We start from the raw sequence: 71,871 nt of genomic DNA, 5'->3' as shown, positions 1-71,871 counted from the left end.
CTTACCTTTCTCACATAATTTTGAACATCTCGGCCTTAGTTTAATTTCTCCCTTGCCTTCCTTAATAAGGGATTTATATTATAAGGCTGTTTATATTATAGATCTTTTACAATTAACCCATTACTTCCCCTCTTCCAAAGACACCAGAAAGCACTTCTCAGCAAGGAACCCATTTTGGAGCTATGATGGGCAAAAAATAAAAATAAAAGCTAGGAAATGCTTCTGAAAGTCAACAACAGGGCAATGTTTAAACACCCTAACTTTCCAACTCCTTTTTTCATTTTTCCAAACTTCCCAGACAATTCTACTCTGGGATGAGGTATCCACATGAGATTTCAGGGGGAGTTGGGTTCTTTGGGAGGAAATTATCAGGGAGCGTATCGGGGGGAAAAAACAGGCTTATAATGGAAAGCTTGTTTTCTCCTTGACTGCTGAATGGCTACCCACACTTCATAATAGATGTAAAGTCACAAGTACTGAAACTGGCCCATGGTTCTCTTGGTCTGTGTCTGGTAATGATAACCGTATGTCAGTCACAGCTTTGGTACTTGTAAAAACAGCATACATTCTTTGATTCACAGCCAAACAATTAGCAATGTGTCAAGTCACCATTCTGCCCAGACTAAGTACTAGAACTTTCATCTCTTCTGCTACAGACTTAAATAAAATAAAATTAATAATAATGGTTTGCATTACTGTAGTGCGTAGGAGCCTTAGTCATGGATCAAGGTCCCATTGTGCTAGGCACTGTACAACAGAAGAAAAAGACAGTCTCTGACCCGGGGACCTTACAATCTAAGTATAAGATAAAAGACAACAGATGGATATAGAGGGGGAGTACAGTAGACAATGAGACAATAAGGTACTGAGTAAGGCATTATCTTGGGGTTGGAAAAAATAGACATAAGACGTGTGTCATCCACATAGAGAACACCAGGCTTCCTCACTAACCCTGCTAACCGGCCTGTATATCTCTTAAATAAGAGAGATGAGAAGGTGGTGCTTTGTGACATCCCACACGTGAAAGCATTTGGGGAAGTGGTGCAATTGCCCAAAGTCATCCACTGTAATCTTTGAGAGAGAGAGGAATGAATGACAGAAGGGCGAACCCCATTTACTCCTGCTCAGTTTCACAAGTGAGTCCACACCTCACAGTCAATGGTATCAAAAGTAGCTAATGGATCTAATATTCTAATAGTAGCAGCATGGACACCCAATGTTCATTCATTGCCTGGAGGAGATCCCATCCAAAACCTCCAGAGTCCTTAAAGCACATCCCCTAGGACTTTGTGCTTTCAAAGGTCATACAGTTGTTTACCAGCAGCCTGGCTGCTATCTAGTAAGCACAGCAACTCCAGTATCCGCCAAATAGCAAAAGAGCTGACTTACCCACACAGCAGTGGGAAACATGCTGTTAATTTGCTCTGCCATGTACTGGAAAACTCCTTTCGCTCTAAGACAGCCCCAACTCACTTCCCATCTTGAGCAGCACCATTTTGGGCAACGACCTCAAGCCACACACAAGTAACATTCCATTTCTGTGCTGAGTTTATAGAGAACTCTCTCCATTTTCCTTCTTTCCCCTCTTCTTTCTCTTTGACCTAAAGCTTGTCCCCAGCACATTTGTTCGCCATTTCCGGTATCTGAGTTCCCATACAGTTCTTGACCCTTGCAATTTCAAGCTGTTGCAGCCCATGCTTCTATTCCTGTGGTTGTGGTGGGTGCCATTTGTGCAATCATTCCTAGTAGCAGTTGGGCCTCAAAGTCCCCTAAATTTGCATGAAAATTGCCACTTTCTCCTGCTGGCTCCATCTGGTAGCCACCACATCAGTTGCTAATGAACAACTGAGGGCCAGCTTGCTGTCTGTGCAGTGGTCTGTGGACATGACTCTAATAGCTGCTCATTACATCTTACCTTTGGGGAAGAAAAAAGCATAACCCTCCCCCACCATAATACAAACTAAAAATAACAACTGGTTCATGAAATACACAAAAAGAAATGTCTAGGATGGAGATCAGAGTAGGCGGCCTGAGCCTTCCCTTTACCAGTGACTGGATTATTCTGCCACTCCTCTATCATTCTCAGAACAGTTTCTTCATCAGGGACCTGCTTGGCTGCTCAGGTGGATCCACCAGCTGGAGCTTTTTCTGCTGCTCCAGGGTGGTATTTGTCTTTATACAGCCCCGTCAGTGCAGCTTTGTCACATGGGCTCATTTTGTGCCCGGTGTATGAAATGAGGTCCGTTTTTTATCACGCCGAACCTTTTGTGTGTACTGGCTGTGATAACATTGCACTCAGTTCCAGTATCGGTTTTGTTCATTTATTGCTAATATCACCAAACAATCTGTTTGTACTGTATTTTGGATCAGCTAGTGAAAAAACTGTTGCAAACACTTCATACAACTGCAGTTCTCCCCAAAGACAGTAACCTTATATGGTTTCTCTGATTATGATGTTGTATTATTAATATTGTGGTACCACCCAAGAGCCACCTGCCCGATGTCCCATCCAGACCAGTTAATACTGAGCTGGTTGTGATCTGGAGCTAGAGCCTGCTTTAAAGGTAATGGTCAGGGACTTAGTTTTATTTGAATTAATAACCAGACCAACACATGCTGCTTCTTGCCTGAACTGACTGGCCAACAGCTGCAACAAAATAGTGCTGGAGGATGCTCAAAAGATGTGGCCACTTGTATAGTAGCAGCCCTGGCATGTTGCAGGCCTTTCCGTGGCCTCTATGGGGATGTTATGACATCTGTTTCAGTCACAGGGTGAAGTGAAATGCATTTAAAGTTGAACAAGTGAAACTTTATTAACCCCTGTGGACTGTTCTGTCCACATGGCTGACAATCAAGAACAGTTCCTTCAGGGAACCTGGGCCCTCTGACTTCAGTTCCACTGACCATGACACATCTTCCCTATTTTACAAACATTTTCATACAAACATTAACAACAAATAATGGATGCCCAGACCCTCATCCCATGTTTCTGTGACCAGAGGTTGGAGTCTGTCTACACAGTCTCTGAGACAGTTTGGTCTTCTCAACAGGTGACCACACCATGACTGAACTATTTCTGTCTCCCTTGTCTCTGAGTCTAGCAAATTCTCTCTCTCTGGAGTCTCCTCTTTCCCTCTGTGGTTGGGCTCCCGATGGATCTCTGTGTCTCCGTTTTGTGATGGTCTCTGTACCTCTGCAGGCACCCTCTGGGTGTTATGCCTGCTGGCTCATAAGTATCCCCTGTTCCTTTGGATCACTTGTTCCCCTTGCATAGTCAGCTTGTATTACCTGGGTGCCACTGCGCCCCTCACAACTCCTTTGTCCACTCCTTCCAGTGTCTCCATAATGGTTGGATCCTCACAGGAGTGCCTGGCTCCAGGGCCAGCAGGTCCTTGGCTGACCTGTCATACTCTAGTGCCTGCTTTCTCTGATTGCTGGCCATCTCCTCTTAGCGGTATCACCATCCTTCTGGCTGCAATAGGTCTCCCCTCATTGGTAGCAGGGTTTTGGTCCTTTGTCCCCTCAGTACTTGCACTAGACTGGTTTGGCACTGCTGGATGGGGTATTCCTGTGTGCCAAAAATGCTAACAAGGGGTCAGAACCAGAAGAAACAGCCTTTTGCAACAGTCTCTTAGCTGTTTTCACAGCTGATTCCACCTTGCCATTACTCTGTTGGTATGTTGGGGAGAAGATGTGTTGGTCAAACTCCCATTTGCATGCAAAATCCTTGAACATTTCTGAGGCAAACTGGGGTCCATTGTCGGTGAATGGTGTCTGGAATGCTATATCTCACAAAGTGGGCCTTCAATTTGTCAATCACTGACTTGCTGCTCGTTTCAGGCAAGGACTCAACCTCCCCAAAATATGAATAGTAGTTCACTGTAATCAAATACTGCCATTCTCTGAAGGTAAATAAGGCCACTCCCACCTTTCCCATGGTAGACTGGGGCAGCTCATGTGGTAACAGAGTCTCCTTCGGTTGGCAGTTATCATATATGCCATACCCCTCTTGTACAAGTCTGCCTGAATCTTTCTGGGACCTTCCTCTGCTCTTGGACACACTGCTGAAGTAGTTCAATTTGCCACATTCCTTGTAATGCTGTCCTAGTGTGCAGAACTTCTCCTTTACTGGCTCATTCTGTTTCCCTCAGTAATGGTGTTGAATGCTGGCCACCTGCTCTCCCTTGCTGTTGTCTCACTGCTTGTACTTCTTGGGGTGTTGTGCCTCCTCGGGCTTTCATCCTTTGTCTCAAGGCCTCCACTGCATGTCCCGTGGCTAAGCACCTGTCTAAGATGACAATGCCTTCCCAGAGCACCTGCTCCTGCAGGTGGCGATCCCAAGTGCTGCAGACTGTCCTGTTCCAAGTTAGGGGATCTGTCAAATCCGCAGAATTGCAACCAGTGTGTATAAAGCAGCTGCAGAACGGGGGGGTGTATCCCCTCCCCTTTGCACTGGTCTCTAGTGTAATACCTGTGTTGCTCCACAGTTTCATTCTGCTTTGGGGAGCACTCATTCCCCAAGGCTCCGAGGAGTGCTGTGAGGCTTGAGGCAGTGGTGAGCTGCAAAGTGTGGCAGATCTCTTTGCCTTGCCTCCCACTAAGGCACAGTCACTGTTTTACTCTCCTGCTGCTGTTCTCCTGTATGACCAGGTCAGTGTCCTGCTCAAACTCTTCCTTCCACCAGGTCCATCACTGCAAAATCCAGGGCTCTAGGGACCTTCCATGGCTCACACTGCCAGCTGCTGCACTGCAGAGAACTCACAGCTCAGACACTGCCGCCATGTTTCACTCACAAAGCGTGACGCTGAATGCAGTTTAAGTTGAACGAGTGAAACTTTATTAAACCCTGCAGACTCCGTGTACCTGTGGCTGAGTTGCTTCCAGCCTAACTCCCCTGTTCCACTGGTGTTCTGTCAGTAACAGTCCCTCTAGGGAACATGGGCCTTGTGACTCTGGTTCCACTGATCATGATGCAACATCAAGCTTGCCACAAAGCCATGGATCTGTAGAACTAGGGTTATACCAACTGTCACCTTCATCTGTTGCTCTGTGTTAAATGTCAGGATGAGATCAGAAATGAGGACATTCAAAGTCAAACCCAGCACCTCTACCCACATTGGTTCAGTTTTGGTGGCTTTCTCGATATGGGCATGTCAAGGTTCCTTCCCCACTCTGAACTCTAGGGTACAGATGTGGGGATCTGCATGAAAAAAACCCTAAGCTTATGTTTACCAGCTTAGGTTAAAACTTCCCCAAGGTACAAACTATTTTACCTTTTGTCCCTGGACTTTATTGCTGCCACCACCAAGCATCTAACAAAATATAAGCGGGAAAGAGCCCGCTTGGAAACGTCTTTCCTCCCAAAATCCCCTCAATCCCTACACCCCCTTTCCTGGGAAAGGCTTGATAAAAATCCTCACCAATTTGCATAGGTGAACACAGACCCAAGCCCTTGAAACTTAAGAACAAGGAAAAAGCAATCAGGTTCTTAAAAGAAGAATTTTAATTAAAGAAAAAGTAAAACAATCACCTCTGTAAAATCAGGATGGTAAATACCTTACAGGGTAACCAGATTCAAAACATCGAGAATCCCTCTAGGCAAAACCTTAAGTTACAAAAAGACACAAAAACCAGAATATACATTCCATTCAGCACAACTTATTTTATCAGCCATTTAAACAAAACAGAATCTACGCATATCTAACTAGATTGCTTATTAACCCTTTACAGGAGTTCTGACCTGCATTCCTGCTCTGATCCTGGCAAAAGCAACACACAGACAGAAAAAACCCTTTGTTTTTCCCCCCACTCCAGCTTTGAAAGTATCTTGTCTCCTCATTGGTCACTTTGGTCAGGTGCCAGCGAGGTTATCTTTAGCTTCTTAACCCTTTACAGGTGAAAGGGTTTTTTCCTCTGGCCAGGAGGGATTTAAAGGTGGTTGGCCTTCCCTTTATATTTATGACACGTCTTAAAACCCATTTAATCAAATTGATGCAACTTTGTGTGTGGACACTCATAAACTGATTTAAGTCTGGCTTAGATCAATTTACCTTGCAAATGTATAGGTGCAAGCTAACCTGATATAGGTCGGGCTTAATCCTGGTGTTTGTAGACAATCCCTGTATTTCTCTCTGGCAACTTAACTAATGGCTACTTATTTGAGACATCTTCTTAAAGTTGTTGTTATTATTATTATTATTATTTTATTTTAAGATGGATATGATTAAATTGTACATTTTCCCTGTATTTAACTGTCTGGGTCTCCTTTTTGATATAGGACTACAGAGCTTAATTTATTTAATATGAAAATGTTTTGATATTATTTATATGGTCCATGATCTTTAGCTGCAAATATGTTAATTAAACTCAATAAATATGTGGTATTTTTTTTTAAATCAACAAAACCCTAACCACGACCATTCTAGTTATCTGAAAACTGAAAAGACAATATTAGGGTTATAGTTTTCACTCCTCTGAGACTCAAGTGTGTAATATGGGTCTTTAAAGTCTGTGGCAAAGGATCCATGCTAAAGGGTGAAGTTGTGACTAGCACTAATGCACTCAACAGGGGAATTGGGTTGGAGTAAGGAGATGTTAGGGTTACCAGGATATTGGTTCAGCATGGGGATCCTGCTGACCCCAGTGGACAAGTAGAGGGTGGGAAGGGACCGGAAGTATGTGAGGCCATGTCCCTGCTCCCCACCTTCAGTGGAGCTTTCTGACCATGTTGAGGGAAGCATGCTGCCCCCTTTTCTGAGCAGCAGTAAATTACTTCCTCCATTACAAGATGGGTGCCCTGGGAGGAACTCTCTCTCTCAGTCACTGTTCCTCCCAGGCTCCTTCTTGGGCAGTGCAGCTTCCCTTACTCCAGGCTGGGCCAAGGGACTCAAACTAGCCCTGAATAAGTCACAAAAAAAGCAGAAAGGGAAGCTTGAATCGAAGTGAAGTTCATTTCTTTAATATGCATACATTTTCTGTCACCTGTTCATGATACACCATCTACAACAACAATAATTTGTGATAACAGACCAATAATACCACGTTAGTGTGGGACAGAGATACTGTGGTATCTAGAATGAGTGACATTCAAGAACTTTGTAATCAGGTACAGTTGAGCGAGATGGTTTTGGTAGCATGAGTAACAAAACAAAGGGTGCTACAACATTTCCCGTGACAAGGACAGCTATAGGAGAACTTGACAGATACAGCATCTGGAGCTACAGTGGCTTTGAATGGAAGGACTGGGGGTCCTAAGTGGAGTTTAAATCATCTGCTGGGGATCCTGATCTGTTGTTTTTTTTTTGTTTTGTTTTTTTTTTTGCTATTTTCATTGAGACTGAAAGGACAATAGCTAGAATGCCCACGCAAATCTTATTGCAAACAAAAGTTGCAGCAGAATTACATTGGAGTGGTTCTTCATGTCAGCAGATTTCACTGATTAAAGTCCTAGTTATAGCTTCCAATACAGACATAACCTGGGGCTGCTGAACAACATTCAGAAGTTAAATGCCACTTTTATAAACATAGAACTTCTTCTTCAGTGAAATCCTGGCCTATCGGAGTCAATGGGAGTTTGTCATTGACTTCAGTAGGAACAGAATTTCACCTCTGAAATGTATACAGCCCTCATAGAGCCAAGAAGCACACGTACTGTACCTGTGAAGCGATCCTTAATCCAGAAGGTTGCCTGATTTTAGATCCAAATTTGCCTCTGTTTTATATTGAATTTATGGTATTATTATTGTGAGCGTCACCAGATGGCACATTTACATATCTTACAAGTAATTTTTCTCAGCATGTAAGCAATGCCATCTTTGAAGAAATGCTGTATTGTTGTTAGTTTTGTGATGTTCCTTCTTTTTGGGAAAGCTGTTGCAAACAGCAAGAGAGTTGTCTCTGCCTTAATCTCTCTCTAACTAGAGCCCATTCTTGGTACAGAGTTGCTTCCTGGGAATTGGGCATTGGTGTTTGGGCTGAAGTTTCTGGAAGAGGGTTTTCGTTTGTGACCACCTCTGTTCTAAGACTGCTGTAGGTGTATAAATAAGAATTTGTATAAGTAAACAAAGTTACATTAAGAATACCCAAACTCTGCATCTCCGGTTTCTCTTTCAATGGGAAACTAACCTTTAAGGCCCCCAAATTTTCTACTGTTTGGCAATTGTATTACTTTTGACATTATTATTTTTGTCTGTTTGCATAGCCTTAATTTTGGGTGTTTGCCTTAGATTGTGTCCTATATTTGAGCCTCAACAGGTAGAGAGGTATGGACGTAGATCCTATCCATGGCCCGGATACTCAGCTAGTGTAAAATGAAATCAGAGAAGCTATGTCAATGTACACCAGCTGAGGATAGCGTTAGGGCCTCTCTAGGGTTGGGTTTTTTTTCATTTTGGCAAGTTATTTGCAAATAATTCCTTACCAAGATGCTTAGAATTGTTGTTTTTACCATATGCTGGAGGGCAGGATTGACTGCAACAATGTGTATTAAATTGCTTGTTCTGTAATATAATCAAGGGGTTGATATTGCTGCTCTCCTGCATTTTTATGATACAAAATATTTAAAATGGGGGGGGGGATGTTTCCAAGAAGAATCTACAAGTAGTGTTAACATAAACAGAGGACATGCCACACTCATTCTTTTCCTTTTACAGCAGTTACTTCTTTTAAAGCAATGAGAGTTACTGAAAATATCTGGAAACAGTGGACATCTAGAAGGACATTAAATGTCCAGATAGTTGTGAAATGAATAATGCATTGGGAAGCAAGCATAAGTATTACTTCTCTTCTAATCAGTATCATGAAGCATTTTACAAATTAACCACTTTTCCCAGACACTTTTGTATAAGTGGCTCTAGGCAGAGCTCCCATCAGGGTGGACTGTGCCATCTGCATTTAGAAAATTGCCTGTACATTTATTAAAGTGAAATCCACCCATTAATTAATCCTGTCAGTGTTCTCCCTGGAGATTCTCATTAGCACATTGAGCTTATTACTGCAGCCAGAGGCAGTAGGGGAGGTGGCTGGGTTTTTGTTTTTTTGTTTGTTTGTTTTGTTTTGTTTCAATGTAACCATGAGAAAAACATTTCATTCTTTTCTTTCTTTTACTTTAAGAAGATAAATTGACAAAGTCATAATCACCTTTGGAACTGAACAAACTTTCAGTCCTAACAGTTTGTTTTCTCTACATTCCAGGAATCTGTGATTGGTCCTTGCTGGGTATGCTTGCATTTTTAATTTTTTAAAATTTTGACAGATAATATCCAGGTTTATTTTTAATATCCATTTTTTAATTTTTATCAATTAAATTTTTCACAATTGCACAAAATCCTGGGGGCAGACAATAGGGGATTGGACAATAATTATAGTAGAAGTTGAGATTCAAAAAGTTAAAGCTTTATAACTGTCAACACAAATTGTCAACAGCACATATCAAAATATACAAAGTAAATGCTGCTTGAGAACTTACTAGAGTTTGATTTAGGCAGCATTTTTCTAACTTTGCCTCTCTGTATATTTTGGTTGCTATCGATGGAAATATCTCTTTTGTCAGTTTGTGTGTGGATAGTGAAATTGAATCCTTCCAAGCCTGCTTATGGGGAAAATATTTAAGATACGATACAAATTATTTTAAAATGGATAAACTGATACTTATGTTCTCTTACTAAGTCCATCAGAGAAGGTGCTAGGCATAAGCAGACTAAGCAATTGCTTAGGGCCCCAAGCAGCTCAAGGGAGCCCCCTGTTCACTTTTTATTATGAGAACTTGCCTGTTTTAGTATGGCGGGTGGGGGGAAGGGGATATTCCTGCTTTCTTCTTCTTCTTCAGGAATGGACCACTCAGTAAATTTCCCTGTTCTGTTCATTCCCTCTGACACCAGCCACTGATAGAAGACAGGATACTGGACTAGATGGACCATTGGTCTGACCAGTTGAGAGAGCTCTACGGGCCTTGAACCCAAGCCTATGTGTCCCCAGGTAGCGCTCAAGCAACAAGTCCCAACCAGCAGCTCACCTGACTAAAGTCCCTGACTGACTGAGAGGCCCTTTGCTCTGGGCACTGTACCGTACACCTAGTGAGAGACAGCCCCGACCCCAAACAGCTTTCCGTCTATGATAAGGCACCTGCCCCACACTGGCCTCTTAGGGGTTAATAGAACCTTAGGGCGGCTGCACGAAAAGCAGCCAATAGGAAAGGGGCTGCAAGGAGCAGCCCATCAGGGCCATATAAGAAGAGTTACAGGGCAGAGCAACTTCAGTAGCTGACTGGAGCTCAATGAGGGAAGGTCAGGCTCTTGGCCAGGCAGCAGGGAACTAGCACCCTGGACAAAGCAGTGCTGCTAGCAGCAACCAGGTGGAGCCAAAGATGGCTCCTGGTTGGCTGCAGGGATTTGCAGGCTTAGGCCCTGAGGCAAGGGCAAAGAGAGTGCTGCGGCCATGGGGAAGTGGCCCAGGGAGATCTACAGAGAAGTCAGAGGGGATGCAGCAAGTGGTGGCCATCTACAGGGTCCCTGGGCTGGGACCCAGAGTAGTGGGTGGGCCTGGTTCCCCACCACCACCACTAAGGAAGTAGCCAGATAATTGGCTGCAGTTGTCACTGAGGGAAGTGGCTGGACAGTGGACTGCAATTCCCCTGGAATCAAGGAGAATAGAGCAAGACATGGCTGGAGAGCTGTGTCAGGAAGAGGACACCATGGTCATGGGAGTGATATGGGTCCTGGAGCAGAAGTGATGGCAGTGAGACACCACCAGAAGAGGGCGCACTGGCTAGCAGAACTAATCCCTGGGACAGCGAGCAGGCGGGGTCACAGTGGTGAGTGAACCCCCTCTCACTGTCTAAACAGACAAGACATAGAGTGGGAGGGAAAACAATCACACAGAGAAGTGAAGTGACTTGCCTAGGGCACCACAACAAGTCAGTGGCAGAGCCAGCAATACACTTCTTGCTTAAGGTTTGCTTAGGTATAAAGAAAAATGTCTTATTTTAATAAGTCTATTTCTTTATCACATTTAGTCATTAAAAATAAAACTCAAGTCTCCTGCTTCCATAGGTACATATCTAATCCATTAGACCACAGGGCCACTCATGCAAGCTGCCACACCTCTCCATACCTCCAGTTCTCCCCCTGTCAAAGGGGGAGAATAAAAAGGAAGATGAATGGGAAAGATGGGTCACTGAACAGACTCAGGGACCAGTTCTCAGACCATTAATACCACAGAATATGCGTGAGCTATCCAGTGGAGTCAGCCATGTGGTGGACATTTGGGTGGGGCAATGAGGAGGAGTCAGTGCTACAGCAGTGGCCATCACATGCATGTGGAGTTGCCAGAATCCCTTACTGTGACCAATCTGTTGCACAAGCTGAAGGAGCTTCTAGATTAGGACCTGACCGTCTCTCTCTGGGTTTGCAGCCTCAGACAATGTGGCTGCAATGTGTGGGCAGCATAGGACTGAAAACTGACATGCAGATTAAATGGGCCAATGTGAGCTTGGCTTGGCAATCTGGAGAGCTGGGTTCTGACATGGCCTTGCTCTATGGCCCTAGACAAGTCACACAGGCTGTTCAGTGGGACTGCTCACATGCAGGCTTTCTACTCAACACAAGTCCAGGCTGCAGAATTGGGCCCTGTTTTTTTTTTTATTTTTTGTTCCTCTGCTTCTCCATCTGTAAGGAAATAAATATTATTTTTCACGTTACTTTAAATACTTTAAATATGTTAAATTAAATGTTATTTTTCACAACAGTGCTGTAAGGCTTAATTGGTTACTGTGTGCACAGTGCTTTGAACTGTACAGTGCTACTGGTATAGCAGTATAATTAATATTAGGTGCTTCTGGTTGTTTGAAGGAGCAGAGAGCAGCTCTGCATCCTCCTTTTTACCCTAATTCTGCGCTAGTCCACGGTGCCCAGTTGGAGAGTCTTGGAGTATGTAAGAGTGGAGAAATGGAATGGATTGGGGGAGATTTGGCAAAAGTATTTTGTACAAAGAAGATTTACAAAGAAAAGGAGAGCAGGCTCACAGCGAAGTACTGCAGTGATAGGCTCAGCTGGATGGAATGGCTGGTAGTTCAACTAGTAGGTTTGACATATTTTAGTCTTCTTGGAGCCACTGGTTCAAAACCAGGCAGGGTTACTCAGCCCTTCATCCTCAAAGCAGAGAAACTGATTTCTGTGTACTTTACTATACGGATCTTTCAGACAAGACTTAAAAACTGAAGCCCTCTCTTCTCTGGATAGTAATGAGCCCATGATGCATTTTGTAAGTGAAATTGTAGTTGGTGGTCATTGTAAAAAGTTTCCCCTCCCCAGGATTAAACTTGATTTGTTCTTATTAATTTTTGCACAGCATGTCTCATGTAACCAGAAAATAAATAACTAATGCCCTGATCCTGTGAAATTTTAGGGTTTGTCTAGGTAGCGAATTGCAATGTAGATTCACACCCCAGCTTCCCATGCACTAACTCACCATCTCAACAAGCCCTAACAGAGATCATTAACGTTAAGCACATGGGAGAAGTGCCACTGATTTAAGATCATGAAATTAAGTACATTCGTAAGTTCTTTGCTGAATAGGAACCCAAATGAGTAACTTACTCAGGTTTTTAGTGACTCTGAAATCAGTTGGACTACTCTCATGAGTAAAGTTACTCTTATAGGTATGTGTTTGCAGGACACGGCCTAAATGATTCTTTGTAAACCAAAAATATTCTGCGTTTAATAAAAATATTACAACATTGCTTCCTCTTGAAGCAAAAGAGCATGAAATATGATTGTCATGGACATTTTGTTTCTAGGTAGATTTTTGACATGAACTAGGGAACAGGCTTGTTTGAACTTTATGGCCTTCTTATTCAATTTTTATCATTTAAAAAAATTTCAGAAGGGTTCAGTTGCATTAATCTAACAATGAGGGAACTTTCCTGTGGCCAAAATAATTCCACAAATGCAGATGCTAATATAAAACTGTGTAACATATTGATCTAAAATATCTGTTTATATTACAGCTGGTACTTTTATTAAAATTTCTATTAACTTCCCATCTATGCACATGTCGGTCAATTCTTGCCTTTTTATAAATCACAGTGGGGGAAAAACCAATGAAATAAATACTATCGGAGCCAAAACATTTCTCATGTAGGGAAAACAAACAAACAAATCTGAAAGCTAGAAAAGAAAAACTTCAGACACATCAGTCAAGCCAGAAGAAGGTTGTTTATTTAAATAATCAAGTCAAACAAGATGAATTTAGGACTAACTTGTTTAATGTGACTATTTAAGTGAATAGATCACTGGTACAGTGGTTGTTTTTGCAGATATTCATATTTATCCCTGGTGCAGATTTGATGTTTCTGATACAGTTACACCAGGGAAGATTATGACTCGTCCTTTCTTTACATGGCCAAACTGCTTTTTCCAGCATAGTTTTTTTACATGAGAAACATGTTGGATCTGATGAGAGCTATGCTGATGTACCAATTGATATTATGTTAATGAATAGTTGGATAAATGCTCTAGCAAATTTGCATATAATGAACATGACCATAACCCTTCGTTGAAGTGCCCATCCCTGTGTGGCTGCCCCAGCTAATAGACCCTTTCCATATGAACCGTGCAACGAAGCAGAGAGGAAAAGCAGGCTCTGTAAGTTCTCTTTCACCCAGTCAACAAAACTACCATTGTGACTGCAGAGGTATCAAGTAGTTATTAGTATGGGAGTGATTATCCAAATGCAGTTATGCAATGTTGGTATGGGAGTGACAACTGTCCTAAGTCTATGTGGGTATGTCTACACTACAACTAGACACCCGCGGCTGGACCGTGCCAGCTGACTCAGGCTAAGGAGCTGTGTAATTGCAGTGTAGACATTCAGTTTCAGGCTGCAGCCTGAGCTCTGGGATCTTCCCCTCTCCGAGGGTCCTAGAACCCGGACTCCAGCCCAAGCACAAACATCTACACCACAATAAAACAGCCCCATAGCCCAAGTCAGCAGGCACAGGCCAGCTGCGGGTGTCTAACTGCAGTATAGACATACCTTGTGTGTGACCAGCGTAAACGAGATGTTTCCAAAAGCCTGAGCAGACTGGCACTGAGTACTCAATTAATAAAAAGTGCTGTGCCTTCACTTCTGGCAAACCTGATTCCTGAATGCTTATTGACTAGGGCTGGTCTAAAATTTTCTGCCCAAACTGGTTTTCTATGGAAAAGTGGGTTTTCAACTAAACAAACATTTTTTGCAAAAGGTGCCTGTTTTCCATGGAAAGTGTTGACTTTTTGTTTATATATTAAAAAAAACACCAAAAACCCAATATATTTTGATTTGGAAACGCCACCAGGATGCCTCCTGGGAGTTGCACTTTGAGTGACTCATGTTCTCATTCTCCTTTATGGGCTGGGCTCAACTCAGATCATGTACTCGGGGTAACTTGCCAAGGTGGGAAGAGTGTGGTGCATCAGGGGAGATGTAGTCCAGCCAGAGATCCAGCCGGTAGAGGCTCACACCCTAAAACCTTCCCAGCAAAAGGAAACCAAAATGGTTCAGCTTTGACAAAACAGCACATTTTGCTGAAATTTCATTTTGGCAAAAATATTCCAACCAGCTCTATTAATGCTTTTAAAAAAGGTAGAATTTGGTGACAATCTACATGTATTTAGCAGATATTTATTACAAAGACGGTACATAACTATCTTTCCCTAGACACCCGCGGCTGGACCGTGCCAGCTGACTCAGGCTAAGGAGCTGTGTAATTGCAGTGTAGACATTCAGTTTCAGGCTGCAGCCTGAGCTCTGGGATCTTCACCACCCTATACCGTAAACCTACTGACCGCTATTCCTACCTGCATGCCTCCAGCTTTCACCCTGACCACACCACACGATCCATCGTCTACAGCCAAGCTCTGCGATACAACCGCATTTGCTCCAACCCCTCAGACAGAGACAAACACCTACAAGATCTCTGTCAAGCTTTCTTACAACTACAATACCCACCTGCAGAAGTAAAGAAACAGATTGATAGAGCCAGAAGAGTTCCCAGAAGTTACCTGCTACAGGACAGGCCTAACAAAGAAAATAACAGAACGCCACTAGCCGTCACCTTCAGCCCCCAACTAAAACCCCTCCAACGCATTATTAAGGATCTACAACCTATCCTAAAGGATGACCCAACACTCTCACAAGTCTTGGGAGACAGGCCAGTCCTTGCCTACAGACAGCCCCGCAACCTGAAGCAAATACTCACCAACAACCACATACCACACAACAGAACCACTAACCCAGGAACTTATCCTTGCAACAAAGCCCGTTGCCAATTGTGCCCACATATCTATTCAGGGGACACCATCACAGGGCCTAATAACATCAGCCACACTATCAGAGGCTCGTTCACCTGCACATCCACCAATGTGATCTATGCCATCATGTGCCAGCAATGCCCCTCTGCCATGTACATTGGTCAAACTGGACAGTCTCTACGTAAAAGAATAAATGGACACAAATCAGATGTCAAGAATTATAACATTCATAAACCAGTCGGAGAACACTTCAATCTCTCTGGTCACGCAATCACAGACATGAAGGTCGCTATCTTAAAACAAAAAAACTTCAAATCCAGACTCCAGCGAGAAACTGCTGAATTGGAATTCATTTGCAAATTGGATACTATTAATTTAGGCTTAAATAGAGACTGGGAGTGGCTAAGTCATTATGCAAGGTAGCCTGTTTCCTCTTGTTTTTTCCTACCCCCCCCCCCCCAGATGTTCTGGTTTAACTTGGATTTAAACCTGGAGAATGGTCAGTTTAGATGAGCTATTACCAGCAGGAGAGTGAGTTTGTGTGTGTATGGGGGTGGGGGGGATGTGAGAAAACCTTGATCTATGCAGGAAATAGCCCGACTTGATTATGTAAAGAGCTGTCACTTTGGATGGGCTAGCACCAGCAGAAGAGTGAATTTGTGTGGGGGGGTGGAGGGTGAGAAAACCTGGATTTGTGCTGGAAATGGCCCACCTGTTGATCACTTTAGATAAGCTATTACCAGCAGGACAGTGGGGTGGGAGGAGGTATTGTTTCATGATTTCTGTGTGTATATAAAGTCTGCTGCAGTTTCCACGGTAAACATCTGATGAAGTGAGCTGTAGCTCACGAAAGCTCATGCTCAAATAAATTGGTTAGTCTCTAAGGTGCCACAAGTACTCCTTTTCTTTTTGCGAATACAGACTAACACGGCTGTTCCTCTGAAACCTATCTTTCCCTTGTTCAAGAACCTTTTCTGTCCTCATCAGACGCAAATCTATATAACCTTGAGAGTGGCAATTAATTATACCACAAGGTAATGGATACAAGATGTTGTGCATTAGCACAATATGCAAGTGTCTAAACAAAAGCAAATGTACAGTGATAACATGTCACTGACCCAGGGCCCTCAAATTCCACAGACGTAGTTGGGTTTAATAGTTAGAATGTGGTACTAGGAGTCAATTGTCCTGGTTTCTAGTCCTAGCTCTGCTTTTTCCTTGCTCAGTGGTTTTAGACAAGACATTGCACCTCTCCATGCCTCATTTTACACATCCATAAAATAGCTATAATGGATATCATCGTTTTCAGTGGCGGAGTGAGGCTAAACTGGGGTGCAGCTTGGTCTGGAGGAATGACTTATGGGTTTGAAAGTTAAAAAGTCCTGATTTCTAATCCCAGCTGTGGCGTTTTCTTCATGTATGGCCCTGGGCAAAGCACTTCACCTCAGTTTCCCCAAATGGAAAACAAGGATAATACTTATTTACCTTACAGAGGTTTGTTGAGGATTATTCAGATAAGTCTGTATGGTCCTTTGACTAGCTAAAAGTGCTATAATGAGTGCTAATTATATTAACGTTTGTAAAGTACTTTGAGCTACTCCTATGATCAGTATTACTCTATATAAGTACTAATAGTACTTAATGAGCACATTTTACAGAAAGGCTCCGTTCTCTTGTGATTCTTCAAACCTTAATAAAATTAATGTAGTAATTTCTATGGTATGACTAGATCCTGCTAAATCTTATTTGCCCCATCTATAGTTGTGATGTATTGGATAAGTTGATGCCAGCTGAAAACGTGAGTTAATTTCTGAGTGCAATTCAAGGGGTTGGTGTTGATCTGGTTTCTGAATCCCTGGTAACTAAGAGGCTACTCCCCTCTATGCTTTACATCAAAACATGAGATCTAACACATTGCTTGTGGTTCCATTACCCAGGTTTACACGGAAGGGGGCTGGTGGCAGGGTATTGACGGTAAGAGATCCTCAACTCTGTCATTTTAATGTTATTGATAAATATGCCTAGATATTGTGCTATGGTTGGTGCTACATAAATCCAAGTAAATAAATAATACTTAGAATTTAAAGAGCGTTATATACTTTTAAAGGGCTTTACAATCATGAACTAATTAACCCTTGAACTTCCTGCTCAGACACAATGCAGAGGAACTGCCCCATTATAGTTCAGATTGGATGATCATGTATGTACTAGCTTTTGAGATGCCTGACATAAGTAATAGTTAATAACAGCTGCAAGAAAAAAGCAATTTAGTAAGGGATAACCAACAGTGAATGCACTAGTGGAAGGCGCTCAGATACTAGGGTGATGAGCACAATACAGAAACCTGTAGAGTAGAACAGAATAATGTTACTTTTGGTTGTCCGTCTAACTCAGGGGTGGGCAAACCTTTTGGCCCAAGGGCCACTTCTGGGTATGGAAATTGTATGGCAGGCCATGAATGCTCATGAAATTGGGGTTGGGGTGCAGGAGGGGATGAGAGCTCTGCTGGGGGGTGTGGGCTCCAGGGTGGGGCCAGAAATGAGGAATTCAGGGTGTGGGAGGGGACTCTGGACTGGGGCTGGGGGTGGGGTGCGGGGGGGGGGTGAGGGCTCCGACTGGTGGTGTAGGCTCTGGGGTGGGGCTGGGGATGAGGTATTTGGGGTGTAGGAGGGTGCTCCAGGCTGGGACCGAGGGGTTCGGAGGGCGGGATGGTGATCAGGGCTGGGGGCTGGGGCACCAGGGGGGGGGGGGCAGGGGTGAGGACTCCAGCTGGGAGTGCAGGCTCTGGGGTGGATCTGGGGATGAGGGTTTTGGGGTTCAGAATGTTCTGGGCTGGGATCGAGGGGTTTGGAGGGTGGAAGGGGAATCAGGGTTAGGGCTGTGGGTTGTGGCACAGGAGGGGCTCAGGGGTGCAGGCTCCAGGTAGCACTTACCTCAAGCAGTTCCTGGAAGCAGTGGCATGTCCAGTCCCTCCCCCCACCCCCTTCCCGGCTCCTATGCAGAAGCTCAGCGGAGCTGCAGTGTGCGTGGAGTGGCCCCCGATCCTGCTCCCCGGCTGGAGTGCAGGAGCAGGGCAAGCCCCAGACCACTCTCCCTAGTGGGAGCTCAAGGGCCGGAATCAGCTGGCAGGCCAGATGTGGCCCGCAGGCCATAGTTTGCCCACCCCTGGTCTAACCCATCTGAAAATGGAAGCAAGTTACACAGTGGGCTGGCTTTTGCCACTAGGCTCTTCTGAGGAGCTCTCCTTTTAAGACCCTCATCCTGCAACAAGATCTACAAGGACAGAACCTTAGGATCACGTGGAGTCCAGCTGATTTTGGTGGGAGCCCCTGGATGCATAAGGATCCTGTTACAGAGCTGAGACCATAGTCCCTAACTCTGGGCATGTTATAAGCCAATGGACTCTGGCAGTCTGTCCTTCCTTCAGGGGATGAAAAGTTTGTTAGGAGGGAAAAGTCAGGGTTATGGGATCTCCTGTGGAGCAGTGAAGATATGCCACCCAGTGACCCTGCAGCAGAGACAGTGGGTGGGGTGGGGATTTAATAGTGGAGCTAAGCAGGGCAAAGGTGGAAGCAAGCTGCTGCTGTGGGAAGCCATATATGAGCAAAATCTTGATGAGAGAGAACTTAAGTGGGGTTCTGGAAGTTGGCCCAGCTGCAGACAGGTTGCCTTAGGGGCTCTCTGAGAGCAAGCCTGGTGTAAAGAGAGAACTCTCTGGAAGCAAAGAGCTGTAGGAATTGACCATGACTGAGGTCTGAAATCTGAATGAAAGCAGACAAAATTCTCCATAGGTACAATTTTGACATACTGGAAGCACTCTGTTTTCATTGTGGATGGAAACACTGGAGCCACAAACAAGAGCAATCGATTGGCATGAACACTTTTGTTCTCAAAACAGATGGTGTTTGAGTGTATAATCATTAATTTTTATTAGTGTAAATATTAGATCTAGTGGAAGAACATCCCCATAGAAGGGAGATCTTAGAGGAGAATCAAAGTGATAAAATTCTGCCAAGATCATAACTCTCTTGCATGTAATATTAACAGTGGGCCAAATCCTCAACTGGTAGAGGTCAGCGTAGCTTTCCATGGAGGTATGGTGATTTACTGCAGCTCAGGATCTGACCAGTATCCCAGTGCACTTGAACTCCATCTGCCATCTGGAGACAGACAGAGGCAGACACACAAAACAATTTTAGGTTTATGATAAATGAAGTTCACAAAAAAATGTAAGCCAATAAAGTTCTGAAGATCCCTACTGAGATTTTGAATAAAACTCCATTAGCATTATTTGAAGTATTTACAGCATTATAAATTGTTTTCTAACTATATAGATATCCTAATTAACACTTACCTAATGCTGTTCCTATTCAAAGGGCTATACAAACATTAACTAATTAATCAGCAGCCAGGAATCCTCAGTCTTCTGAAGGACTTTTATTTTGTTAAGGCTGTCAGTGCAGCTCTCAGCTCAGTGGGGAATCCTGATTGGCTGTTCAGATTTCCTCATAGAGGAGAGGAAACAGAAAGGTGAAGTGTCGAGGTCACACAGCAGGGCAGCAGCAGAGCTGGAAACAGAACCCAGTGTCCTGACCCCCAGCCCAAGGCCCAACCAACTAGAGCATTAGACTACTCTAAAATTAAAGCCATAAACGAAACAGCACTAGTGCCACCATTAAAAATAGATCAATGATCTGGAATAAACAAACACCCTCAACACAGCGTGTTAACAGTAGTATTGCCATTAGCTTTGCTTTGCAATTCTCCTACCCAAGCACCCACTTTGCGTGGGCTGGCTGATGCCTGCTGTCTGCGTGAAGCCTTTGAAATGAACGGACTAAGGCTGCTCAGAAGAAAAATGGGAGCATTAAATATTTTAAAAGACGTTTCTATTCCCCTCACAGCTCAGTTTTGACTAAACTTTGTGAACAGAATAATAAGGGGAGTTTTTTGTGGTTGTTTTTTAAATGGCGTTTTGTCTCTTATGTTCCTTGTTTGTCACAAGGAGATTAGATGTGGGGTGTGTCCACCTGCACAGTGCACTGGCTGCCCTGTCGATGTGCGGCCCACGGTGGGGAGATACAGTGTCCTGAGAACTTGGACCAGCTTGTGCCCCTTTCCCTTAGATCTATTCACAGAGAAGGCCCTACATGGTTACTACCACTACATCCTCCCATTGTCAGTCTCAGTGCTGCCTTCACATACACCCATCCATCTGGTGGCACAATTCACCCAAACCGGAAATAAAAGAACTGCCTTAAGTGTCTCTCTGGCATTGATTCCTTGGAAACTCCCAGAAGTCCCTTATGTGTGGGCAGAATTTGGCCTTGTAAAATCACGAAAAATAATGGGCATTACCCAACTTTAGGGCCAAATTCTGCTTTCAGTCATGCCAGTACAAATATAAGTAACTCCAGTGATTTTAAATGGAGTTATTCCAGATTTGAGCTAGTGTGACTAAGAGAAGAATTTGGCTCTTAGTGGCCAGAAAATATACACTAACCTATTTCACAGAGAAAAGCTTATCTCAGTGAACAGCACTGTCAAATTGTTATCATACACCACAAAAGCTATAATCTAGCTATACAGGGGCAAAAGTTCTCAATTTAAAGTTCACACCAATGAATTTAATGATGTTCACACCAATAAACAACACAAAGTTTGGGCCTATGTGTTTCTAATGCAAAGATCACAGTGGCATGCATCATAATATCCAAATAAATCTTTTTTTTAAGATAAAGGCTAATAAAACGTATATATTTATACTAAAGATTAATTCTCAGCAGATTTAATTAAATAAAATTTTAGGATTTCAAGTTCAGGGATTCAGAGCAACAATTAAGTGACTTATCCAGCACAATACAAACAGTTCTTATTTTGCACTAGAATATATACTATAAAGAAGAGATTGATTGGCACAAGCCTTATAATTCCAGTATGTACACAGTAATATAAAAGGTCCACCTGAATGTTTGTTATGCATTTTACTTGTATCCTCTGGAAAAAGAGTTTAGAGAGCATTTTTAACCTTTGCATTTTAATAAGCTGAATGAGAACTAGTGACGTGAATATTCATGTAGACCATTCTGTAGTACATAGTCTGTCAGTCAAACACATTTCTTTCTTTACTGAAGGGGGGGGGGGCAGGGGGAAACAAGCTTCATACGTTATAAACCAGTAAATATTAAGGAAAGATGAATCAGGAATTTTGTGAAGAGGATTTCGCTCTGATCATGTTTAGTAGTAGATAGAAAAACCCCCACTAGATTATCTTGGAATAAAACACACACAAATGCTATTCAGTTATAATATTGCTGATAAAACACTCTGCCACTGGCAACTTGCGTGCAAAAAGCTCCTCCATTCCTAATGTGGTTGTTTTTTTTTTCAACATCTACAAATTATTTTTGACTTAGCCAAGCAGGGAGCCTACTTTCAACCCTCAATTGGAAAATCATGGAAGCTTTATCAAGTCTTCCACCTGCATCTCTTTTTAGCATCACAGTTCTTTATTCTCTAAAGGATGAAAAACCCTGGCATATAAAAACTTTGTTAAGCTGTCACTGTCAATAGAGTTAAAAAAAATAATGGTTGACAAAGAAGAAACAAATTGCATCTTCAAATAAGTTTCCTTCAAGCTATTGTTAAAAGCTATAACCTCTGATGTTAACTAAATTTAACCCATACTGACCCACATTGTGGCCCTTAACCTCTTCTTTATTCTGCTTCCTGTGGCTGCTGAAGAAAACTGGCCCAGTCATTGGAAAAGAGTTCTCTGTTGCACACAAAGGCTCAGCCTAGTTGCTAGTCTGTCAGGAGGCACAGAATAGACTGAGAGGTCAGCACCTGTGCTGAGAAGCAGGTGACAGTGAACTGCCTGGATCATTCTAGGGCAAGTTGTAATAGTTTCTACCCTTCAAATATCACACTGTAGTTTAGGGTATTCAAGGCAGTGAAGTTCACGTTTTCTTTGTGAATGCAGACTTTAAACAAATTAATCCATTGCTGTTCAACTGACTGTAAAATTAGTAGATTTACTGTTGCAAAAAAAAAAAGAAAAAAAAAGAGCTTTCACTTCTCCTTTAATAAGGTCACGGATGTGTCCTAGGCTGCCAACAAAGCAGCTTTTAAAATCTTTGCAGCTGAATCCAGCAACTTGCAACCCAGCAACTTGCAGCTGCAGAACAATGTCTTAGATGTACAGTGGAAAGTCCTCTCCATACAGTCAAGATGTAAAACTAGACATTTTAAAAAACCTGCTACACTGGGAAGTTTTAACTTTAATTGTATTTCACCCTGGGGACTCACAGGCTTGTTTTATGGTTAACATTCTAATATATTCAGTCAGCTTTGCTTTTCACTGAGTATAAGCAGTCCTTTGCTGGGATTCAGTAAATCAGTAGAAGCGATGTAATAGCAAGGCATGCATCTTCAAAAGATTTTTTTTTTCTTCATAGAAAAGACAGATTTTCCAAAACAAAACTTTAGCCTGCTTCAACTGGATTCTTGCATTATGTGCGAGGGCTCAGTTAGAAGTTATTGTTTATCACTTGCTAGTTTTTAAAAATGTAACTGCCTTTTCTTGTTAGAAAAAAGAAATGGAAATGTGTGTACGAAGTACCTTTCAAAGCCTAGGGATCGAAAGTTAATGAATTGTAGTCTCTAGGAATCAGTAAATGTATGCACTGAGAATTTTTGCATCATTTGGATGTCTGTGTGTACTAAAACTGTGTGTTCTAAAAGATATGTAAAGTTCTATTCTTTTCTATCCCTTTGGTGCAAGGGAGTTTTTCAAATGAGTTGTATGACAGAGCCATATACAAACACTGAGATGAATGTTGTAAGAGTACTTTATCATTTATTCATAGCTCTCAACAAAGTATAGCATCTTTATCCCCATTCTGCAAATGGGAAGCCTGAGGCACACAGAGCTATTGGGAACTGCAGGTGCTCAGCTCTTCTGAAAATGAGGACACGTCTATTTAGGTAACTAAATATGGATTTAGGAGCATAACGGTAGACACTCAGATGTGAAAATTTTGCCTTATCATTCTTAGAGAACATTGTTTGGAAAACAGAAAAAGTTGCATACACAGATATTTCCAGTACAGTATGGGTTTGAGTTCTACCTATCTCTTGTCCAATTCCAGGTTTAACGGTTGCTTGGAAAAACTTCGGTTATTCCTTAACTAGGTGTTCAAGGTATTACTCCTAGGGGAATTCTGCACCACTGTGCTATGCAGAATTTTGCAGAAATTAATGTTGTGCGTGCAGAATTTCCCTTTTCCCCCCACAGAAATGGGCTGCAGAGATGATGGCCGCCACTAGAGGCTGCTGGACCTGGCAGAGCCCAGCTCGCAAATAGAAGACAAGGCCCCGAGGTGAGGGAGGGAACTGGAGGGTTCCCAGCAGCTGCAGTTCCCAGCATGCCCTGAAGAAAGGAGGCGGCAGCGCACAGGATACTCCATACAAGCCTGGGACTAAGCATCAGGCTGTTTCTCCCTCTGGATCCCTGGGCTCTGAGGGGTAGAGGGTGTGAATGTCTGAGCCAGGGTAGGTTCCGCAGCTGGCCTCTCGGGGGGCAGAAGATGTGAGCGTCTGGACTCGGGGGCCGAGGAGGTGGAGGTGGGGCTGCAGCTGGACTCTGTGGGGGAGGGGGTTTGAGTGTCTGGCCCCTGGCTGGGCTCTGGGAAGGAAGGGGCAGAGAAACAGGAACTGGGTTGTTGTAGGGGTTTCTTTAACTCTACTCCAGTGCATTTCCTATTGTGCTCAACCAGCTGTTTCCTCCCAGCTTTGTTTACTTTATTTGTAAATATACTTTCACTGTCTATGGCTTACAAAGCTTGACCCAGACAGGTAAATCCACATTCCTTTGTCTAAGGCAGGCTTGCCTCAAAAACATATTTTAAGATCATATTTCCTGCCTGCATACATAACTCTTTATACACAACCAGTACATATATCATGCAAAAATATTCATGACCAGCATGTCATCAGTTTTTATATGATACCTTAAAATACACTGTTTGGCTAAATAGTCTGACAACAATGTGTTGAGTGTGCCCTTTGCTAGTTGACATAAAGGGGCTTAGGTTCACAAATACACTATCATCATGACTATTTCATCAAGTGCTAGCAGCATGCATGCTGCTTTGCAACCAAGGAGATGGACAAAATAGGAAAGACACATCTGACCTGAACTCTGACCTGGGGGAAAAGTCCTCCTACGCCTCACATATGGTAACCAGTTAGACCTTCAGCATGTGACCAAGAACCAGCCAGTCAAGCACCTGAGAGAGAGACTGTTCGCTGCCACAATAAAAACAAACAAACAGAATACATCTCTTCCTCATCCTGTAGGTGGTCAGCCGAAACCCTGAAGCATGAACGTTTAGGCATATAAGACGTAAACTGGAAGTGAGCCCCAGGGTTGCTGAGCCCTGCTCCCTGCCATCACAAGAAACCCTGTTATACAACTGCACTTATCAATTTGTCCAGCTTTCTTTTAAAACTCACTAAGTTGTTTGCCCCTACAACTCCTATTGGCAGGCTGTCCCAGACCCTCAGCCCTCTGAGGGTTAGAAACCTTCTTCTAATTTCCAGTCTGAATTTCTTCCTGGTTTACCTCCATTTGTTCCTGTGCCAGCATTGTGCTCTAGCTTCACTCTCCCTGCTATTTAACCCTTTATAGTGACTTTATAGAGAACAATCTTATCACCTCTCAGCGTTCTTTTTGTTCGACTACACAAACCATGCTCTTCCAGCCCCCGCTCATAAGGCAGGCAGGGTCAGAGCTGTGCATAGTTTGAGATATGGAACAAATATGGCAGGTACTGTCCCAAGACCAATCTACAGCACACAGAAGTTCAGGGAAAACCAGTTGCCTGCATTAAGTCACAAGTAGAACTAACCATGAAAAGCTGCAGAGGCACAGTTTCTTCGGCAGTATCTATTGTCAAATGGACACGCTGGGCTTCTGTTGAGTAACGTGTAAGAATGATTATCACTTATTTTACTTATCAGTATTTAATAGTGAGCTAAGCAACTACTACTACAGATAAGAGCCACAGGTGCGCACCTTTCAAAGCACTTGGCTGCTTTGTACCACTTCAGCAGTGTAAAGCAGCCCTAAGGTCAGCAGGCCCAGCCACTTAAGGATCCCTTTAGTCCAGTGATTCTCAAACTTTTGTACTAGTGACCCCTTTTGCATAGCAAGCCTCAGAGTGCAACCCTCCCCCCTCCTTATAAATTTAAAACACTTTTTAATATATTTAACACCATTATAAATGCTGGAGGCACAGCGGGGCTTGGGGTGGAGGCTGACAGCTTACGACCCCCCCATGTAATAAACTCCCGACCCACTGAGGGGTCCCGAACCCCAGTTTGAGAACACCTGCTTCAGTCTAAGGACTTCTCAGGTGGCATACAGTCACCACCACAGCTCCTACCACACACCCCTCGCAGTCACGCAGGGATGGGGCACCCCAGCATCAGAGTGAGCCTCAGCAGCCAGGGGGCTCCAACCTGCTCCAACTTTCACTGGGGTATGTGCTAGAACCAGAGGCCTCGAGATCGGTGGAAAATAAAGGTGGCTAAAAGCCACCTTTGTGTCTGCTCCTGGACCTGCCCCAAAAGCTCCTTACCAAGTCTGGCAAACCTGCCCCATGATTAAGGTTAAGATTTAGTCACGGGTATTTTTAGTAAAAGTCATGGACAGGTCACAGGCAGTGAACAAAAATTCACAACCACTGACCTATCCATGACTTCTACTATAAATACTCCTGACTTAATCTTAGGTGCTCTGGGGGGTTCTGGTGGTACCACTGCTGCTCTGGAGGGGGCGAGGCTCCAGGTCACTGCTGGTGCTTGGGGAGGAGGACGGACTGGGCATCTTTATTGTAGCCTGGGGGGGGAGGCACCGCTACTGCAGCTTGCGGGAGAGAGGCAGCCTGGGACCACCACTACTGCAGCTGTGGGGGGAGGAGCAGCACAGGGTGCCCCAGCAGCAGCAGCCCGTGCGTAGGGTTGCCAGGTGTCCGGTTTTTGACCAGAATGCTTGGTTGAAAAGGGACTCTGGCGGCTCCAGTCAGCACCTCTGCCCGGGCCGTTAAAAGGGGCAATGGGGCTAAGGCAGGCTAGTCCCTACCTGTCCTGGCACCGCGCTGTACCCCAGAAGCGTCCAGCAGGTCTGGCTCCTTGGTGGTGGTGGGGGGCACGGGGCTCTACACTCCCATTGGCTGGGAACCATGACAAATGGGAGCTGGGGGGTGGCGCCTATAGGCGAGAGCAACGTGTGGAGCCTCCTGGCCACCCCCCGCCTAGGAGCCGGACCTGCTGCTGGCCGCTTCCAGGGTGCAGTGCGGAGCCAGAACAGGCAGGGAACCTCCCTTAGCCCCGCTGCACCACTGACAGGGAGCCACCTGAGATAAGCCCGAGCCCCTGCCTCAGTCCTGAGCCCCCTCCTCCACCCCAAACCTCTCATCCCCAGCCCCACCCCAGAGCCTGCACCTCAGCTGGAGCCCTCCCCACTTCCCCTCGCCTCAACCTGCAGCCCTCTCCCACACTCCGAATCCATTGACCCCACCCCCATCCTGGAGCCCCCTCTTGCACCCCAAACTGTTCATCCCTGACTCCACCCCAGAGCTGGTACCGCCTCCTAAACCCCAACCCCGTCTCAACCTGCAGCCCCCTCCCGCGCTCTGAGTCCTTCACTCCCAACCCCCAGCCTGGAGCCCCCCTCCTGCACCGCAACCCCCCTGCCCCAGCCCAGTGAAAGAGAGTGAGGGTGGGGGAATGTAGTGGGTGGGGGCAAGGCCACAGGGAAGGGGCGGGGCTAAGGTGTTTGGTTTTGTGCGATTAGCAAGTTGGCAACCCTACTGATGCGGCTGGCCCCAAGGCCACCCGAGCTACTTGGGCATCTCTGGGGTCAGCCATACCCCCTAGCTGCATAAGTCACAGAGGTCACAGAAAGTCACGGAATCCGAGACTTCCATGACAGACTCACAGCCTTACCCACAATCCCGGCCCCGAGGATAGAAACCTGTCTGAAATTAGACATGATGTGGGGAGTAACAAAACTATACAGAGGGAATGAGGCAGGAAAGCTGGGCCAATAACAATAAGGTAATGTGGTTACTCAGTAACATAATATTTTCAATAAAATTAATAAAATAAATAAGTGATGAACTAGTCAACTTGTTTCTTGAAGGTGTAGCAGGAGTTTTAAAGCGGTATTAGAAGTTCCCATTTCTCCATGTGGCTGGGGGAGAGGTGAGGCTGCATGAGCTGGGGAAGAAAGACCCTCCTGGGAGGAGCCAGCCAGAAATACAAGGTGGCAGGAGCAGACAAGCAGTTGTAGCAGGGACCTTCAAACACTGATTACAGCATGGGAGCTTCACTGTCCTCCTGCCATTCCCCCTCCCCCTTCCCATGTCCCCTCTCCCTTCTTTCAGGTCTCTGTTTAGTTCCCCCCAACAAAAGCCCATCCGTATTTTTTTCCGAAAAAAGAAACAATAAAATCGCGGACCTAACATGACATTTGCAGACCATCATACTGTTAACGCTGCCTGTGGGCTACACCCCCATTCCTCGCCCTTTGTCCATCTTGTCTGCTTAGATTGTAAGCTCTTCCAGGCAGGGACTATCATTCTGTTTGTACAGTGCCTAGGACAATGGGGCCCCGACCTCTGCTGGGGCATCTAGGCACTACTGTGATACAGATAAATTATAACCTTAGAATGAAGTGAGGATAGCAACCTTGTCTACCAGTTTCAGAAGGGAGATCCATGCTAGGGGGGCCACATGGAAAAACGTGGAGATCGTTGTTGGAAGAAGTGGACAAATAGGCTATTGAGGCTGATGTCATTGGTGGACTGGACAGAGAATGATGTGATAAAAGACTGGGAGGGTGGGGCAGTGTTATCATTAATCATGTTATTTACAGTAGTGCCTAGGGACCACCCAAAATCAGGGCCCCATTGTCTTAGGCTCTGTACAAAACATAGACAATCCCTGCCCTGACAAGCTTACTATCTAAATAGATAACACAGACACTGTGGGGGAGGAATATAACACACAAGCAGAGAGATCAATGTGATGGCTGAAAATGTCATGTTAGTTTCATGATTTTGTTTATTTGGTGGAGGGATAGTTTAACTGGAAGTTGAAAAATGATGGAATATAATCAAGTTTAGAATGATGGAATATAACTTCTTGCACATTGAAATGTCTTGCTTTCAAGCATAAAGGTCTGGTCCCAGCTCAGTGAGCTGAGCATTAACTTTATCGCAGAGACAACTTGTAACTGTTGACAGTGTGAGGGGCATAATTTAAAGGTTCTGAAGGGGCATGTGACTGCTCCATGCCTCGCCTCTCCTACCAGCTGCAGTAGATGCCATGCACAGCAAGGTGATCATTAGAGAAATCACGAACAATGTATGTTTGACTCACAAAAAAGCAGCAATCTTCTTCTTGACTCCTATAGTTTCTAAGCAAAGAGGCACTGCCCAGGAGGAGCCAAGCCCTACATGTGCCAAGCCACCTGGAGCCCCATGCAGCACTGGCATGGGGGAGCCTCTCTGCCCCTCAGATAAGTGCTGAAGTGGGGGGAAGTAATTTCCAGCCTGTTCCTGCCCTGAACTCCTAGTCATTGCAGCAGCCCCCCGGACAGGGGCTTAGAGCCCTCTTAAGCACGCTGCTGCCCCACTTGGCCCAGGCCCTGGCCCCAAGGAACACAGGGCTGCTCTGTCCCCTAGGCTTTGTGCCCAAAGCAGCAGCCACGTGCGGCATCATTCCTCCTGCAGAGGGTACCTTCCCCTGCTGAGCCACCTCTGGACGGGCTCCATGGCAGCTGAAGTTGCTGCGGAGCCCAGCACCCACGGCTGGTTCAGGGAAGGTGGGGATGGATATGCTGGTTCCCTCCCAGCCCAGCTCCCTGCTGCCAGGCACCAGCAACAGCCCTGCCCTGCCTGCTCCAACGGCCCTGCCTACCCCCAGTGTGCTGCCCAGCTCCATGGAGAGCCCCAACACTCAGCTGCTCATGCTGAGCCCCCTGGATTACAATGGCTCCACCCTGCAAGCCCCCCAGTGCTGGTAGATGCCTAGTTGGTTCCTCTTTGCTTTGCCCTCATCATACCGATGGGGCTAGTGCCAGATTAACAGAGGTTTTAATGCCAGGGGGGAATGCCTCACAGTTTGAAAATCTCTGATCTAGAAACTGTTGTAAATGCAAGTTAGAAATCTCTGGGGGCACATGACCCTGTATGTCCTCCCCCCTCCCACCCCCCCATGCGTTCCCTCTGCTTTATAGCTCATACTAACATTAAAATTGTACAGGTAGAAGAAGATTTTCAAAGGCACTGTCATTTGGGCCTTTGAAAATCTCCCCCTATTTAACATTGCATAGTCCAAGGTTCAAAAATAAAGTGGTACTTCAATCCTTTTTGCTTCAGCCAAAATTATCCTCCGTAGCTGCTGGCACTTTCGAATTCCACACCTCTGTAGGTTAATCTGAATTCCAAGGGGAAAATATTTTGTCTTCTGCAAATGAAAAAAAACAGTATCAATCACATTCTGTCACTCCTTTCCCTAGGGCAGAGTCTTTTCCTCTCTCAAGGATGCAATTGGGGTCTTCAAAAGGATTATTATTAATAATTTATATTGCAATAGCTTCATACTGAGGGCCCACTGGACTAAGCACTGTCCAAAGATATAGTAAATGAGAATTCCTTCCCTGAAGATCTTACAAGCTAAAAGACAGGTAGATGAAACAGAAAAGCAGGCAGTGATGGAGACTGGGAAGCAAGGTAACAAAAACAATAGGTTGTCTTATCATAGAATAGATGGATGTATGATTTTTAGCTGTAGCAGTTAACACAACTTGCCACCTACCTTGCCATTATCATGAGTGGCAGTTTTCTGTATTCATTACCATACAGGTGAGTTTTAAAAAGGAATCTAAGGTAGTGGCTTTAGAGATGCTCATAGACACCCCAAACATTTGAACATGGGGTTCAGATTTGAAATTGATTTAGAAAAGATTTTTCCTCTTCTACAGAGCTGCACACACTGTATTTTCTCTGAAGAATCACAGACACACAAAAATTACACTGACAAATTTTGCAAAAGCTCCATAAAATGACTTCGAAATTTCCTCAACCCACTGCAAGAACTGAGGCAATGACTGCAAACTTTCAAATATAGATAGAAAAGGAAAACTGTCCCCCAGTCCCATTTCCTTTATCAGTTAAAATCAAAAGGTTGCAATTTTCTGTCAGCGAGGGGTGAAGGCCAGGATCCCCTTCTCTTCCTTTTTTATGTATTTATTTAGTAAAACAGTTGGTCATTTCTAAACACTAAGGCCTGATCTACAGGACCCAGCCAGGTTGCTGTCAGTCGCCTTGCAACAGCCTGCGTCGTGCGTGCGTCTGCCCCAACACGTGCCTGCTTCCCGCCCAGTGCAGTCCCTCTCAGCGCCAGCAGGGGCGCCCACACAGCGGCACAAAGCTACAGCGCAGCGGCGGCCGGAGAGAGGTTCCCAAGATGCATCACGCGCGCGCGAACCCAGTAACCCCGGCGTCACGCCCGGGACCCCCAGACGAAGTAACAGGCTGCAGCGCCCAGTGTCCCCGCAGCAAAGGCCGTTGCCCCCCCGCCCCACCCCCCCTGTTCTCAGCAGACACCCCGGCTCTTCGCACAACCCCGCCGCGCGCCCCCCGCGCGGGCACAGGCCGCCCTCGGCCTCCCGAGCTCGCTCAGCTCCGGCCCGCCCCGCGTCAGCCGCTGCCGGATCCCCCGGCCCCAGCAGGTAAGCGCCGCCGCAGCGCGCCTCTCGGCCCGGCCGCCTGCCCAGCCGCGGGGCCTCGGAGCCCGGCCGGGCGGGGGTGGCGGGGCCGCGGTGTGGGAGGGGCCGAAGGGAGGCGCTGAGGTGCTGGCACCGCGTCCCGGGCCTGCCAGGGGGAGAGGGAGCCCCGGAGAGCGACACTGCCCGCCACCCCGGGAGTGCCCCTCCGGACACTCACCCGGTACCCCTCCCAGTATACGTACCCCCCTCCAGTACCCCCCAATGCCCCTCCCAGTACACCCACTCCTCCAGCCCCCCCCCGGTACCCCTCCCAGGATACGTACCCCCCTCCAGTACCCCCCAATGCCCCTCCCAGTACACCCACTCCTCCAGCCCCCCCCCGGTACCCCTCCCAGTATACGTACCCCCCTCCAGTACCCCCCAATGCCCCTCCCAGTACACCCACTCCTCCAGCCCCCCCCCGGTACCCCTCCCAGGATACGTACCCCCCTCCAGTACCCCCCAATGCCCCTCCCAGTACACCCACTCCTCCAGCCCCCCCCCGGTACCCCTCCCAGTATACGTACCCCCCTCCAGTACCCCCCAATGCCCCTCCCAGTACACCCACTCCTCCAGCCCCCCCCCGGTACCCCTCCCAGGATACGTACCCCCCTCCAGTACCCCCCAATGCCCCTCCCAGTACACCCACTCCTCCAGCCCCCCCCCGGTACCCCTCCCAGGATACGTACCCCCCTCCAGTACCCCCCAATGCCCCTCCCAGTACACCCACTCCTCCAGCCCCCCCCCGGTACCCCTCCCAGGATACGTACCCCCTTCCAGTACCCCCCAATGCCCCTCCCAGTACACCCACTCCTCCAGCCCCCCCCGGTACCCCTCCCAGTATACGTACCCCCCTCCAGTACCCCCCAATGCCCCTCCCAGTACACCCACTCCTCCAGCCCCCCCCCCGGTACCCCTCCCAGGATACGTACCCCCCTCCAGTACCCCCCAATGCCCCTCCCAGTACACCCACTCCTCCAGCCCCCCCCCGGTACCCCTCCCAGGATACGTACCCCCCTCCAGTACCCCCCAATGCCCCTCCCAGTACACCCACTCCTCCAGCCCCCCCCCGGTACCCCTCCCAGGATACGTACCCCCCCTCCAGTACCCCCCAATGCCCCTCCCAGTACACCCACTCCTCCAGCCCCCCCCCGGTACCCCTCCCAGTATACGTACCCCCCTCCAGTACCCCCCAATGCCCCTCCCAGTACACCCACTCCTCCAGCCCCCCCCCCGGTACCCCTCCCAGGATACGTACCCCCCTCCAGTACCCCCCAATGCCCCTCCCAGTACACCCACTCCTCCAGCCCCCCCCCCGGTACCCCTCCCAGGATACGTATCCCCCTCCAGTACCCCCCAATGCCCCTCCCAGTACACCCACTCCTCCAGCCCCCCCCCGGTACCCCTCCCAGGATACGTACCCCCCTCCAGTACCCCCCAATGCCCCTCCCAGTACACCCACTCCTCCAGCCCCCCCCCGGTACCCCTCCCAGGATACGTACCCCCCTCCAGTACCCCCCAATGCCCCTCCAGTACACCCACTCCTCCAGCCCCCCCCCGGTACCCCTCCCAGGATACGTACCCCCCTCCAGTACCCCCCAATGCCCCTCCCAGTACACCCACTCCTCCAGCCCCCCCCCGGTACCCCTCCCAGGATACGTACCCCCCTCCAGTACCCCCCAATGCCCCTCCCAGTACACCCACTCCTCCAGCCCCCCCCCGGTACCCCTCCCAGGATACGTACCCCCCTCCAGTACCCCCCAATGCCCCTCCCAGTACACCCACTCCTCCAGCCCCCCCCCGGTACCCCTCCCAGGATACGTACCCCCCTCCAGTACCCCCCAATGCCCCTCCCAGTACACCCACTCCTCCAGCCCCCCCCCGGTACCCCTCCCAGGATACGTACCCCCCTCCAGTACCCCCCAATGCCCCTCCCAGTACACCCACTCCTCCAGCCCCCCCCCGGTACCCCTCCCAGGATACGTACCCCCCTCCAGTACCCCCCAATGCCCCTCCCAGTACACCCACTCCTCCAGCCCCCCCCCGGTACCCCTCCCAGGATACGTACCCCCCTCCAGTACCCCCCAATGCCCCTCCCAGTACACCCACTCCTCCAGCCCCCCCCCGGTACCCCTCCCAGGATACGTACCCCCCTCCAGTACCCCCCAATGCCCCTCCCAGTACACCCACTCCTCCAGCCCCCCCCGGTACCCCTCCCAGGATACGTACCCCCCTCCAGTACCCCCCAATGCCCCTCCCAGTACACCCACTCCTCCAGCCCCCCCCCGGTACCCCTCCCAGGATACGTACCCCCCTCCAGTACCCCCCAATGCCCCTCCCAGTACACCCACTCCTCCAGCCCCCCCCCCCGGTACCCCTCCCAGGATACGTACCCCCCTCCAGTACCCCCCAATGCCCCTCCCAGTACACCCACTCCTCCAGCCCCCCCCCGGTACCCCTCCCAGGATACGTACCCCCCTCCAGTACCCCCCAATGCCCCTCCCAGTACACCCACTCCTCCAGCCCCCCCCCCCCCGGACACTCACCCGGTACCCCTCCCAGTATACGTACCCCCCTCCAGTACCCCCCAATGCCCCTCCCAGTACACCCACTCCTCCAGCCCCCCCCCCGGACACTCACCCGGTACCCCTCCCAGTATACGTACCCCCCTCCAGTACCCCCCAATGCCCCTCCCAGTACACCCACTCCTCCAGCCCCCCCCCCCGGTACCCCTCCCAGGATACGTACCCCCCTCCAGTACCCCCCAATGCCCCTCCCAGTACACCCACTCCTCCAGCCCCCCCCCCGGTACCCCTCCCAGTATACGTACCCCCCTCCAGTACCCCCCAATGCCCCTCCCAGTACACCCACTCCTCCAGCCCCCCCCCGGACACTCACCCGGTACCCCTCCCAGTATACGTACCCCCCTCCAGTACCCCCCAATGCCCCTCCCAGTACACCCACTCCTCCAGCCCCCCCCCCCGCTACCCCTCCCAGTATACGTACCCCCCTCCAGTACCCCCCAATGCCCCTCCCAGTACACCCACTCCTCCAGCCCCCCCGTACCCCTCCCAGTATATGTACCCCCCTCCAGTACCCCCCAATGCCCCTCCCAGTACACCCACTCCTCCAGCCCCCCCCCGGACACTCACCCGGTACCCCTCCCAGTATACGTACCCCCCTCCAGTATCCCCCAATGCCCCTCCCAGTACACCCACTCCTCCAGCCCCCCCCCGGACACTCACCCGGTACCCCTCCCAGTATACGTACCCCCCTCCAGTACCCCCCAATGCCCCTCCCAGTACACCCACTCCTCCAGCCCCCCCCCCGGACACTCACCCGGTACCCCTCCCAGTATACGTACCCCCCTCCAGTACTCCCCAATGCCCCTCCCAGTACACCCACTCCTCCAGCCCCCCCCCGGACACTCACCCGGTACCCCTCCCAGTATACGTACCCCTCTCCAGTACCCCCCAATGCCCCTCCCAGTACACCCACTCCTCCAGCCCCCCCCCCCGGACACTCACCCGCTACCCCTCCCAGTATACGTACCCCCCTCCAGTACCCCCCAATGCCCCTCCCAGTACACCCACTCCTCCAGCCCCCCCCCCGGTACCCCTCCCAGGATACGTACCCCCCTCCAGTACCCCCCAATGCCCCTCCCAGTACACCCACTCCTCCAGCCCCCCCCCCGGTACCCCTCCCAGGATACGTATCCCCCTCCAGTACCCCCCAATGCCCCTCCCAGTACACCCACTCCTCCAGCCCCCCCCCGGTACCCCTCCCAGGATACGTACCCCCCTCCAGTACCCCCCAATGCCCCTCCCAGTACACCCACTCCTCCAGCCCCCCCCCGGTACCCCTCCCAGGATACGTACCCCCCTCCAGTACCCCCCAATGCCCCTCCCAGTACACCCACTCCTCCAGCCCCCCCCCCGGTACCCCTCCCAGGATACGTACCCCCCTCCAGTACCCCCCAATGCCCCTCCCAGTACACCCACTCCTCCAGCCCCCCCCCGGTACCCCTCCCAGGATACGTACCCCCCTCCAGTACCCCCCAATGCCCCTCCCAGTACACCCACTCCTCCAGCCCCCCCCCGGTACCCCTCCCAGGATACGTACCCCCCTCCAGTACCCCCCAATGCCCCTCCCAGTACACCCACTCCTCCAGCCCCCCCCCGGTACCCCTCCCAGGATACGTACCCCCCTCCAGTACCCCCCAATGCCCCTCCCAGTACACCCACTCCTCCAGCCCCCCCCCGGTACCCCTCCCAGGATACGTACCCCCCTCCAGTACCCCCCAATGCCCCTCCCAGTACACCCACTCCTCCAGCCCCCCCCCGGTACCCCTCCCAGGATACGTACCCCCCTCCAGTACCCCCCAATGCCCCTCCCAGTACACCCACTCCTCCAGCCCCCCCCCCGGTACCCCTCCCAGGATACGTACCCCCCTCCAGTACCCCCCAATGCCCCTCCCAGTACACCCACTCCTCCAGCCCCCCCCCGGTACCCCTCCCAGGATACGTACCCCCCTCCAGTACCCCCCAATGCCCCTCCCAGTACACCCACTCCTCCAGCCCCCCCCCGGTACCCCTCCCAGGATACGTACCCCCCTCCAGTACCCCCCAATGCCCCTCCCAGTACACCCACTCCTCCAGCCCCCCCCGGTACCCCTCCCAGGATACGTACCCCCCTCCAGTACCCCCCAATGCCCCTCCCAGTACACCCACTCCTCCAGCCCCCCCCCGGTACCCCTCCCAGGATACGTACCCCCCTCCAGTAACCCCCCAATGCCCCTCCCAGTACACCCACTCCTCCAGCCCCCCCCCCCGGTACCCCTCCCAGGATACGTACCCCCCTCCAGTACCCCCCAATGCCCCTCCCAGTACACCCACTCCTCCAGCCCCCCCCCGGTACCCCTCCCAGGATACGTACCCCCCTCCAGTACCCCCCAATGCCCCTCCCAGTACACCCACTCCTCCAGCCCCCCCCCCCCCGGACACTCACCCGGTACCCCTCCCAGTATACGTACCCCCCTCCAGTACCCCCCAATGCCCCTCCCAGTACACCCACTCCTCCAGCCCCCCCCCCGGACACTCACCCGGTACCCCTCCCAGTATACGTACCCCCCTCCAGTACCCCCCAATGCCCCTCCCAGTACACCCACTCCTCCAGCCCCCCCCCCCGGTACCCCTCCCAGGATACGTACCCCCCTCCAGTACCCCCCAATGCCCCTCCCAGTACACCCACTCCTCCAGCCCCCCCCCCGGTACCCCTCCCAGTATACGTACCCCCCTCCAGTACCCCCCAATGCCCCTCCCAGTACACCCACTCCTCCAGCCCCCCCCCGGACACTCACCCGGTACCCCTCCCAGTATACGTACCCCCCTCCAGTACCCCCCAATGCCCCTCCCAGTACACCCACTCCTCCAGCCCCCCCCCCGCTACCCCTCCCAGTATACGTACCCCCCTCCAGTACCCCCCAATGCCCCTCCCAGTACACCCACTCCTCCAGCCCCCCCCCCGGACACTCACCCGGTACCCCTCCCAGTATACGTACCCCCCTCCAGTACCCCCCAATGCCCCTCCCAGTACACCCACTCCTCCAGCCCCCCCGTACCCCTCCCAGTATATGTACCCCCCTCCAGTACCCCCCAATGCCCCTCCCAGTACACCCACTCCTCCAGCCCCCCCCCGGACACTCACCCGGTACCCCTCCCAGTATACGTACCCCCCTCCAGTATCCCCCAATGCCCCTCCCAGTACACCCACTCCTCCAGCCCCCCCCCGGACACTCACCCGGTACCCCTCCCAGTATACGTACCCCCCTCCAGTACCCCCCAATGCCCCTCCCAGTACACCCACTCCTCCAGCCCCCCCCCCGGACACTCACCCGGTACCCCTCCCAGTATACGTACCCCCCTCCAGTACTCCCCAATGCCCCTCCCAGTACACCCACTCCTCCAGCCCCCCCCCGGACACTCACCCGGTACCCCTCCCAGTATACGTACCCCTCTCCAGTACCCCCCAATGCCCCTCCCAGTACACCCACTCCTCCAGCCCCCCCCCCCCGGACACTCACCCGCTACCCCTCCCAGTATACGTACCCCCCTCCAGTACCCCCCAATGCCCCTCCCAGTACACCCACTCCTCCAGCCCCCCCCCCGGACACTCACCTGGTACCCCTCCCAGTATACGTACCCCCCTCCAGTACCCCCCAATGCCCCTCCCAGTACACCCACTCCTCCAGCCCCCCCCCCCGGACACTCACCCGGTACCCCTCCCAGTATACGTACCCCCCTCCAGTACCCCCCAATGCCCCTCCCAGTACACCCACTCCTCCAGCCCGCCCCCCGGACACTCACCCGGTACCCCTCCCAGGATACGTACCCCCCTCCAGTACCCCCCAATGCCCCTCCCAGTACACCCACTCCTCCAGCCCCCCCCCCCGGACACTCACCCGGTACCCCTCCCAGGATACGTACCCCCCTATGCCCCTCCCAGTACACCCACTCCTCCAGCCCCCCCCCGGTTCCTTTCCCAGTACATGTACACCCCCAAATGCCCCTCCGAGTACACACAGTCCTCCAGCACCCCTCAGGTACCCTCTCCCAGTACCCCCCAGATACTCCTCCAAGTACACACGCTTCTCCAGCACCTCCTGGTACCCCCTCCTGCACCCCCCAAATACTCCCTCCAGAAAACACACACTCCTCCAGCACCTCCAAATATATCCTCCCAGTATACATCCCCAGCACTTCCCGAAAATACCCGCTCCCAGCACACACACCCATCCCAACACCCCCAAATACCTCTTCCCAGTACACACATCCCTCCCAGCACCATGCCCTATACCCCCAAGATACCCCTTTAAAGTACACACACTCTTCACAGCACCCTTCCTAAATACCCCCTCCCAGCACATGCCCCCAAAATACCCTCTCTTGGGTAGATAAAAATGAATTAAAAACATCAGATTTTTTTATTTAAATTGGATTTATTTTGTTGTTTAAATTATAAGATTTTCTTTAAAAAATGAAACTTAAAAATATCTGAATTTAATACAAATTATGGTAAAGCCTAAACTTATTATAATCTCTTAAAACATTTAAAGAAAAAATAAATATGCTGAACCTATGAGCGTCCATCAAAACTTGGAGTTAAAGTCTGCTTTTCTTGATAAAGAAAGAATTGGGGAAAACCTCTAACTTCTGAGATCAAGCTTTATAAATATGGCAAAATAGTTCAAGTACTATATTAACGGCTTGTTTTGTTTAATAAAAATACATTTTGTGTGCTATTTCCTCTGTTTAATTAAATTTGTTACCATCCTAATGCAGCTTGACAAGTCATGAGCAAAAAGTTAATTATCTAGTAAATAAGCAATATATTATTCACTATTCTCTAACATACTAAAACTGTACAATCAATAAGAATCTGAAAACATTAAATGAAATAATTGCTTAAGTACATGTATATATAGTGTACTCTACTAGATAGCAAAAAAAGTACCAAATCTAATATAAAGGCTCTAATTAGTTGTAAATCAGTATATTTTTATGATTATATCAACCAATGAGACTGTACTTTTCTTTAGAAAAGAACTGAAGTATAAGTGGAAAAGTTGATTAAAATCAATAATTTAAATCAGTGCACCCTGACTCCCTCTCCCACCACCGGCCTGCAGGTACATCCCAAATACTCCCTCCCACACCATCTCTAAAATATTCCTTCCCAGCACACACACACATGCACCCAAAATACCTCTTCCCAGTGCACTTGTGCACAGAAAAAAATAAATCTCCCTGCTCATGTGCATGCACACTCTCACACAGCAAAGTACCTCATCCCAGCACTCAGCAAAACACCTCCCTCTCAGCATGCACTTGTATCCCATCAACATACACACACAGCAACATACCCTCCCCAGACACTGTAAAACTCATAATAAAATACCTTCTCCCTGCTGTGCATGGTCCTTCCCAGAGATTGTAACACACACACAGCAAAATATGCAACCACACCAGAAACATAAGCAGCAAAATCCATTGATGTAAGAGATACTTTTCTCTCCCCCAGCAAATGGGGGCTGTGGGAGGGTTGTGGGCAGATATGGCATTTAAAAAGTTTGAAATGATATGTATGTTTGGGGTAGCAGGAGTTTCATTTTTCTGATCAGTAATTAACAGTGAAGTAATACAAGGTTCTTTGGGATGGAGGATACATTTTGGTTTTGAGCATGTGACATTCTTTATAATCAGGTACACTAGATGAAAGGCAATGTGGTGCAGTGGGTAGGGGACAGGACTGGGGACTCAGGTTCTAATCCTGGTTCTGCCACTGACTTGCTGTGTGACCTTGGGCAAGTCAATGAATCTCTGTTTCCCGTTTGACCCTTCTCTGTTGTCTATTCAGAGTGAAAGCTCTTGAGCATAGGGACTGCCTCTTACTAAGTGCTTAATCAGCTAACACAATAGGCTCCCCATCATAGTAAGAGACACAGTCATCTCAAAACTTGTACCAACCATAGGCCCTGATTCGGCACACACCGTTGGTATGTCTACACTGTAGTGTAAGCCCAGGGTTTAAACTCAGGCTCAAACCTAACCCCCTTCTATCTACACACTGCCACAGGGGCTGCCAACTCCGGCTGGCAGGGCTTGGGCTGTTGCATTGCTGTGTAGACTTATTTCTAGGCCCACCTTCCAGCCCAAACCTGGAAGTCTGTTCTGCAGTGAAACAGCCCTGCAGCCTGAGTCAGCTGGCATAAGCCAGCTGTAGGTTTTTCTTTACTGTATAGACCTACCCTGAGCCTGAGTCAAGACAGGACCCAGGGTTCAACTCTATTGCTTTACTGCAGTGGTTCCCAAACTTGTTCTGCCACTTGTGCAGGGAAAGCCCCTGGTGGGCTGGGCCGGTTTGTTTACCTGCCGCGACCACAGGTTCGGCCAGTTGCGGCTCCCAGTGGCTGTGGTTCATTGCTCCAGGCCAATGGGAACTGCTGGAAGCAGCGCGGGCCAAGGGATGTACTGGCCGCCGCTTCCAGCAGCTCCCATTGGCCTGGAGCAGTGAGCCGTGGCCACTGGGAGCCACGATCAGCTGAACCTATGGATGCGGCAGGTAAACACACCGGCCTGGCCCATCAGGGGTTTTCCCTGCACAAGTGGCGGAACTAGTTTGGGAACCACTGCTTTACTGTGTAGATGTAGCCCCACAGGGCTCATGCTCTGCCAGTCCACCAAATGTATCCCATAAGCTGGTTTTTCTTGTCCTCTGTACAGTCAAGTTTTCCCTCACTGGGCTAGAGGGGCTACTTTTTGGGAGGGTGCTATAGGATATGGGTGGTTGCACTCAGGCCCACATGGTGCACTTTAGATGCTGGAGCCCAGATTTGGACCCAAGCTACAACGCATAACCTGGGGCTACACATGCGTAGGCTCCCTATACAATACATGTGGAGAGAAAGGGGCCTGAGAGTGGGATCCACAAAAGCCAGTATGCTAAGCAGGGAGCAGCCTAAACCAGGCAATAGGAGACATCAAGGACAAGAGTGTGTTGTAAGCCCTGCCCTCTTGCAGACTTCAGCACCTATCTCTGCTTACTATCCACAGCCTGGAACCTCTGTCATGGAGTAATGTGGTTTAGGATATGTTTACACTACAATGTAAGTACAGGATTAGCAGACCATGAGTTTGTTAACCTAGGGCTTGAGCCTCTACATTCATTTGTCACCTCAGGTTAGGAATTGTTGAACCTTAGGTTCCAACCTGGGGTTTCCGGCATCTACACTACATTATGTGGGCCCAACTCCAACCAACCATATCTCAGACTTCCTAGCGCCCTCCCGAAATGTGGCCGCTCTAGCCCTTTGTTCATGGTGCGGTGTGGGAAAACTTGACTGTCCACCAAACTTGACTGTTCAGAGGACAAAGAAAGTTGGCCCATAGGATACTTTTGGCAGACTTCCAGAGCATGCATCTACTAGGACTGTGTCTATACTGCAAAGCAAAAGGGTTTGAATCCAGAGTCCCAGCTTGACTCAGGCTCAGACCCTTCACCCTGGTGGGGTCCTGGGAGCCTGGGTCTGAGCCCTCTGTTAGTGCAATTTGTGTAGACAGAAGGGGGTTAGGCTTGAGCCTGGGCTAACACTGCAGCGTAGACATACTCTATGAAATACTGCTCCATTCCATATGTCTGTAGCAAACTCTTACCTTACCTTCCTCTCCCCAGTCTGCCTGCTTCACAAACATCACCTTGGACAGAAAAAAGCATTTAAACAGCTATGGTTGGATAGCCATTGTAAAATGCACTCTCCCCACACCCCTTGGTTTCTTGGCTGAGTGCATTCTCTATGTAAGCTCTTTAAATGCCTTTGGAGGAGTAGGGAGAAACATCAAGATATTGTCCTAACTCACTACTCTGAAACCAGTAAAGACTGTGGACACTTTTAAACACTATCAATAGCAAATCTTTATTTTCAACTTCTGTCAAAATAATATAGCTTGACAAGTTAAACCACTAATATAGATGCAGCTGTGCTCTAATATTACTGCATATTTGTCTGAACTTAGATGATAGAGCTTTCTAGTTTAGTTACTGAAATGACAATAGGACTTAGCCCATATCACAGCAAAACTGCCAAGTATTCTCCTTTGATTACTTATATGGGATTAAGTTGGGGTAGCTCATATTTTGAGGAAAATAAACTATTATTTTGAGTCAGTGATGTAAGAAATAGGTTGTATTTAGGACAGTTATATATAACTATATTTTATAAAGGACAGTTTCAACCCTGGGATAAATGTGTGCTCCTCTCTATGGGCTGACTACAGGTATGGTAAAGGTCAGGTTTTAACTGCATCTTCAAAGATTCTGCATGGAAGTCTCATTCTTTTAAGTTCCAAGCCTCCTATAAGCCTCAGAGACATGAGCTTCTAAGGACTTTGCAGAGATATGATGCATAAACCTCAGCTTCTCTTGGGTGTCTTGGTGGACCTGAGGCAGTGTAGTATAAGTGAAAGAAAATATTCTCATCAGGCAGGGTGCCAGCAGCACCAGGAGGGAGGTACTGTCTGATTTTCCATCCAACTTTCTTCATTTGTGCATGTAACTTCAAATGCTGAGACTTGTATTTAAAAACCAAACCTCTGGCCTATGGCAAACTATCTGGTCTTACAATGGTAAATCAGCTAGCTCACAGAACTCTTTGGGATTCTTTAAAGTAAGTTTAGACCCTACATTTTAAAATATTGGAAAAAACCTCCATTTAATATGACCCTTCAGAAGCTTGAAATGGTTTCCCTGCCAAACCTTCTTTCTCTATTGCATGAACACTTTTACTGTAGGGTCGCTGATGACTGTGCACCTTGCGTCTTACTAAATCAAAAAATACATGACTTTGCAAACAAATTAAAGGATAGTTTAAAGAATTAGGGCTGCCAACCTTGACTTAGGTCTTTCTAACTAATGACTAGAAGTTTGTTTTTTTTCTTTTTTCCCCCACTTTCTCAGAATGGCTTCCCTTTGTCTAAGGAAATTAATACATCAAGCCACAAGGAATGAAACTAGTTGCATAAATAAATACTTTGACATTCCTTTGATGCAAACTATGCAAAAGACGACATTCTCTCAAGCATTGATGGTGATGGCTGGTGCTAAAAGGAGACTTATGTTTGTACCTACAAAATCATTTTGTACAACTGGAGAAGCTGAAAAGAAATCAGAAGGAAAGAAAAAAACCCCAAATGCCCAAAAAACATTTGGAAGCATTGGGAGGAAAATTCCTCAGCGGATCCTTCATGTAATTAGCGAAAATGGGGACAGCTTAGGAAATATGCACAGAGGAGATGTGATTCGACTCATGAATGATCGTGATCTGAAGCTTGTTCCACTGCGTGAAAATGAAGAGCCTCCAGTGTACAGACTAATGACTGGGAAGCAGATTCATGAAGAGCAGCTCAAACGTAGAGAGAAGCAAAAAGCAAGTTCAAAAGCTGGTAGGTGTCTTGTTAATATTAAACACTTTGAAAACTGCTGTATCAGAAGGAGTGACAGTAGATCAAATCCTGTTTGTTACATCAATGTAAATCAAGAGTACTGTCATCATGGTCAGTGTTATTTTGGATTTGCATGCTGAAAAAGCAAAAATTGGTTTAGTCTTGTTAATGCAGAAAACCATTCTATTATGCTCTCAATTTATATTTTGGCTTCTGGTACTAAGTACTTATATAAATGAATGACCTAGATTCTGGTACCATGGCATTCATATTGAATTTTTGTTTTTAAATAATTAATTTTTATTAATGCAAACTTCATAAATGACATACGGCTTTTGCAACTGAATATGCCATATCTATAAGAAGCATACTTTTGCCACTGACAGTCACAAAACATTGCTCAACATAAAGGAGAGAAAATCTGGAAGCCTTGGCAACAATGTATTTACAGTGTTCCAAATGGACCTTTCCACTTTTTTATATATAAAATAACCAAAATTATTCAATTTCTCCTCATAAATCATTCTGTACCTGTAATTTAAATTATTGGGTTAATAACTTGGCAAGATGGAGCACTTAGAGAAGGTGTTTGTATATAGTGATGTCTGACTGTCTTATGTTATCCTCATGCAAACAAAGAAACTGTTCATACTTCTTGAAGTTTTCTGCTAGTTATTACTGATTTGAGGCAAGTGAGCTACAGCAGTAGCCCCACTGTAAGAGTTTTGGTTAGCTCTTGTTAAAACACCTACAAAAAAGAAGTTTGTAACAATGGATATTTAAGAGCATGCGCAGAGGGTGGGAGGAGAATGAGTTGTGTTTATGCTATTACAAGGACTTCTTATCTGTAACAGAATTCAAGGCTGTGAGATCTTTTGAAACAGAACCGGAGATGGAGTGGAGGGGGATGACTTAATTTTTAAAAGTTTTCCCGCTTAACTATACAATGGGAAAACACTTTGCTTTTTTAAATATAAAAAGGTTAATTAGGAATTCATACATTTCATGGCAGGTACACCTTGGAACAGCCTTATTTAAGTACTTGAGTTGTACTCAGCCTTATCTGAGACAGACCTTGACCAAACCTGGTTAGTCTGAAAAACAGGGACTAAGTGACTAGAAATGGTAACTTTAAGATTGTAATCCTTTCCCCCAAAACCCTCTAATTTAATATTGGTTAATGGTTATGAGCCTTATGGAAAAGAGAGCTCTTTAAGAGGGATGTTGAAGGACGAAAGGCCTGCCATAATGGTAGAGGGAAGATGTTCCAAGCACAAGGAGCAGCATAGGAGGAGACAGCCTGGTAATGAGCAAGATAGGAGGACATAAGGTATTGTGGAGTGGTGCAAAAAGAATGATAAACTGGTAAGACAGGGAACCCTTAATGAAGTAGGCAAGATGGGTTCTTTAGAATGAAGACACTTGTCTGACATCTGATCTGTACTTTTCTCCCCTCTGTCCCTACCCCCACCTCCAAAAAACAAAATAATAAAACTCCCAGTAGCCTCAGTACGTTAGAACACTACAAAAATTAATTTGAAGCCTATATATTATTGGTTATATTTTAACAGGGCCTGTTCAGCTGAAGGAGTTAACTTTTTCTGCAGCTATTGCAAAACATGACTTAGAGACCAAAATTAGACAGATTCAGCAGTGGATTGATAAGAAGCATCATGTCAGAATTTCTGTACAGCAACGAAATGTTGCAGATGGACCAGAAAAGATGGTAAGCTATAGTAAGGTTTTTTTAAAATGTCTGATCAGCCAAGTGTATTAAATAAGGTGACCAGTGCTAAGTATTTCCAGGAATAATACTGCTTTCTTCCTTTGATAGTATACCTCTTATTAGTAAAAAAGTAATGGTTGTGACATTAGTACAGAGGGCAAAACCTGCTTCCTTTTAAGTGAAGCTATTTCCATTTATCAGGCACCACTCTTCAAGACTAATGGTCTCTTCACAGAGATAGTTTGAACAATGCAATTACACAAGTAAATCTCACACTGTTGTCTAGAAATGTTAATGCTGCATTATTCTACTGCATAGTTGGTGTAGAGTAAGACAATCTGGAAGTTGAAGCTAAAGAAATTCAGAGTGTAAATTAAGTTTAGCTGTTTAAGAATGAGAGTAGTTAACTGTTGGAACAATTTAGCAAGGATTATGGTGGATTCTTCCTCACTGGCAGTTTGTTAAAGGAAGAGTGGATTTTTTTAAAGAGATGGTATAGTTCAAAAGGAATTACTATGGGGAAGTTTTATGTCCTTTGTTCTACAGAAGGTTAGGCTAGATGATCAAAATAATCCCTTCTGGCCTTGGAATCTGACTCCCTTCCACAAATATGCATGAAAGCTAGCTTATTGTACTTGACCACCTTGCTGACAAATGCAAAGCATCCAGCTTCTGCCTCCTCACTCCTAGTGGAGTACCTTCTTTATCAATGCCGTTTACCGGAGAGTCAATGGGTGGCTTCTAGGGTATGCTTTTTTTTCAGTACACTTTATTTTGCAGTGACTTACCTCTGATCATGGTGAATCTATTTGCTAATTTAGGAGAACAGTCCTTAATGGCTCCCTGAGATGCAATTCTTGTGTGTAAATATTAATGATTTATTTTAAAAGGGGAACAAAATTTTATTGATACAAATTTAATAAAGGGCTTTTTGCATGTAAGAGTGAGAAGAATAGGGCTCCCCCTACTCATGCAGGTACAAAACAGTATCTTGCATGACAATTCAGTCATTACAAATTAGTTTAAGACTGACTTTCAGACTAAAGAAAGTCACTGTCCCTACCCCTGACGGGTTCTCTACTACTGATATTTTATAACTTATTTTATAAATGTTTCCTTCACTCAGTCACTAGTTGAGTCTACAGCTGCAACTGTATGGCTAACCTTTTCTATTAAAGGAGTTCATGGTCACAGTATGCTTATAATTTCACTTAAGAATCAAGTGGAAAGATAATATGGCTATAAAGGAGAAGGTGCTTACTGGAACTTTACCACTGAAAACAGACAGCTTTCTAAAATGGAGAGATTGGGTAGTGGCTCCAGCACTTTAAAAGCCTCACGTTCTGTGGTAATGAGTAGAGTAAAAGAGAACTAGGACAAGACATAAGTGATTAGCTCTGCTTTGGACCATGAGTGCAGCACAGAGATAATGGGGTATCAGATTAACTGTAAGAAACCTCCACAGAGGTAGAGCAGACTTAACATTTTAATCTCTTCACTTATTCTGAAGAATTACTAGGAGCTGCCTGCTTAAGTCCAATTGTTAATATAATCAAATTTTTATTTTCCTTGTTTTCAGCTGGCTCTCTTTGATCAGATTGTTGCGACTATGCCTGAGAAAGCTACTTACCTATCCCAGCCAAGAGTAGTTAAAGAAGGAAAGAGTACATGTGTCTTGAGACACATGTCAGACAAAGAAGCTAGTGAGTACAGGAAAATGGAAAAAGAAAAACAGACAGACATTCTGAAGGAGGAGCATGGAAATGAAACTAAGTCAAGTGAACTGCAGTGATTTTAACCACCTGGAGTGACTACAAAACAAAATATTCAGTTTTCTACATAAGACATTATGAACTGACCCATGTGATAATAAAGCAAATTGTCAATTCTCACTGAAGTTGTCCCCAGAAGTCTCTAGTGCAGTGTCAGTGTTTCAACAGTTGGTAACTCATTTTCTGCAGGTTTATTCAGAGCCTTATTTTCTGTTGCCGCTTTAACCTTTCGTCGCTGTGCTTCAGGAGGAATATATCCACTCAAACGAGAGGCCAGACTTCGTTTAGGACGAGTTTGTTTTGCCTTATAAGAGATTCACAGTACAGAATTAGCAGCCTTCCTACTTTATAGATTAAAAAATCCTGATAATTGGAACACTCAAAATTAATCTTTGCCCTCCTTTACAGTATTTAAATTCAGAAGTCTTCACAGTGCCTACATAAAATATAGTAGCTAGACTAGATTCCAATTTTAAAGACATTTTACGTAATTGTATGTGTGTAATTTACATTTTGCTCCTTGAAGTGAAAGGAAATGGCTCAGAGGTGTTTCCAGAAGTACTTGACTTACTTTTAAGTTCAGCTTTCCCTTGTCAGGATCATGTACAACAGCATGCCTTGCAAGACTTTGCTGCAATTGAGAAGAAAGTTATATTGACATGACCCAAGAGAGGATATTCTGGATTTTAAGGCAATCTACAATACCTACTTTCATTGCAAACACTTTTCCACAGCCAGCATAATCACAAAAAAATGGTTTTTTCTCCTCATGAAATGAAAGAATATGGCTCTGAAGATTAAACACAGTTGTGTAAGTTCTCCCACAACCTTCTCTTGGGCATCGACATACTTCTCTTTCTTCAGCATGTGTTTTCTGATGTTGTCTGAGGTAATCTTTGCGTTTGAATGTTTTAGAACATAAACCACAGATTACTGGCTCTAGGTGAAAAACAAGAACAGGGCAATTTACTCAAAAAAAATCCAAATGAAGGTTCTGACTTAAATAACTCAAATCCGTCCTTAGAATGAGAGTCTGCAATTCATATTCACTAACTGAAGGATTAAGTTAGTATTTGGGTTTTTATGCAATACCCTAGAGCACTGAACTTAAGTCACTGTAAAGAACTGTAAAAGCAAGTTTTACTGAGCTTACCTGCATGACTGTCCTTCAGATGTTTTAGATGTTCTGTCCATGTTTTCCCAACAAATGAACAGTTGTCTTTTTTGCATGCATATCCTATTAAACACATGGCTTAGGTTTAGAAAATACACTAAAAAGTGTTAATTTGCCAGAGAACAGTCAACTAAATGTTAGATACACATATATACCTGCTCAATACATGTCCAAGATAAGTGAAACAACGTCATTCTTAACTTCCAATGCTTGAATGGTTAAGGAAATGCGTCATCTGAGTGTGAGAGGTTTTTGAGCACTCTCCCCCCCCGCCCCCCATCTTCTTCCAGACTTCCTCTTACATGTCTTTCCCACAAAAAGAAAAGTTTCCACTTAACTGACTTTTTCAAAAAGGAAGAATTTTGAACAATTGGATAGAGTGACACTTTTCAATCTTAAAACTTTAAGTGGATGAATGATTTTTAACTAAGGCTAATGAATCCCTTTCCCACTTGGACATCACTGTAGACTCACACAGCCTAACAGGCAAAGGCAGCTGCTGAGATAGTGTACCAGGAGATTAACATCTCCCCTCCCCACCCCGTCAAAAAAAAGTGCTTTCATCACTGTCAGAGCAGGAAGAGAGCTGGACACAATGCAAGTCTCATGATTTTGGAGATTTTCCCTAACTTACTAAAAAGTCTGCAACTTCTTACTTTCATTTAGAAAAATGAAATTTGCTACCATGATACAGTTAACAGCAAGAGTCTGAAGTTGCCCCTCCTTTACTCAATTCCGTTTTCAAGGCAGGAAAATGGAATGCAACACAGGAGTTGTACACTTACCAGAAGATGTACAATTTAAGTTTCGATAACCATGCTAATGTAGCCACACTGTTTTCATGCTAAGTGCATAAGCTATATAGAGATCTGTTTTGTTAACATATACCTAAAATCCACAGCATGTGCAACATGGCTCAGTGTGTAAGGCTGCTAGAGTATGTTCGTGTTAACCCTTGCAGCCCTCAAATTAAGAGAATTAGCTAGGATACACAGATACAGCATCAATTACCTATATAGCATACTTCCAAGTTCATAGCAGCCAAGAGCCACTGGCTATTTGTCCTATGTGAAATGAGTAGTTCAGTCCAATTCTGAATTAAGATACCTCATTATGAAGTGGTATTGCGATTAGCTCCTTTGTTGGCAGTCAGCAGAGAGTGCAAGACCCAGACTATCCTCAGTTCTTAGATGGCTTCTCACTAAGAACTGAGATGGGGCAGAACAGCACATTTAGGCACTCACACTGTAAATCTGACTGGAACCAAATATTGGGCCTACAATACTTAAGCTATTGGAATTGTACCTAGATTTTGGGATTGTCATCCTCTTTCATTCTAGCAGTGTAAGCCACATACCAACCTTTGATTTGCCAAGACACGAGTTTGCATTAGGCATGATTAAATGAGGTTTAAGTCATTTGACGGAGGAGTTAAAACTGAGCACAACTGTATCTTAAATTAGGTACTTATATGGCCCCCATCACTGTATTATCTGAGTGCCTCAGGAGCAAATATATTCATTCTTAGCCTCCCTGTGAGGTAGGCAGGTACTATTATCACGATTTTACAGATGAGGAATAGAGTCACAGGCTAGGGCCCAGATTTTAAGAGATATTTAGGCACTTCTCTACTCAGCATTGCAAGGCACAAATGCCAGCCAATTAAGTCTCATTTTCAAAAGAGACAAGGCATATCTGCACTGCCCTGCAATTTGGGCTAAGGTGGTGTGAATAGCTGTGTGCACCAAAGCGCTGTAACTCCCCTGTATGGATGATGTGGGCATGAACTTAAAGTTCCTAAATTTGCATATGAGATTAAGTCTTGCTCTGAGTTCCATTAACTTTCAGCATGTACCTAAATCACTTTTGAAAATGAGGCAAACTGTTGTGTCATTTATACCTTGCAATGCTGAGCAGAGCAGAATCTTAGAGGTATGCAGGTGCCTAGTGCAATTTTCAGAAGTTGGGAGTTAGGCACATGGGCACTTTTCAAAAATCCCACATCTGCATTTTTAGGCCCCTTAATAACTGTAAGAATTGAGTCCTATGTGACTTGCCCAGGGTTACACAGGAAGCATGTGGCAGAACAGAGAACAGTATCCAGGTCTCCCAAGTCCTAAAATAGTGCCTTAACCACCAGACCATCACATCAAAATAATCTCAGAAGGAAGGAAAGCGTGCTCTGGGAAGGACCTACCTGAGCAGTATGACTAAAAACACTTGGAGCTATTCTGCCAAGCCTGTGAATGTTCTCACTTACATTAAAGGTGAAGTTACACACGGAATCCTGCAACACCCTATAATTACACCTCAGCCAGCTATCCAATTAGTCTGTGCTGTTTTGTGTCAATTTAGGCTATTTGGTTCATGAAGTGAGGGCCATGTCTAGATCTGGTTGTAGATCTCCAAGGCCCCAGGCTACACTGAAAAACAAGCTATTTTTGTGGTACTTCAGTGTGACTGAAGCAAGAGGGAGAACTAGATTACCTTCATGTATCTTCTCATGCCGTTTTAGTCTACTTGGAGTAGGAAAATGTTTTCCACATCCTTCATGACTACATCTAGGTGTTAAACACATTAAAAACAATCAAACAAGGCAAAACAAAGACACTAATGAGCCAAAAGCAATTAGAAGGGTGCAATCAAATGTATTTTTTCAAAAAAAGATTCTCTATATTTTTATAATAAAATAGAACACTACACAGTGCAGCTCTGATAAGCCTGATCCACTCAACAGCTGCAGCTTTATGTCTTAATTATGAAATATTTTCTACGTATATACAAGTTTCATCCCAGACTTTAAAAGCTTAGTTAAACCTCATGTCATCCCTGTGAGGTAGTTTCTCCTTCTGTAAAATGGGGATAGGTTAAATGATACATCCAAGGCAATGCAACAAGTCAATACCAGAGCTGGGGGTAGAGTGGGGAAAAACCAACAGGAATATGTCTCCTATTCTTATAATCTAGCCAGTGGACTATGCTGCCTCCTTCAGTTATGCTACATATAGTTAGAAGTAACAATGGAACTCATAAGGAAATTCCACCTATAAGAAATAGACCTAATTTTGCTTCCATCAATTAATACGGGTTTTGCTTTGCTAATGGAGACGTACAACTCCACAAAGGTAGTGCTTTTCAGTCGAACCAATTGTGTCCTTACACCTAACTCACTTTTGCTCACCACTCACCTGTGTTAATTAAGCAGCTACTCCCTGCTGGGGAAGCAGGCAGGGGAGCCAACGTGGTAAAGGAAAGTGCTATTCTACCTATGGATTACACTTTATATGTAAAATTTAAAGTATACAATTGGATGATGCTGTAACAAATCCAAAGCATTAAATGTGCAAAATATTTCCAGTTACAGAGCACAGGACTGTTGCTCAGAATAGCCTGACAAAGTGAAGGGATAGTTCAACACATGCGTGTGTATGTATGTCTGTAGAGCAGAAAGAAGTAAGCTGTTAAACCTGAAGTTAACCTAACAGCATCCCTTAAAAATAAAAAGGAAAGCATGTTTACATATAAAAAGTCCATAATCAATGCAGATTATTTGTATCCTGTATCATCCACCCACATTGAAGATCTCTTATCTTATTTCATTTAAATATTGTACATGGGAATATCTACAGTTTATTAAAATTATTCACCTACTTGAAAAAAGGTTCACTGGAGTGTTGACAATGATGAACTTTTAGCTGTTGATGTTTTCTAAAAGACTTGCTACAACCTTCAAAGTCACACTGTTTGGAAAATTAAGTTGGTTATGATTAGAGAGAGGCCAATATGATCCACAGGTTTTTGCTAATATTACAAATTCAGTACCAAATATGCAACTGTTTTATAACAACACTTGAACATGCACTCAGGATTGGAAATATTTGGTTAACTATGTTAAGTGGAGGCTGTTTAATGCTAAGCATATATTAGCAAGAGTTACTTACTACATACTGCTTTTGCTGATTTTTGTGCTTGCGTTCAACATGCTTCTTCAAGTTTGATTTTGTTGTAAATTTTTGATTACAACCATCAGCTGTGCACCTGCAAATAAATTATATTTTCTTAATACTGTATTCAGATAATCAGGAGAGTGAAGGGAAAGAACTAGAGCAACAAGTTTAATTCTTTATATACACGGAGTATTATCCTGCCATTTTATCTTTAAAATATAGATAAGTGACTCATTTAAGGCTACAGTGGAAATCCCAGTCAGAGCACAGAAATTAAAATTTAGCGGTTCCTGGCTCCCAGACCATCACATACCCACACCAATTCTTGGCAGTTTGTACTTAGCGCTAGAAAAGTTGGAGTGTTTAATAGTATTATGGTATTAAAAATTCCTGAAATCTTTTAATAAACGAACAGTCTTATCACTGTACAGTTTCTTTCATCCTGAAAGCTCCAAGAGATTTCAAACCATATAGAAGTCACTTCACCCACTGAAATGGAGCAATATGTGGTAGTTTAAACAGCCAACAGTAACACTACACATTTACACAAGCAACAGTGTTCTCTGTTTTATGTCTCATTTGAAAGAGGGGCCTTTCAGCAGCAGTGCTCCCTAGCTATGTTGGGACATTGGCTCACTTCTTAATTGACAGACAAAATACTAGCGGCTGAATCACCAACATCCTACCGAACCTGTTTCTCTTCGTATTCCAAGTTCTGTCCATGCCCAGTCCTGTTTAGCACAAAAGACCTGGCTGACCAAGTTAATATGGTTTTGCATTTTCAATTTGGTTCATTTGCAAAAAAAGGTAAAAGAATTACTTGATAAGTTTATTTACACAGTTGCTTCAGTGACCTCATTAAGAGTAAGGAATACATAGCTACATCCCCCCGTTCGCATTAGTAATAGAACTAGTTGGGAATTTTTTGACAAAATGATTTTGTTCAGAAAACGTCATTTTCGCTAAACCAAAACTTCCATGGGAATTTACCCGATTTGATTAAAAACTTTCCTTGGGAAGTGGGAGACCAAGGGTCAAGTCCCTGCTCTGAATCAGACAACAGTGTCTCATTCTGTTTTTTTGTGGTGGGGGGAGGGAACCAACTTTAAAACGTCTGTTTCATCTGCTTATGGAACAGGAAAGTTTATGAAAACTCAAAAATTCTCCTGGGACAGGAAAACAATTTTCCACCCAACTCTAGTTAGTCAGGCACATAAAATTTTGTACATGGCAATATGCATTTTTAATATATTACAAAACTAAAGGAGTGATTTCTGAAGATTTTAGTGGTATAGGAAAGTTTAAATGACAGTGTCATTTAAACATTGTTTCAGTTCTGGTCACATCTCATGAAAAGACTTCCACTAGAAGAGTCTGAAAAGGTTAATGCTAGTTATCTGAGAAAGGAGGACAAAAAAAAAAAAAAAGACACCCATAAGACAGTAAATGGAACATCAAAGGTAGTAAATCAGGCAGTCCTATTTACTTTCTCTCAACCTAAAAGCAAGGGGGCATCCAATGAAACAAAGGAAAATTTAAAACTGATCAAAGCAAAGAGAGGCCAAGAGCTTAGTAGGATTCCAGTAAAGGATTTGGTATTTGTCCTGAGAACATGCAAAGCTACCTTAGATTAGATAAACTAGAACCCTCAGGCATCATTGCACAAGCCAATCACTAACAACTTGGTGCTAGAAGGAAAGGGTATTCCATAAACATCTACTATGGATTCCCCCCACCCCACCATCCTCTGAAGCATCTGGTATGGGCCATTGCCAGATACAGGATACTAGGCTACATGGCCCACTAGTCTGAAGCAGCATGCCAGCTTATGTTGGTTTCCATGACACTGAAATCATATTAGTGTTATACTTTGTTTGGCTTTCCTGAATGTAAGTTTTCTATTTAAGTTTGTTTCTATAGGACAGTAGCTAATCATCTTTTCAGTGCCTGAAGGAAATGAGTGCAATACTTACTCAAATGGTTTTTCTCCACTGTGCGTAAGAAAGTGGCGGGTAAGATGGAAGTCTCTGGTGAAACCTTTACCACAACCATTATAATTGCAAACAAATGGTCTCTGACAGAAAGAAAGAGAGACAGACACACGCTGCTTAAAAATCATAAAAGTAAGTTATTTTAGGAGACTGATTTTCAGGAAAAGCTGCCCTTATATTAATGAAGCCAAGTGATTTTTTTTTTTTTTTAATATAAACATCACCGCATTTAAGAACCATGAGGAAAAAAAAAAATCAAAGCATACAGGGCACAGGTATAGTCAGTGTTAAATCATTAACGGTTACAGAAAATGTTTTAAAAAAATTCATTAATGTGCATAAATTTTTTCTTTAGAAAATTAAAGCATTTTATATCCTCAGGTTGCACACACAAACTGTTATGAGAACCCATTTAAAATATTTTCCTAGATAAAAAGAAGAGTCTCAAACTTTAATCTGGATTTTTTTTTTTAATTTAAGAAAATGCCAAAAATCTGTACCCACAAGCCTTTGAGTTTATTTCTAGAGTTCAGACAAGTTTCTTATAAGATGATTAATGTTTCAAAATTAGCACAGGGTGATCTTACAATAGTCTAACTGAAAGACAGAGAAAAATACTAATGCAGTTTTTGTTTACATTGTGTATTTGACAGCATTTTGAGTATAGTCAGTTTTACTAAAGTTAGTTTTCCTCTTTGTGTGTTTTTCCCCCCCACACAGCCACATGGGAAAGCACACACACTTAAAAAATAAATAAGAACAGGGAAGTTTGATGGTTAAGCCACAAAATTTGGTAGAAGGACAGACACCTGAAGGACCTGGATCTACTTTTAACTAGATTTCAAATAGATAGTGTCCTTTTAAATTGTTGGAGGCTATTAACACGGTACAATGCTTTCTATTTCTATAGATTCTTTCACCCAAGGAGCTTGAAGAATTATCAGAGGTTTTTAAAGCGCTGTGGAAATATGTTGCCAATCCTGCAATGGACTATGCAATCCCAGGGAGCCCCAAATGATTTCACTAGGGGAAAGGACAGGGGAGGGAGTCTGTTCAAAGTCAGTTGAAGGATCAGGGTCCAAGTGAAGCATACCACCACCTCACAGATGAGAAGACTAAAGCACAGAGAAGTTAAAGTGCAATGTGAGTGGGGGCTTTTTTAAAATTACAATTTTTTTAAAATCGATTTTCTGAGAGAACATCCTTTGTTATACCTGGATTTTTTTAAAAATCCTTTTAGTTTAAAAGGCAATTTAGTGTTTTGTGTGTTCTTCTGTTATGTTTAGAAAGGCATCACCAAACATGCTCAGTCACCCCCCCCCCCCCAATAATTCACACTCGTCTGTGACTTGGTTACTTCCAGTTTAAGTTCTGCTGCTACTATGAATGATAAACATCCTCTTGCAGAGCCTAGGGAAGGGTGTGCACCCTCAATAAAAGTGAAACCACCTTTGAGGTGTTGCCAAACCTTCAAAATAAAACGATGAGAAAAAACAAGGAATTGTTTTTATTATCTCTTTCAGTCACAGTAATCACAGCAGTTGCTTGTGACAACAGCAGACACCAGATTTTTCACGTGAAAATTGTGATTTCCAAATTGATACTGCCCAACAAAGTTATAAATGGTACCCAGGAGTCCCAGTGCCCATTTACAGAGCTGTGCTCAGTAAGTGCTGCATGCCTTGTGTATCACTTTCTCTGAGCAGTTTCCTGCTGAAATAAGTCACCGCCTTGAAGAGATGGCTCTGCTCCTGGCCCTAAAGTTTCTTGATATCCCCCAACTCTTGCCTTATGCCATTGCAGAATGCCCAGTTAGACCCTGCTGCCCCTCCCCAGGGCTATGTTACAGTGTGAGGCCTCAGGGGCATGGCCCCAGTGGGCAGCAAACCAGAGCTGGTTCATCTGGCAGGTCAGCCTGGATCCTCACCCTGCCCTGGCAGCGCAGCGGCTCCCACAGCTCTGGGATCTTGGAGTGAGAGACACTGAGTAACACAGCCCCCCCCCCCCACCCGAGCAGGGCTCCAGAGGGGGCCAGCTCGCCCCAGCCCCGCCCCCTCCCGCGCCAGCCCTGGCTCCGCCCACTTCCCGACCCCACCCCAGACGTGCCCCCCCCCCCGCGCGTGCCGGCCCCGCCCTCGCTCTCTCACCTCCCCCGTGTGCCGGCAGAGGTGCGCGTTCAGCCTCCAGGCCTTGCTGAACGTGGCCTCGCAGTCGGGGAAGGAGCAGATGAAGCGCTTGGCACAGTCCGCGGGGGGTCTCGCCTCCCCCACAAGGCCCCGCACAGGCAACCGCCGGCTCTGTACGCACTCGGCAGCCGCTCCCGCCGCAGCCTCCGCCTCGTCCCCGGCCATGCTGACACCACGTGATGCGCTCTTTTTCTTGGCGCCGCCCGGCGTCGTCTTCGTGTCCCCTCTCGGCGCCTATCTTCCGGCGGGCGCCCGCTTGACCTCTGTGCGCTGCCGTCGGATTGGCCCGTGCTACGCTGTGTGCGCGTGCGTACGAGGCGTGTCGGCCCGCGGGCGTCACGTGCTCCTGGGCGAGCGTCAGGACGCAGCCAGGAGGCGGTGATCCTTGGGATAAAAGAGTGTGCGCAGGCGCTGTAGCCTGTTGTGCGTCTCATCCTTGTGAGAGAGAGCGAGAGAGAGAGAGTGGTCGAGGCTAAAGGAAGGAGGCGGAGACTTGCTTTAGGGGCGCGGGCTGGGACCCTGGAGCTGTGGGTTCGAGTCCAGTCTCTACCCCTGAGCTGTTGTGTGCCCACCTGTCCATAGCCATTGGAGGAGGAAGGAAGTGGCCCTGGGCAGCCTGTGTAGAGGATCAACTGTGGCTCCTTCTGCGAACGCACTCTCTGCACCTGATGTGTAGCTCACGAAGAGGCCGGCCTGCGTGCCATCTAATCCTCGGGCAGTGGGCACCTCTCAAACTCCCTGCCTGGGATGCAAAATACATTACCTGTGGGGGGAGGTGTATGTATTTGTATCAACAGCCTCAAACACCAGTTACTGCCACAAGTTAGGATAGCTGTATTGAGTAAGCAATGCCATTGGACACAAAGGTCTTTCACATAAGAAGGTTTGATGTACCATAGCTGAATGTTTAAGGTTATTTTTACACACTTTAGTGTCTCCACTATTAGCATGTACCGGACTTTAGATGCTATAAAACAGAAACAAGTGTTGCAATTAAAATGTTTTATGTCTGGGCTGTAGTTAGCAAAAGTCCACCAGCAAAGATTTCTTTCTTGGCTGGGTGTTTGTTACGCAGCCCTAGGAGAGCTCGTGCTACATTGAATAACCCTGGTTGTCACCTTAATTTCTTACTCATGCATATAAACAAATTCTGTTTGTCTTAGAATCATAGAAGATTAGGGTTGGAAGAGACTTCAGGAGGTCATCTAGACCAACCCCCTGCTCAAAGCAGGACCAACACCAACTAAATCATCCCAGCCAGGGCTTTGTCAAGCCAGGCTTTAAAAACCTCTAAGGATGGAGATTCTGCCACCTCCCTAGGTAACCCAGTGCTTCACCACCCTCGTAGTAAAATAGTGTTTCCTAATATCCAACCTAGACCTCCCCCACTGCAACTTGAGACGATTGCTACTTGTTCTGTCATATGCCAGCACTGAGAACAGCCGAGCTCCATCCTCTTTGGAATCCCCCTTCAGGTAGTTGAAGACTGCTATCAAATCCTCCCTCACTCTTCTCTTCTGCAGCGTAAACAAGCCCAGTTCCCTCTGCCTCTCCTCGTAAGTCATGTGCCCCAGCCCCCTGATTATTTTCATTGCCCTCTGCTGGACTCACTCCAATTTATCCACATCCTTTCTGTAGTGGGGGGACCAAAACTGGATGCAGTACTCCAGATGTCACCTCACCAGTGCCGAATAGAGGGGAATAATCATTTTCCTCGATCTACTGCAAATGAGTCTACTAATGCAGCCCAATATGCCATTAGCCTTCTTGGCAACAAGGGCACACAGCTGACTCATATCCAGCTTCTCGTCCACTGTAATCCCCACCTTCTTTACTGCAGAACTGCTGTTTAGCCAGTCAGTCCCCAGTAGCGGTTCACGGGATTCTTCTTGTCCTAAGTGCAGGACTCTGCACTTGTCCTTGTTGAACCTCATCAGATTTCTTTTGGCCCAATCTTCCAAATTGTTTAGGTTACTCTGGACCCTATCCCTACCCTCCAGTTCATCTACCTCTCCCCCGAGCTTAGTGTCATCTGCAAACTTGCTGAGGGTGCAATCCATCCCATCATCCAGATCATTAATAAAAACGAACAATGGGCCCCAGGACCGACCGCTGGAGCACTCTGCTTGATACCGGCTGCCAACTAGACATTGAGTTGTTGATCAGTACCCGTTGATCCCGACAATCTAGCCAGCTTTGTATCCACCTTATAGTCCATTCATCCAATCCATACTTTTTTAACTTGCTGGTAAGAATATGGTGGGAGACCGTATCAAATGCTTTGCTAAAGTCAAGATATATCACATCCACTGCTTTCCCCATATCCACAGAGCCAGTTATCTCATCATAGAAGGCAATCAGGTTGGTCAGGCATGACTTGCCCTTGGTGAATCAATGTTGACTGTTCGTGATCACCTTCCTCTCCTCCAAATGCTTCAAAATGGATTCCTTGAGGACCTACTCCATGATTTTTCCAGGGACTGCTGTGAGGCTGACCAGTCTGTAGTTCCCCAGGTTCTCCTTCTTCCCTTCCTACACCTTGCTCAGTCTGTTACTTCATGTGTTATCCATCATGGATTCTAATCTGATTTTGCAGTTAGCATTTTTTAATCTACTGACAAAGTTGTTGGGAACACTGGGGCATGGCCACTAGGTAACTCGAGGGAATGGAAGACCACGAGTGTCGATGGGGCATGGCCACTAGGTAACTCGAGGGAATGGAAGACCACGAGTGTCGATGAAGCCCCCTCGCACTAGGCCCCTGTGTCCCTGCCCCCCCCCCTCCTGCCTGGAGGCACTCGCAGCAGCTCTGTGTGCTAGGCCCAAGTGTCCTTGGCCCCCCCGCCTGGAGGCACACACAGCAGTTATGCTGAGAATCTGCAACAGTATGTTGCAGAGTCAGACTGCCTGAAACTAAGCAAGGCCAAACAGGGGAGATATGGAAGAACAATGCTGAATAAAGCAGCTTTATGTATAGTTTAACAAATGATACAGAGAATCAGGGAACTAGCTGGAAACTGGATTGGCTGGCTATATGGATACTTGGAGCAGCTTGCTATTGGATAAGTATGCTGGAAAAAAGGATGTATAAAAGCCTGTGTAACTTCCTGCTCTGTTGTGCAGGATTTGAGATTTTATTCTCCCTGTACCTTTTTGCAGCTGCAAATAAACTTTTCTGCTTCTCCACCCCGTTGTGATTATTGGGTGTAGCACACCGGGTAACAAACCACTCAAGCTGTTGTTCAGCCTCTCGGCACTGGGTGCCGGCAACAAAGTCATTCAGTTCATTGTCAAACTTTTAATTTTAAGACCATACTACTCATATACAGAAATGAATGTCTCTACATAGAGACTTTTAAAATCAATTAGCCTTCCAGGAATACATCATTTTGTTGGTGAATAGATAGGTTGAGTGTATAACTCATCTTCAAAAGAGGACACAGATTCTGAGTGTTTAAACTCATCCCCTTCTAGTAGCTTGGGTTTGTTGGTAACTCAAAAATAATAGTACAGCATAAACCTCAGCCTAAACTTCCTCACAGAGCTTGGCTGTTTCTCCAATGGATTTTCTCCAGTATTTGCACTGTCCTAGTTTCCAGAGAGCCCTTCTCACATCCCTTATATGCAGGGCAAGCTGCACCTACCACAGTATCTCAATAGCAATCAGTCAACATATCCATGCATGGTTCTAACTTCTGCTAACAAGGTAAGGCAAAAGAAATTCCTGTTAGAGGAGGGATGATGGGAAATCATTAGTATAAATGTTCCTTTCTTGTCCTATCCCAATAATGCTGACTAGTGCAATATTTGTAAAACTGGAGGCTCACAAAGCTTTGGGGAATTACTGAGCTGGTCTCTGAGAGGCTCTTTCTATTAGCCAGTGGTCCACAGAGGGAAAACATTGAAAAAAATCTGTGGAGTAATAGGTTGTTCTGATCTGAAAAATGTATCCTAAATCGAAAGATTTCCAATAAGTCTGCCCCTGCCCTGTAGGGGACTAGGGTTTGGTTTCTACGCAGTTCCTCTCTCGCTGGGGTTTTGAAGCACTTAGCCCCTAAGGGAAGGGCATTCCTCTTGTCATACCACAGTGATTGCTTTAGTTGATTAGGCATCACTGTTCAGAGACTCCAAAGTGCACCCCATTCTATTGTCTCTGGACTGAAGATTTGTGGCTGCCACCCAGGGCCTCAAAGAGTGAAGGAAATGACAAGACTCAGCATTTCCTCAGGTTGGGCTAAGGGTCTTGTGTTTGCTATTTGATTGGCAGACCTGAGCTCAGTTCCTAGCTCTGCCACTGATTTCCTGCATGACTTCAGGTGAGTCATTAACTTCTCTATGCCTCAGTTCAGGGATGATTAATAATACTTCCTCCTTTTTCTCACCCATCGTCTGCCTTGTCTGTTTAAATTATAAACTCTTTGGGGCATGATTTGTCTCCTGCGTGCGTGTACAGTGACTAGCACCACATGGGGCCACGATCTTGGTTGGGACTTCAAGTTGTACAAATAATACATTTATATTATTATTATTATTTTATTTATTTATTTTATTTATTATAGTTTATTATAGAAGTTCCCAGAAGATAGCAAATAAACTTACTTTTTATTCTTACTTGCCAAGAATAATATTTGTTTAATTAAAACCGTCTTTCTGTTCTGCGCACCACCACCTTCCAGTGTATTTGAAGCAATATCTCTGTCTCGTTAACAGGAGATTTAAAGAATACTGTAGGTACTGAAACAGTAGGGTGAATATAAAATGAGAGAGAGTAATAGAGGTGGGACAGAGCTGGAGAAGGTGAGATGAGACTAACTGTATCTCTATTTGCTTTCATGAGATTAGAATATATACTGGTATTGCCCTTGATTAAGGGACAAAAGGCTTTACATTAAAAGTTTCATGCTGCCAGGTGAGTACAAGCTCTGGAGGGACCTTCCTCTATATGAAATATTAAAAGGGGAAAATATTTTTCCGGCAGGTGACAGCAGGAGAAATTGTCCCTCTCCCAATGCCTGAGGTAATTTCAGGTTTCAGAGTAACAGCCGTGTTAGTCTGTATTCGCAAAAAGAAAAGGAGTACTTGTGGCACCTTAGAGACTAACAAATTTATTTGAGCATAAGCTTTCGTGAGCTACAGCTCACTTCGGCTCATGAAAGCTTATGCTTAAATAAATTTGTTAGTCGCTAAGGTGCCACAAGTACTCCTTTTCTTTTTAAGGTAATTTCAGTGGCATTTCAATGAATTGATCCAGCACAACTCAGCATAGGACTTTTCACTTTCTGAATGTTAAACGGGAATTGTGTTTCCCTTCAGTCTGATAAAGAAAGCTTGACAAATATTTAGGGACTGATCCCCCAACCCTTACATTGACTAGCACTTGAGGGTGCCATTGAACTCAGTGGAACCACTTGTGTGTTTAAGTATTGTGACAGACTGACAATACCCTAAAGAAACCTTATGGAATTAACATAAACTTCATTGAATTAAGCTAAACCTTACTGAATTAGGGTTAATACCTTTGGGTACATTGTATTAGAAATGCAGCTGTGTATGTGGTGTTGCAGTGTATGTACCTTCCCTAGTTGGGAGGTGATGAACTTCCTTCCTTATCAGCCTTTGAAGCATCCCCTGGGGAGATATGCATGTACTAGCTCAAACTGGATTCTCCAGAGACCAAAAAAGAAAAGATTTTTGGATAAAAAGACTGGGTTTAAGATGACTCAGGGCCTTTTTCCTGATCCAGCAAACAGATGGGACCCTGGTCCACAGAAGTCCAGGCCCCAATCCTTAGGAGAGGATTGGAAGGATTGGGCCTCCTGAGGCCTCATAGGGTTGTGTGTTTATTCTCAGCTGGAGCTGTGATGAACTTTTAACTGCAAAGAAACCGATTGGATGGGATGATAATTAGTAAGCTTATTAGCAGACATGTAGGTTTTTAATGTTTTCTCTGTAATGTTTTTTACCTTAAGAATAACGTAGGCTTGTTTAGAAAGATTTGTATTGTAACTTATATTTCAGTTATCAGTCTCTGCAGAGAAAGCAAGCAGGTGTCCTTGGGCAATCTGTCTGGGCTGGAAAATACACAGTGAAGGCAGGAAACTCTGCAGAGATGTGGGTCTCCACCCAAAAGTGATGACAGCTGGGGACCTGGAAGCCTGAGGTTGGGTGCCCTTGCTGACCCACAAAGGGGACATACAGGTGCAGTTGCCCTAACCTGTCCAGAACTACTAAGCATCAATAAGGATTTCAGAATTGGGCCTTCAATGAATTTCCAAACAAAAACCAAGATGAGGGTTAAAAGTATATGTCAGTAACCTGCAGAATACATTATAGGAATGTTTCCAAAGCCAAGTGTTAGAAACCCAGAACTTCAGAGTTAAAGTTAAATTGAAAATAAATCAAATCATTTTGAGGTGTGGAAATGCACCATTAGGACACCCAGATAACCTTAACTTTGCTCTTTAGTGACACCATGCAATAACCATCTATTTACGATTAAGATGTTTTAGGGTTTGTGGTTCCCGATTAGATTGAGCTGCTTTGTAAAGATGCATTCATCTTCCCCCACATTGTATCGCTGTATAGCTTCCTGCTGTTAATGTGCCTTCTCTGAAACTTGCCACCACCTCATTGTTTCCAACGAACATGAAATCAGTGGCCATTTTTAAGAGCAGCCTGTGACCTGAATCCCCTTGAGAACAATGGAAGATATACACCTCTCTGTGGGTAAATTGTGACCCCAATTCATTGAGAATGATGGGTAATACCAGCCATTTTGAAAGCCAGCAATTCTACATAGTATTCTCTGTTGTAGATATATTATTCATCAGATCCTGCTGAAGGAGAAACTTTTAGTTATGAAGAATAACAAGGAAAAATTATCAATAATCCTATTAGGAAAACACAAAGCTCCCCACTCTTCAATGTAGCCTATGCACAAGATTTCACTATAGGGGAAATCTGAAGCATCTGTGGTGTTCTATTACAAAGTTCATTCAGAATTCCAGACAAAGGAACAAATGGTTTGACGTTGGGTACTAAATTCCATAATGGGCCAATTTTAAAATTAATTTTAACTAATAAACTAATTAGCAGATTTACTTGTAAATTCTCAGAAAACTCATTTGGCTCAAAGATCAAATGTTATAATTTTAGGGATGATACTCTTTAGTTTTCATACATAATAAAGTGATCAAATCCCTGCTTTCAATGCAAAACTCAACTCATCCTTAGCTATGGAACCATGAGCTTGTCAATAAAAATAATAATTAATTTTAAAGTGTCGTGAAATGAGAGCCCAAAATTTGACCCACTACTTTTTTGTAAAGACCATATAATTCTTCACATACATTTTCACCTCAAATTCTTCACCATAATTTTTTATTTTTAAATGATCAATGGCATCAGCCTGGCACTGCAGTCCTGCTCCAACAAATCACTATATTATGTGTGTGCAGTAGAAATGCTGGATTGGTGGATATCAGTATGTTAACAAATATGGTGCCAGATTCTCAGCTGGTATAGAGCAGTGTAGCTTCATTGCTTTCAATGAAGATACATCAGTTTACACATGCAGAGACATAGACCCCTCATGTTCAAGTTTTGGGGGGTTATTATAAACGTAAGTGAGGAAAAGAACACTATCTGAAAAAGCTAAGAAAAAACCCAACAGCATCCTTTTAAGAAAATACATATGGAAGAAAGAAGAAGGGGGAAGAGATGTGATTATTATTTACATTGAGAAGGATCAACTTGGCCCTCATGTGAAATGCTTCCTATATTTATTATATTGCCTTAATCCACTGCACTGTTTTCTACAGCTTAGATCTGGCTGTGAGATTGGAGAGCTCCCCCACCGCCCCACCCTGTACAGTACTATCATTTGTATCATTCCCTTCGTCAGTGCATTAAGTCTCCCTCTCTTTCTAAATTAGAATGCAGATTGTTTGCCTCACAGGTAGGTGATGGCAGATGAAATATATTTGAATTGTGTAAACTAGATACTGCTGGTAACTAGCAAGTAGGGTAATATTTCCTGGATCTCTCTTTTTACAGAATTATGGCTGGCTGGTAATGATGTCAGTATCCTTAAAAGACCTTTATAGGGATTTCTGTTAACTACAAAAACACATTAGGAAGAGGACAGAGTTAATCAGTTGGGCTTTCCTGCTGCTCTATTCAGCCAAGCAAGCTGACTTGAACAGATGTTTCTGTTTTTAGGCCACCAGAAACTTTATAGACTGCCTTTCTCTTCTGTCTGAGAAGCACATAAATGGAGTGAATGTGTACTGAAGGCACATTTTCAAAACAACATTATTCTGGCAGATAAATTTTTCTTCTGGCTCTTGCCTAGTAGGTAGGTCTATTTTAAGTATTTCTAGATATACAGCTCCCACTTACATAGAAGAAATCAAGAGTCAGAAATCAAGATACTGTGTGTTCCTGAAGATACATATTTTTCTTACTCATCTTGCCCCTTTTAAGCAGATTTTCTCCTAATTTCAACCTAGTCTGTGGGTCCATAATCTCCACTGCTGCTTGCAGGGCTGATGAGAAGGGAGATAAGGGGGGCAATTATATCAGGGTCCCAAGATTGGGGGGTGGGGGCAAAATGTCTGTAACATCTGTGTAAATAAAGTGAAATAGGAGGGAGTGGGACCCCGGCGAAGATGATGTACTGCAGTCCCAAATTTCTCTCGACAGGCCTGGCTGCTTTGTCTTGGGGACAACTTCGTTTGAGGAGATGAAATTGATGCTGTCTCCACTGCCCTCTCTGCAAAATGTTTTCCCACTTATATGAGAACAAGTCATGTGAACAGTAGCTTCTAGCCACTATATTCTAAAACATATAATGTATCATGCAAAGTCTTAATAAAGTACTTTAGAGGGATGTAAAAGTACCAACAATGGGGAGAATTGGGTCTGCTTTTGAGTTTGAAATCAAAATTTGAATACCACTCACATGTCTGAGGTCAGAAATATTATTTATTGTCTATATTACAATAGCATTTATTGGCTCTAACAGCGATTAGGAAACCTTTGTGCTAAACACTGTACGACCACGTACTAAGAGACCGCTCCTGCCATAGGTGCTGGAACTAGGGTGTTGGGGGTGCTGCCTCACCCCCTGGCTTGAAGTGGTTTCCATTATATACAGGGTTTACAGTTTAGTTCAATGATTCTCAGCACCTCCACTGTACAAATTGTTCCAGCACCCCAGCTCCCGCCCCAGAGAGCTTATAGTCTAGACAAAACAGAGGGAAGGGGAACTGGCACAAAGAGATGAAATGTCTTGCCCAGATTCACACAGCAGACAGTGGCTGAGCTCAGAATATAGTTCAGGTCTCTCAGTCCAATGCCCCATCGACTAGATCAGGCTGCCTCCTTTGTTTGGATGTTCGAGTCTCAATGCCTGAAACCAGAGACTTGTGTTGTATCTTGAATACAAATTAATCACACTGCCCAAATGATACCAAAGCTTGTCTGAAAAGAATGTATCTAGCGCACCCAGTACAGGGGTGTTAGGAGAGTCTTGTGGCCTAGAATAATGGGTACCAGACTGGGAATCAGGAACTCCTACAATTTAACCTTGGATCCTCCGCTAACAACTTCTGCGGCTTTGGGCAAGTCGCTTAATTTCACTGTAAGCTTCTTGAGCTACAACAGTTTTGGGTTTTGATGCTGTGTTCCTTGCACACACTGGGCTCCTGTAGAGTTTAGTAGGACTTTTAAATGCACTCTAAATGCAGGACTGAGAGCCTCTAGTTCCAAACATGACCAAAGGGCTAAATTGGCCATGTTTTGGAAGGGCACTAGTTCAGGAAGTCTGAGATATGGATGGTTGGACTCAGCCCGCATAATATAGTGTAGATGCTGGAGCCCTGGGTTCCATAGGGAGCAACGATTCCTAACTGGGGTTACAAATGAGAGTAGATGCTCAAGCCCTAGCTTAACCAACTGGGATCTGCTAACTCAAGTTCTACTAACTGGGCTTACATTGCACTGTAGACATACCCACAGATCCCCGCCCACACCCAGATTGCCCCACACTGAACCCTCTCACCCCACACCAGGATTCCCCCCCAGATTAAGCCTCTCCAAACTTGGATCCTGCTGGGCTGAGCCTGCCTGCCCCACACCTGGATCAGGGGCCAGGGCTGGGCATATGTGTGAGCCCCTGTCCCTCTCACTCTCTATCTTGGTACAACTGGCACAGAAAAGCAGCACCTCGAGGTGTTTCTGAGGCAGGCCCAGCCCTTGCGCTGTGTCAGGGTCAGGTGCAGCTTCACTATCGAGTCCAGGGGAGGATGATGGGGCTGCAGTGGCCTGTGCTCCCCACTACCATGCTGGAGCCTCCACATTTATTTATTGACAAATAACATTTGCAGAATTTTAAAATATTGTGCGCAGAAATTTTATTTTTTTGGTGCAGAATTCCCTCAGGAGTAACCCTGGTGTACAGTCTGTTTATTGGGAGAAAGGAGAAACATTACAATTTCACACATCCTTTCATGACACTACTAGCCTCCCATAATGATTATTCTATTGGACCATAGCATTATTAGTATAACTGCTCGTTCATCAAATGGAATTATGTCTGTCAATAATATGTTGTAGATGCAGATATCAACACTTGACTCAGATGCTTGTTAATGATCTAAATAAGCAAAGTCGCTTCCCTTTCCACCACAATTAATAGACACTTGTGTAATTCATTTAATTGAGGATATGACCCTACAGATACCTACTACTGTAAGTAGTTGTTGTTTATGTGAGTTGTCTCACTGTAGTTAATAAGGCCTACTCATGTGAGAAAGAGGTGTGGCATTGGACCGTTGGAATCTGATTCAAAGCCCTTTGAGATCAATGACTCCCATTATTAATAGGCTTTGGAGCATATCCTTAACTTGCAGCCTTTTCAAGGCAGGAACCTAATGTCTTACATCTCTCTAAAGCACCATGAAGATCTATGGGCCTGTAATAGAGCCGACTCACCCGCCGGTGCCTCCTGCCGGTTGTCCCTGGGAATTAGCTCATCAGCCTCTGAAGTGCCCTCTACGGTATGGTGATCCGCCTTACCGCCGGCCCCAGTCCCTCCCAGGACCCGGTGCCTTCTCCCACTGGGGTGCTGCCCCCTGGCAGTAAACTCCAACAATCCCTGAGGGTCTCCTCTCCCCAGGGAACCCTTACCCACTACCCCCACCTCGCCTCAGTCTTGGCTACTGCCAGTCATCGCTTAGCCCTGCTCCCTGGGACAGACTGCAGTGTATCAGCCAGTCATCACAGGTGAGGGGGCTTGGATCTTCTGCCTCTGTCTACCCGTGGGCTGCCCCCTTGCAACGCCAGTACCTAATAGGCCCTAATCTAGGCCTCGCAGCCTGGGGGTTTCCGGGCTCGAGCTCCCCTGCTTCCAAGGCCTTCCCCCCTCAGCCCTGCTCCAATCTAGGTATTCCCTCGGGTCCCTGCAGCCAGGCCCTTCTCTCTCTGAACACAGAGAGAGACTTTGGCTAAGCTTCAGCCTAGCAGCCTCTTTAGAGGCCCAGCTGCGGCCATTTCCCCAATCAGCCTAGCTTCTCTTGCCCTCAGCCCTGGCTCTCTCCCAGGGTTGGCTTTTAAGCCCCACAGGGCAGGAGCAGGTAACCATCCCGCTACAGGGCCATTAAAATATTCGTCCTCATGGGAAACTAATACAGCCACAAGAGTATGTGAATTTATAATGTTTCTTTTTAACGTGTAGACTTTCTCTTTGGAAAGACAGCCTTCCTTGACAGATTTGATCAGCTGTACTGTGTGAGTCATACATGCAGAAAGTTTGGAGTTACATAGATAACCTCCCCCAGTAATAAAGATTCCAAACCTGAATGGGGCTTTAATTTCAAATGTTTGTAACAATAAACATCTAAATGACTTAAGAAAAGAACCCAGATGAAAAGATAGGAGAGAGATTTGGACAAAGAAATTGATCTGGATCAGTGGGTCTCTATATGTGAAAGGGGATATCCATCTTCAATTTGTGTAGCTCGTAAAGAAATTCTTTTATAAATTGCCACATAGGTGGTATTTGACTCCAGATAAGTTTCATCATATTTTTGCTACTAGGGAGGTGCTATGTAGGAGGGATTGCAAGAAGAGGGAAACATACTTGCCCGTGTGGTAGTTATTTCCAGGAATTAGTTTTGGGAGGAAATTATTAAAGAGATTAATGTTTTATGAGAAAGTTACAGGTTCCTAGAGATCCCATGACCTACTTACTTAGTGCTTTAGTAAAGGATCTACATGTTTTAAACAGAGCAACAAATTACTTTTTTTTATTTTTAACAGCAAGACTTTGACTTGTACATGACTGGAAAAATGTGACCCCTCTTCCTCCTGTGGAATAGTGATATAGTAAAATATGGACTGTCCTTGTGTACATACTTGGTGTGACATCTTTTCTATTACAAGAGAAGCTCCAGAAAGCGCAAGTGTTTAGAGGTGTTGTCACCCTTTTTACCAATTCAGAGGAAAAGGGCTCCCCAGCCAGCAAAACAGAATCTTTAGCCAGATTCTTTGAATATTAACCTGATCCTGAATAAGTAATAAGTAATGTATGATTAATATTTTATTGTAACTTTGCCTTGATAAAAAGTTTCAAGAAGATGATCTCAATATATTGTGATAGCATTAGATTTTTTTTCCCCTTAAAGTCAACCATATATAAGAGCTGTAAGCTTCTTGAGCTACAACAGATTTTGGTTTTGATGCTGTGTTCTTTGCACACACAAGACTCCTGTAGATTTCAATAGGACTTTTAAGTACACTCTAAATGCAGGATTGAGCCCCCAGTCTTTTAAAGGTGTTGCCTAAGGTTTTCGTTAGGTATAGGAATTGGATTCATCTTGGACCTGGGTGCTGGAACAGTTTTTATAGTGGGGGTGCTGAGAGCCATTTAACCAAACTGTAAACTCTGTATATAATAGAAACCACTTCAAGCCAGGGGATGCAGCAGCCCCCCCGGCACCGCTAGTCCCAGCACCTACGTCTTGGACCCAATCCAGCTCCCATTGAACGCAATAGTAAAACTCTATCTGGCTTCACAAGTAGGGTGGTAACGTTTGCGCTGTCCGCCGTCCTGTGCCCAAATCCTGAGTAATTAGGCTTTGTGGAGGGAGTTAAGCAGGGACGAGGAAATGGATGCAGATCATAGGACACTGACCCTCCCAGCCAAGATATTTTTCAGGTGTCTGTCACATTTGTATCGAAGTGCCAGTACCACGCAGCACCGAAACCATAGGCCAGCTGTTTAGAAGGCTGTCTCCCACGCATGAATGATAGCGGAGGGTTCCAACGATCTTGAAGAACACGGGCTATTGTGGAAGGTCCTGACTGCAGCAAGAGAGGCAAAGTCTGAGGTAGCTGAGGTACAGTGTACTGAGGGTTTTGAAGGCTAGGGCCAGAACTGAAATTCAGTCTGGCTTTCAATGGGGGGCCAGTGTAGTGTTTGGAGCTCTGGGGTGATGACTCTGTAGGCAAGCTGCTGCATGTAGAAGCAGCTGGAAATTTTCCAAGGCTGTCATTGTCATTCCCGGTACAGTGTTCTGTAGTTAAGCCTTGAAGGGGGGCAGGTCACAAATGAGTTGATAATTGGGCCCGGTCAGCACCTGGCAGGACGAGGCATAGCTTCCAGGCCAGTTGTAGATGGAAGAAGGCATTTCTGGCAGCTGCTGCTGTTTAGGAAGCCAGGAGCAGCAGAGTGTCCTGGAGAACCCTGAGGCTGCAAACTGTTTTGATTTGGCTGCGAATTCTAGTTTATGGGCTGGAAAAACAGCTTCTGCCCTTCTGCCTCCATGTGGCTTTCAGGCCATTGGATCTGCATAAGCCTAAATCTTGGGCCCATTCTTCTGCATGCCAGTGTATTCAAAGCTGGTGCAGAGACCCCTATGCATGGCTACCTTACCTGTTGCACCCACCTCAGCACAGCCTCTGGCTTAACTGGTGCAATGGGTATTGTACAGGATGCCTGTGCCTGCATGAATCTCACCCCTTATGAATGAACAGAATTTCTATTCACTGAAACTCAAAAGCAGTTGGTTGAACAACACATCACTTTAGCAGTGACCAAATGCCTGTGACCCAACTACATCTAGTTTGGGCCTTAGAGGCACAGCCTTGAATAAGCAGCAGCTCAGAGCTGCTCCCACCTGACGGGCAGCTCAGAGAGAGATTGTGCCTGCTGTGATGGGGGTGTGCTGTGAGAATGGTGCTGGCTGTTCCCTCTGGGCATTTGGCCCACTCTGCACCCTTGCCCAGTTTTGGATGAGGTGTGCCCCTACCTGCACATGAAGGGAGAAATTCTTGTGTGGGACATGCAAGAAGGGGAAATTTCTTGGGCCACCATCCAATGCAGCTGAGCAAGGGCCTGCCACAGTGTAGCCTACTGTTTCTCAGCCTATTTACTATTGTGGGCCACATATGCAGCTCTCTATCTGTTATGTGGACCACATCCACACGATATATATATTACCTGTATGGCCCTGAGGATGTCACATGGGCCGCAGCTGTATGCTGATTGGGCCTCAAGTGGCCCCCAGGCTGCAGGTTGAGAACCACTGAGCTCTAGCTTCAGTGAGAATTTGGCCTGAGTGAAGCTTGCAGGATTAGGCCCATAACTCTGTATTCTTGAAGGGCCAGTTTTCTACAAAGACAGAAATGTGGTGCCATCACCATGAACAACTGGAATTTATTTTTGAAATTTAAGAAAAATATCATTTATTCAGTAAAATTCAGGTAAAGGTTTCTCAGCTGTTCCTTCAACTGAAAGCAGGAATCACCTGTGTGGTTTCATTGAGGGCCCTGACCCATGGCAGGCCACTCCCATTAGGGTGAATAGCATGAGCTCCTCCTCTGTGTTTGACCCAAATCCTGCAACTGGCTGAGCACATGAGCGGCAGCATGCACAAGTGCAGCCAGCTGCTGTATTGGGGCCTTACATGTTGGCCCCAATGGGAGCAGAGTTAGGCCAATGCTGAGTTCCTTGAAAACCCTACCTTGTAATCTTAACCCTACTGTAAATCTTACTTTATTTGTAGTATGAAGGGAAAAAAACATGGTTTCTTATCGAGATCAAACAGAGGCACCTAGTGGCAAGAAAAAGAAATTCTGCTTCTAACTTGGGGTTGAGTGATTTAGTGCTCTTAATTTAACAGCAGCTGATATATAAAAAAGAAAAGCCTTTATCCTAGTTTTCCCTTTGAACTGGTTTAACCCACATGGCAAAGAAACATTTATTACTAGCTATCAAGATTTTATAGTTCTCTAACTTGATCTACCAACTCACTTACTGGAAGTAATTTACTTCTATACCTGGTTTGGTTTGGGGTTCTTTTTTAAATCGCTATTGTCTGGACTGCTAAAATTCATCTATATTGACATGGTTCCACCTTTGGTCCTAGTTTTATTCTAGCAAGACTTGGTTTTAGAAATATAGAAGCAAGACTCCAGTGACATTGCAATGTCAATCAGCTGCAATCGCTAAGCCCTGGTCTACACTAGGACTTTAGGTCGAATTTAGCCACATTAAATCAATGTAAACCTGCACCCGTCCACACGATGAAGCCCTTTATTTCGACTTAAAGGGCTCTTAAAATCGATTTCCTTACTCCACCCCTGACAAGTGGATTAGCGCTTAAATCAGCCTTGCCGGCTCGAATTTGGGGTACTGTGGACACAATTCGACAGTATTGGCCTCCGGGAGCTATTCCAGAGTGCTCCATTGTGACCACTCTGGACAGCACTCTCAACTCAGATGCACTGGCCAGGTAGACAAGAAAAGAACCGTGAACTTTTGAATCTCATTTCCTGTTTGGCCAGTGTGGCAAGCTGCAGGTGACCATGCAGAGCTCATCAGCAGAGGTGACCATGATGGAGTCCCAGAATCGCAAAAGAGCTCCAGCATGGACTGAACAGGAGGTA

General features: G+C 45.8%; 2 protein-coding genes across 3 annotated transcripts; one reads left to right on the top strand and one right to left on the bottom strand.

Moving 5' to 3' along the window:
* The first annotated feature begins 30,822 nt into the window (after positions 1 to 30,822).
* MTIF3 (mitochondrial translational initiation factor 3) lies at positions 30,823 to 50,445 on the top strand. The gene is made up of 4 exons (XM_073340554.2): positions 30,823 to 31,092; positions 42,640 to 43,124; positions 44,696 to 44,850; positions 46,430 to 50,445. Exons 2-4 carry the CDS (start codon positions 42,641 to 42,643, stop codon positions 46,640 to 46,642), a joined length of 852 nt encoding a protein of 283 aa, XP_073196655.2. The 5' UTR covers positions 30,823 to 31,092; position 42,640; the 3' UTR covers positions 46,643 to 50,445.
* On the bottom strand, positions 42,115 to 56,258 carry GTF3A (general transcription factor IIIA). 2 transcript variants are annotated; one of them, XR_012158453.2, is made up of 10 exons: positions 55,882 to 56,258; positions 53,717 to 53,817; positions 51,738 to 51,834; positions 51,448 to 51,536; positions 50,284 to 50,357; positions 47,776 to 47,859; positions 47,332 to 47,561; positions 47,194 to 47,253; positions 46,710 to 46,926; positions 42,115 to 43,260 (listed from the first exon to the last, which is right to left on the bottom strand). XR_012158453.2 is itself a non-coding variant. In XM_073340565.2 (9 exons), the coding sequence occupies exons 1-9, from the start codon at positions 56,083 to 56,085 to the stop codon at positions 46,765 to 46,767; spliced, it is 1,101 nt and encodes a 366-aa protein (XP_073196666.1). In that variant the 5' UTR covers positions 56,086 to 56,258; the 3' UTR covers positions 42,115 to 46,764. The 2 variants fall into 2 exon arrangements, 1 of the variants encoding a protein (XP_073196666.1); XM_073340565.2 differs by having other exon boundaries at positions 42,115 to 46,926.
* Between the last annotated feature and the right edge of the window lie 15,613 nt (positions 56,259 to 71,871).

This window comes from Lepidochelys kempii, chromosome 1 (genome assembly GCF_965140285.1).
Source record: "Lepidochelys kempii isolate rLepKem1 chromosome 1, rLepKem1.hap1, whole genome shotgun sequence".
Taxonomy (NCBI): domain Eukaryota; kingdom Metazoa; phylum Chordata; order Testudines; family Cheloniidae; genus Lepidochelys; species Lepidochelys kempii.
This window is presented reverse-complemented; position numbering and strand designations above follow the sequence as displayed.

Coding starts and splice junctions, on each gene's coding strand:
- MTIF3 (XM_073340554.2), top strand. CDS start 42,641: ATGGCTTCCCTTTGTCTAAGGAAATTAATACATCAAGCCACAAGGAAT. Junction 43,125..44,695: donor AAAAGCAAGTTCAAAAGCTG/GTAGGTGTCTTG, acceptor ATATTTTAACAG/GGCCTGTTCAGCTGAAGGAG. Junction 44,851..46,429: donor CAGATGGACCAGAAAAGATG/GTAAGCTATAGT, acceptor CCTTGTTTTCAG/CTGGCTCTCTTTGATCAGAT.
- GTF3A (XM_073340565.2), bottom strand. CDS start 56,085: ATGGCCGGGGACGAGGCGGAGGCTGCGGCGGGAGCGGCTGCCGAGTGC. Junction 53,818..55,881: donor TCTGCCGGCACACGGGGGAG/GTGAGAGAGCGA, acceptor TCTTTCTGTCAG/AGACCATTTGTTTGCAATTA. Junction 51,835..53,716: donor AGTGGAGAAAAACCATTTGA/GTAAGTATTGCA, acceptor ATTTATTTGCAG/GTGCACAGCTGATGGTTGTA.